Below are 67,973 nucleotides of genomic sequence, written 5' to 3' on the forward strand. Positions count from 1 at the left end.
GGCAGAAGCTGCTTCTCTCTCCCGTCACCCGCGAAATGCTGAGGGTCTTCGGAGCTCTGAGCTAGCTCCGAAATGCATTTCTTTTCGGGATGAGGACCAAATACGCTTGTCTTACCTCATCCCAGCATCACGGATCTTGTGAACCCTGCGCTGAGGTCCACCCGATGGTGGACCAACTCCCCTCCCTCCTTCAGATCCAGCAGAAATGAACTTACTGTGGGACTCGAGGGAGGCAGGTGCCCACGCCGGACGTGGAGCGCTCTGAGCCCCGCCCCCAGTGCCCCAGCCTGGTTTGTGGTATGAGTTCCTGTTCCCATGGCAGTCCCGCTGGGGATGAAATGCATCTGACGCACGGAGTGGACGCTGCTCGCCACGTGGTCGCAGAAACGCCTCTGGTTCTCTCCTCCCCCAGCGTGGCGGCTCAGCCACAGGAGAACCCCTGCCCTCCCTGCATATTTCCTTTGGGTGGACCCGGTCATGCTGACCTTAGCCGCCCCTGAGGCCCCCACCCGGGCCCCGTCCGGCCGGGGGTTTCCCCTCAGAGCAGGGGGTGGGGGAAGGGGGCCAAGGTCTGGTTAGCCTGGAGGCTACGGCCCTTCCTAGACAGTGGATCGCATACCTAGGGCTCAGCCCCTGCCCGTGTGGCCATTCCATGTCGGTCCTTGCCGCGCTGCAGCTGTGCGTGCCGAGGCCTAAGGGTGGCTGGGAGGCCCGCCTGCAGGAGACCCCGCAGGGCAGGATGGAGACGGGGCGGCAAGGGAAGAGGGCCCCTCCACCTGTGCCCTGGGCCCCGGCCCTGTGACCGGCCCCTCCCCCCAGGGGCTCCCTGGGTGACCTGGGTTTTGTCCACACCCTCTAGCTCCAAGTCCCAGCCCACAGATGCCCTCCCGTCCCTGGGGCATCTGGCGCCTCCCCCGAGGCTGAGTCCCTCCAGAATTTAACTTTCTCCTTTAACGCGGCTTTGCCTTTTTGCTGCTACAGGGAAGACACCCGTAAGCACCGTTTGCCCCAAGCGCTGGCCCTGGAGTCCTGCCAGAGCCCAACGTGGGCGGAGGGCTCCGTGGCCACCTGCTCCCCCAGGGCCCCAACTCAGCCTCCAAACACCGGACTGTGACACGAAAAGCCAGACGGAGGCTGTGCAGGGGCCTGTGGTGCGTGCAAGTGGCTCTTGGAAGCTGAATGCAAGCTTCCTGCAGACGGTGTGGGGAGGACGCAGCCGGCCGACCTCGTTGGTCAGGGGGCCTAACAGGCTGAGCTGCTCCTTGGGGTCACCTGGACCTGTGCGTGCGGCGGGGGCAGGGGGGGCAGCTGCCGTCGGTCCTGGAGCATTGACGTGCCCCCACATGCTGTTCCAAAGCGCGCGGCTGGCGGGGACCCAGAGGGAAGGGCCCTCAGGTGAGACGCCAGCATCGCCGACTCCGTGCTGGGGAGTTAGCGGTCCTCCCGACAGCGTGGGAGCACCCAGCGGGGAACCGGGGTCTCCCCAGCAGGCTTGGCAGGTCTGTGGGTTCGGGGGGGCCAGGCCCGGCCACCTCGCCGCACCCACTTTGTCCACGGGGGCTCGCGGCGCAGAAGGGCCGCCGCCATCTCTGCCTGCCCTTCCCTCGGGCTCCTGCATCGGCCGGTACGTGCTGCGTCCTGGGGGCCTCGGCGCCCTCTCCCGCCGCCGCTGGGTCCACCTCCCAGCGTCTGGACTGGGGTGAAGGGTTGGAGGGACAGGTTCCTGCCCCAGCTCAGGGCGAAGCTTGGGAGGGCGTCTGGGGGTCTCCTACTCCGAGGTTCCCCGTGAGCAGACCAGCTCCCCGACTCAGGAGCCCCGGAACCAGGGGTCACAGGGCCTCAGGGAGAACAACGCAGCCTGTCCGTGGATGAAAACCGCCAATAAAGCACCACATGGTGGGATGACACCAAGTCGTTTAAAACAACGGCAACCCCCTGACACGGGGGTCCCCTATCCTCCCCTTGGGCCACCACGAGCGCTTCTCCCTCACCCCCGTGTCGTCCTCCGGCCCGAGGCCTGGCCGGGCAGACGGCGCCGCTGGCTGACCACCGCGTCTTTTCAGGCGCCTTCCTCACCCCTTACCCCATCGCTTGGCCTTCGAGGGCAGCCCGCTCTTGCACATCGAGCGCCAGTGGCCAGCGCCTGCACAGGGCCAGCATCGGGGTGTGGACGGCCATCTCGCCCTACCTGGGTGCAGTAGGTACGCACCTCCCTCTGATCCCTGCCCGCAGCTGCTGGGGGCAGCGGGGCGGAGGGGGGGGGCTGCATTTACATGTGCCATGCCTGTTTCATGGGTGTTTGATCATCACTCCGGTGCATATCCAGTGGTTTTGAACCTGCAGACACAGGAGGTGCCCTGATGCAAAGATGCAGGGGCCTGGGCAGCGGCATCCCTGTGGAGGACTTGGATGCCGGGTGCGGTGGCAGAGGCGGCGGGCCAGCCCCGGCGCAGCAGCAGGCTGTCCCGTTTCGCCCAGCTCATGCGTGCAGAGCTGCCTGTCCCAGGAGCTCACGCACCAGGGGAGACCGGGCAGAGGGCAGGCCCAGCTCCCCGTGTACCCTTGAGGTGGGTGCTGCAGTAAGGGATCCGAACGTCACCATCCAGGCCTGTGACACACCTGGTGGCTGCAGGCCATCTGAAAGCCCCACCTGGAAGCAGCCTGAGGCTGGTGGAGAGCCAAACGTGGCCCAGCCCGGAGAGCACCGCGTGGCTGGGAAGATGACGGGCTGCCTGCGGGCGGACGCAGCCAGAGGCAGGCCAGCGGGCAGACAGCGGGAGCCCTTTGGGGCGATGTAGGGAGCAGAAATGTGGGATGTGCTTGAGGACGGTCTGCAACGGGGCAGCCAGGAGGGGGACGCTGACCGTGGCTGGTGCCCGCAGGGCTCGGCGGCTTCATCACATCTGTCCTGGTCAGCACACACTGCGACACAGTCCTGGCACGGGTGCTGTGGCGCCTCCCCAACTCCTCCCAACCCGCTGCCCCGGAGCGCCTGCCCGCCGGCCCTCAACCACGCGGGCACCGCGCTCGGGCAAGAAGCCCAGCCTCGGCCGGCACCTTGAGACTGGGTCCTGTCACCCCTGCCGTTGCCCGTTCACTGCGGGACCCAGGGCCCCGGACGCCCTGTGCCTTCACTGAGGAGCGCCAAGGCCCTCGCAGCTGCTCGTGTGCCAGTGACGGGAGGGTGTGGGACAGGCTGCTGCGCTCCCTGAACTAAGTCTTTGGTGGAGACCCCAGCCAAGGGCGCCATCTGGGGAGACCGCCCCGATGTGGGAAACGGTCATGGTTTTCAAGTTTGCTCGTAAAGCTGGGTTGACCTCTTTCCCTTCCTGCCTCTGGCTGAGAGAAACCTGTGCTTGGCACGCGCTGGACAAGGCTGGCCCTGGGTGCTCAGACCAAGGGTCTGGGCTGGGAGGCTCCCCATGTCGGCCACAGAGGCCACTGGCAGTCAGCCTCCCTGCCCCTCGCTCAGGGTGGCAGTGGTCCTGCCCGGTGTGCCCAGGTCGTCTGCAGTCTATGGCCAGCCCATGACTGCGCGGGCTGGTTCCGGGCTTTGTGCAGGAATGCCGGGACAGCGGCGCTGTGAGCTACTTCTGGTACCGGCAGACACTGAACACCACGGCCGACATCAACGACGGTGGCTCTGTCCAGTGGCGACTGCTGGTCTGCTTGATGGCCTCCTGGGCCACTGTGTACCTGTGTGTCATCAGAGGCATTGAGCCCACTGGGAAGGTGAGAGCCCACAGGCCAGACCCCGCTCCCGCCAGCCCCAGAGGACCCCTCCCCACTTCCGTCATTGCTGGCCTCTGGGGTTCAGAGGCTCGGCGAGGAGGGGCGCAACACCAGCACTGTCACGTGTCCCCGGAGAACTGATGCCTTTGTCACCACGAGGTGAAGCTCCTCCGCCTGGCGAGAGTCAGCTCCAAGTCCACTGTGATACTGGAGGGGCTGTTCCAGCCTTCTGTGACTAAATTAACACAGTGCACTTGTCCCATTTTTTTCTTTTCACCTCTTCGGGCCTTTTTGTTTGAGGTGTGATTCTTGTAGACAGCATATAGTTGGGTCTTGCTTTTTTATCCAGTCTGACAATCCCTGCCTTTTTTATCTGGGGTGCTTAGACCATTTACATATAATGTGCTTATTGATCTGGTTTGGTTTAGTTTGTCATCCTGTACTTCTTTTCTGCTTGTCCCCTCTAGTCTTTGTTCCTGTTTCACTCTTTTGCTGAGTATTTTTTGATCCCACTCTATGTGCTTTGCTTATTAGTAGCAGCTTGGGGGTTGAATTAGGGGTTGTAGCATCACGGTCCGTCTCCAAGCAATGCTGTACCACTGCACAGAGGACGCTCTCAGCACCGCCCTCCCTCCCCACAGTGTCCACCCTGTTGTCATACATTGGACTTGCAATGTGTTATAAACAGCAAGTGCATTCTCAGCATTTTTTTTTTTTTTTTTTTGGCTGCACGACACGGCTTGTGGGATCTTAGTTCCCTGACCAAAGTGCCAAGTCTAACCACTAGACTGCCAGGAAACCCCTGCATTCTCAGCACTTTTGTTTCAAACAGTGGATTATCTTTTAAAGAGACTTAGACAATGAGAAAAAACATATTGATAGTTACCGGGTCTCCATGCAGTAAGGATCAGGGAAGCCTGAGCCTAAGCCCCCAAGCCTGCCTTTCAAACTGCACCTAGCACAGGGCTTCCCACCCTCTCTTCCTTCTGGGCTTGGATAAGCCCAATATTTCATGCGTCTGTCCTTTAAATGACTGTGACGAAATCCTGTGCATTCCTGCCAGGCCTCCCGATCCGTGGAGATGGGGGTTTGCAGGTCCGAGTGTGCATGTGTGCCTGTGCTTTTTCTCGGTTACCATGTGAGGGTGATGATTACTCTCACGTGAGGGGCTCCCAGCTTGAGGGGACTGGAATTTTGGAAGCAGCCATCAGTCGCAACAAGCCAGCCAGAAACCCCGAATAATCCTGCCATGAAAGTCCCTGAAGATGCACTGGGTAGTTCCCCAGTGTCTGCACTGGGGTCTGGGGGTCAGGAGGGAAGGGCGTCCACTTGCAGGTTTATTTTTCGCAGACGCCGTGTGTGCAGACCCCTCCCCAGCCCTGAAAGAATTGGGGGCTGGTCCTTCTGCGGGAGAAGGTGTGGGCAGGTGTGTGGCCCCATGGACCCTGAGAAGCGGCCGGTTGGGGGCCTCAGGGTGGAAGGAAGAGGGGCCTGTGGACGAGGGGGAGTCCGCCTGCCCCGGGGAGGCCATCGCCCTCCTCAGCGGCGTCCACGTATGGGCTTCAGGGGGAGCCCCGAACGCCGCAAGCTTGACCGGAGCTCACGCCCCTCCCCACCCCCACCCGGACCCCACGGGGGTCGTGGCAGTGCACCCAAGCGTCTCGGTACGCCCACCCCTCTCCAGGGTTCACGCGGAACAGACACGCTGGGAAGACTAACAACCGGCCTTTTTCAGGCAACTCATTTCATGGCCTCGTTCCCTCACCTCCTCCTCGCGGTTTTCCTCACCAGAGGACTCACCCTGCCCGGGGCGACCGAAGGACTGACCCACCTATTCATGCCCGACGTGAGTGGGTCCCGAATCCGAGCCCCCTGGGGCCCAGGCTCAGGAAGCACACGAGCTGGGGCCCCTGCCCAGCCCAGCTCGTCCCAACCCCCGGCCGTGGGAGCAGAGACATGGCCACAAGGAGGGGCAGCCTGGGGTCTCAGGGGTCAGGCTCGGGGGGAGAGAGCAGGACGAAGACTCGATCTGGAACGTGGGGGCCGCTATGAAATGGGGGTTCGGGGGGAGGCCGGCTGGGGTCCCAGGCCCCACACCTCTGAGGCCCTCATCCAGCAGTGCAACCCCTCCAGGCGAGGAGCCACTGGGCCATTCCACAGTCTCCGGGACCCCAGCACCGCCGGGACCCCAGGGGCTGCACAGCTCATCCCGCAGCCTCCCAGGCAGAGCCCTGCCCGGGGGAGGGACGGGCCCCTGGTATGCAGGCAGGCGGAGGTTTGCCCGGTCTAGCGGCAGAAACATCAGGCACCGTGTGCACGGGGGCCCCACCCGGCCCTCAAGTCCTCAAAACCCCGGGCCTGAGGGGAAGCAGAACAAGCACCCTGAGTCCGAGCTGCTCAGCCCTGACTCCCAGCCCCGAGGGGGTTGTGCCCCAAGCGCTCAGGGTCGCACGTCTCGTGTGGATGGGACCCGGGGGGCCATTACACGTCACGAGCAGGCAGCCTGAGCTGGCCACGTCAACTGCTCCGCGCGTGCGGTCCCAAACTATTCTTGGGGCCTGAGCAGGTAGCACTGCTCGTGGGAGTAGTCCCAGGGACGCTGGGAACATTCCAGAACGGGAGGCACTGGGCCACGGCAGCTTGTCTGCTGATCTCGGGCCCCTATCTCCTTGCAGATGCAGCTCCTGCAGAGCCCCGGGTGTGGCTGGATACAGCCACCCAGGTATTCTTTTCTCTGTCCCTGGCCTTCGGAGGACACATCGCTTTTGCAAGTTACAACCCGCCCAGGTAGGGCCGGGCCGGGGGCAGGGAGCCAGGCTTCAGAGAGACACACCAAGCACTTCTTTGCCGTGACCTCCTGCTGGGGATGGAGGGTGATCTGGTGTGAGCTTCTGATAAGAACAGACTGTCAAGATCTGGCAATTACTGAGTCATCCCCCAAGGGCCGGGAGGTTGGGGCCCTCTGGGGCAACTTCCAGCAAGTTCCGGAGCGGCTGCAGGAAGAGAACCTGGGTCATCAAACCCCGGAAAAAGGCCATAACCGGGGGCTGCCTGTGTGTGACGCATGGGGCCATAAAAGCAGAAATACCGCCTGTGTCCACCTCCTTGTCACTTAAAATAGACACCAGGCCTGCGCCTCTTTATGAGACGGACTGGCTGTGGCTCCAGGCACGACCGCGGGCCATAAGCCACACGGTGCCAGCGGTGATGCGCTTAAACCTACCTCCGGGTGGTTGTCCGTGGGGACAGGCGGTGGGGGGCAGGAGAGGGGGTGGGGACCACTGGGTGAGTGTGAGCCGGGCCCCCGCTAGGGTGTCGGAGGGGAGGGGTCTGAGATGTCCTCAGAGCACAGGAGCGCACCGTGTTCCAGGTCGAGCACAGGCAGGCCCCCGGGGGCCCTGACGACAGGCGCGTCTGCCCAGGAACAACAGTAGGAGGGACGCGGTGACCATCGCCCTGGTCAACGGCATGACCTCCCTCCGTGCGTCCATCACTGTCTTCTCTGTCCTGGGGTTCCAGGCGGCCAGCGACCACGGGCGCTGCCGGGACGAGGGAGCACGGTGCCCTCGGGCTCTGGGGCGAGGCGGCCCCGAGCTCGGCCCCCTCGTGGGGGTCCCCCGGATGACCTTCTGTTTCCCCAGAGCAGTGGGGAGGAGGGTCCACCCAGAGCCTGGGATGGGACCTGACCCGGAAGCAGGGTCCTTGCAGAGATGACTGGTTAAGGTGAGGCTGTCCTGGACGGGGTGGGTCCCCGATCCCATGGCTGGTGTCCTGATAAGAGACAGAAGGGGGACACACAGACACGGAGAAGAAGGCCGGGTGACCACAGAGGCAGAGGCTGGAGGGGCGTGGCCACAAGCCCGGGGACACCTGGGCCCCAGGGGCTAGAAGAGGCAGGAAGGACCCTCTCCTATAGCCTCCGGAGGGAGCGCGGTCCTGCCCACACCTTGATCTTGGACGGCTGGCTGCAGAGCTGGGAAAGGATGAATCCCCGTTATTTTAAGACCCCCCAGGCTGAAGTCGTTTGTCACAACAGCCCCGGGAGCTGATGCCGTTAGGATGCCCCCACCCTTGAAGTTACCATGTTAGACGGACGGCCTGGTGGCCTCCAGACATGGTTTCCCGGTTAGAGCCCATCAGAGCTGCACAAGCCTGCCCTCTGGGTGCTGCTGAACGTCCCCACGGCCCCGGATGGCCAGCGGAACGAAGGCCGTGTCCGCAGAGCGTGGGGGGACGCCTGTCCTGACCCTGCTCGGCTGTGTTGGGGGAAGAAGGGCAGCCGCCAGGCGCTCCGGACACTGCTGAGCAAGTGCGCCTCTTGGAATGTTCCGGAGAGGCTGCAGTGGCCACGCCCGAGCGGTGAGCAGCGTCACCCCCGCGGGACAGCAGCTCTTCCAGCCGCTCCACCGAGACGCCCGGCGAACAAAATTGTTGACCCGTCACCACTGGGCTCCTGCCCACGGCCGTACCTCAGGCGGCATCCCCGTCTTCTTGCTGCGTCTGGGACACTGGACAGCACTTAAACAGCAAAATCACCGACAAAAAGCACAAAAATGTTAATAGAAATGTTTCAGACATTACATGAAATTTCTAAAAATCTTATATGTTCTGGTTTAATGTTATAAGTCATAATTCTAGTTATCACTTTAAAATGTATATCTCAGACATAACTAAATTTCCTTGAACTTTCATCAAATCTTTAACCGTGGTCATTTTAAAGTCTTTTGTCAGTTACAGACAGTTCTGGGTGTACTCTGATGCTTTTGCAAATATGTTCCTATAAAAGGGTTTCATCTTCAAGAAATTCATGGAAAAGACTCTGACAAGTACAGGTTTCTGGTAACTGACTATACTGCTGAACTGAATGAATAAACATTTTCAGAACTCTAATGAAAAACTGATGAACTCATAAAAGTGCTAACAAAAGATCAAGATGAAAAAAAAATTAATTACATGGAACTGAGTGAACTGATGAGATTGATTATAATTTTTGTGACTTTCTGTTTGAATTTAAAAAAAATATCCCACAAGGACTCAGAGGCAAAAAATATACAAATCAATTTTCACTGCAAAGTAAAGGAGCTGTTACAGTGGAGGATTACTGGACTGAATGTCAATATTATGACATAGTATGAGTGTGTTTCGTGCTTGGTAATTGCAATCATTGTTGCTTTTGTTGTGGTCATCCATTTACAATGCTTGGTGTCAGTCTATTTATCTCTTGTAAAAATAAAATACAGTGTGTGTGTGTACAAAAAAAAAAAAAAACCACAAAAATGCGAAAACCGCGGCCGCAACCAGCCTGGGAGAGGCTTGTCTACAGCTCCGGGGATGAGAGGGCACAGCGTCCCGGGGGCCTGGCGGGAACGGGCGCGTCGGCCACTCTGGACACGTCCGCAAATGCCCTCGGGATGGTGTGGGGACTGGATGCAAGGTGACAAGTTCCTTCTAGCGAGCAGGAGAATTCGCAAACGTGGAAGCCCCGCGGAGTCTGAGCCTCGAGGCCTGAGACAGACGTGGAGGCATAAGGAGAGCTGTCCCCCGAGCCCCGCCGCAGCAGCTCTAGGAGCGCCACTCCCAGGGCCATCGGGCCCTCGAGTCGGGGAGGCAGGGAGCCGCAGGCCCATTTGTACCCGGGCCCCGTGTGTGCACGAGGCCGGGCCTCCCCGTGCCCGCCGCTAGGGCACCTGTTCACCCCACCTGCCACCCCGCCTCACCAACGCCTTCCATCTCCCCGACCGGAGCACCTCCAGGGAGGACTACGCGCTGCCCTCGCGCACCTGGACGCCACGCAGCCCGAGCGGGTGGCGGGCTCCCCCTGGAGGCCTGCTGCCTGGAGGACTTCCTGGATAAGGTGCCCCAGGGGCTGTGGCCGGGCTGCAGGTGGCTGCAGGCGTTGAGCCGGGGTCAGCAGTGAAGGGCTCGGGGCTGACCCTGTGCCCCGCTTCTCTGAGCTCCTAGAAAACCCCACGGCCTAAACGCAGCCGGTCCGACGGGCCCTGCCCAGCAGGCGGGGATCCAGGCTGACCCGAGAGCGGGCGTTGCGGGTGCCCAGAGCCCGGGGAGAGGGGCCTGAGCGTGGCCACAGAGCCAGGCTGTGGCTGGAGGAGCCACGCACGGGGCCAGCTGATGCGGGGACAGGGACAGCAGGCCGGGGGCAGTCAGGGGACAGGTCCCCGGGGCAGCGGTCGGATGGGCTCCTGAGCCCAAGGCCCCCAGCCCCCAAGGCCCCCAGCCCCCACGGCACCTGCTGCAGGGGGTTTAGGGGCACAGGTCCCCCCCTTCAGAGGTGCGCCTGCAGTTTGTTATAACACAGCCCGGACAGGGCTGCCGCACCCTGACTCAGGAGGGTGTTGGTACACACGCGTGTTCCCGCGTGGGCGTGTTGGCACCCATGCGTGCCCCGGCGTGGATGTGAGGGCCCACCGTGCGCTGCGTTGCAGAGCGCCTCGGGCCCAGGCCTGGCCTTCATCGTCTTCACGGAGGCCGTCCTCCACATGCCGGGGGCCCCGTCGGGGCCGTGCTCTTCTTCAGGGTGCTGTTCAGCCCGGGCCCGACATCCGTGTTCGGGAACGTGGAAAGCGTCATCACACCACGCCCGGACTCGGTGGGTCCCCAAGGAGGCCCTGACCGGTGAGAGGACAGCCAGGCCTCCCTGCAGGGCCCGTCCTCACTGCCGTGCTGCCTCTACCCTCCGTCCACGCTGCCCGGTGTCCAGACGCCCCTCCTCCACGAGGCTCGAGGGCCCTGACCCCGCGGCTCTGGCTCAGTGCCTCAAGGGTCAGCACAGGGGAGCCGAGGGTCAGGGGGGGCGGGGGCAGGGGACTCCGTCCCACACTGCCCACGGAGGCCACCCCAGCCGAGCGCGTCCTCCAGCTCCGTGGGTGCAGGGGGACACGATGGGGGGGTGGACAAGGGGAGACGCCTGACCATGGGGGTTGTGTCCAGGGCTGGCCTGCCTGCTCTGCTTCCTCTCGGCCACCTGCTTCACGCTGCGGTCGGGAAACGACTGGCTCGAGACTTTTGACCGCTACGTCGCTTCCCTGGACCTGACCCTCTTCGCGTTCTCCGAGGTGGTTGGTGTCATTTATGTTTATGGGATGAAACGGTGAGTCAGCTTCCAGGGGTCCCGCCCCTCTGCTCCAAGCGTCCCCAAGTACACACGTGTGGGCATCGGGCAGCCGGTCTCCTGGACAGATGCAGGATGACACGGACCAAATGAGCTCCGCCCCAAACAAACCCGTCCACAGATGCACCCCTGGGACCCACCCGCCGGGCTGTGGGGACGCCAGTGACGAAACGGCCAGTCCCCAGCCACGTGGGGGGCTCCTAAAGTCCAAGGGCAGGTGGACACTAGGGCACCGGGAGGCCCCGCCAGGGCTCCAAGCCCCACCCTCCTGGAGGCCTCTGGCCCTGCCCACCCACACCTGGCCCGGGCCTGCGGCCCACCTGTCACTCACACCTGCACTCACATCTGTCACTCTCAGGGCCACTCACGCCTGGACTCACACCTGTCACCCTGACCGTAGCCCTGCCCAGATGACCCTGGAGGTTGTGCCCCCTGACCTTGTATACCAGGAGATCCTGAGAGGCCCCAGATGCATGGCCTCCATGCTGCTCTGTGGGCACTGGGACAGCGGGCTTGTCCCCGGAGGCATGCTGCCCCCTCGGGAGACGGGAGTAAGAGGCAGTGGTCCGTGGTGACGAGGGGGGAACAGTGAGCCCCAGGGCTCAACGGGCTGTGGGTCTCAGAAGCGGACCCTCAGGAGCCGTGAGGCGCGGCCTGGGGCGGGGGGACGGGAAGGGCAGGGGCCCCGGGAGGGTCGGCTCCTGGGTGGCTGGTACCTTCTCCCGGGTCTGCAGTGGCTGATGCACAACCTGGGCCTCTGTCCCCATCCTGGGCGCCCGGGTCAGGCGCCGCCTTACCTCCCACAGCGGGCCAGCGGAGGGTTCTCTACCCCTCAGAGCCGGAGTTCCCCGCCCCCAGGGCCAAATCCACAGGTCCTGCTGCGCCCTGGGCCAGGCTGACCTGCCCCTCTGGCCTTCCCCACACATTGACCTCGGGGTTGAGTCCTCATCAGGACCCCAGAAGTTTGCCTGGTCCGGGGGCCACTCAGGAAGATGTGGGGCAAAGGTCAGAGTGGAGGTGGGGCAGCCCCATGGGCTACATCTTCGTGGCAGGACAAAGGCTACTGGTCGAGCGGCTGGGGGATCTGAGCCCGTGGCAGATCTGAGTGTCTCCGTGGCAGGTTCTGTGACGACATAGCGTGGATGACCGGGAGGCGGCCCGGCCTCTACTGGCAGGTGACCTGGAAGGTTGTCAGCCCCCTGCTGCTGCTGACCATCTTTGTGGCCTACGTTGCCCTCCTGGCCAGCTCACCCCGGGCTACAAGGCCTGGAACCCCCAGTACGTAGGTCTTTGGGTGGGGGCTGGAGGCACTGGGGCCACCTCAGACCCAGCCTGGCCCTTCCCTGGTGACTTCCAGGGCCCGGAAGACCCTCACAGTGGACATTCGTGCCCGAAGGGCCACGTGGGCTGCTTTTGCTCTTGAGACCCCAGATCCCCAGATCCCCGATGTCCCCTGGGGCAACGGTGCCCATTCCAGCAGACCCGGTGACCTTGGGCAAGGGCCTCAGTCAGTGGCGGGAGGACAGGAGCAGTTTCCAGACTCCGGTGACTTCACAGGTCCCTGAAGCCCCTCCCACAGGGACGTGGCTTCAAGCCACACTTCCCAAGTGCCGTGCGGATGGGATCTGCAAACGCCCAGCCGGGTCCCAGACTAGAAACCGCCACCGAGCTGGTCAGAGCGTGGGCGCGTGGCCCCGACTCGAGCCAGCTCTTGGCCCCAGGCTGTGCTCTGAGCCGCGTGGGCCCCGCCAACCTGCCGGCTGTCTGGTGGCTCAGAGCTGCCCCTTGCCTGGAGCGTTGAAGCAGCTGCTTCCAAATCCTCCCCAGAAAGGAGCTGCCCCAGAGGACCAGACAGGCACAGGAGGAATGGCGCCGTCTTTCTCAAAGAGCTTTCCGTGACTGTTGTCCTGTTAGATTCGCCACAGTGCCTCAGCTCGGGTGGGTGGCGCTGCCCCCCTTATGGAGGGAGCATAGGGTCTGACGACGCCCAGCGGATCAGGCCAAGGCAGCCCCGAGACCCTGCAGCCCCTAGGGGTGTCCGGAGTGGCTCTCGCAGAACCTGACGCCCCAGATCCCAGGCCCGTCTCTCAGAGCCAAAACCCTACGAGAGGCTCAGCCAAGTCCCGGAGCTTCAGCTGCCTGAGTCCCCACTGCCCCGGGGAGCGGTCCCTGGCCGTGTGCCTTTTCCATCCACCCACCCTGGGTGCTTCGTCTCGGGAAGAGATGGGGCGAAGCTGCCCCACACAACTCACGGCCCCTGTGGCCGAGCAGCCGCCTTGCTCCGTCCAGGAGTGGAGGTGGGGGGGGACCTGTCTCCTGCCCCAAATGGGGGACAGCCCACTGTCCGCCTCCTGGGCCCTGCGGCGGGTGGTCACGCACTGTGCCCGGCGATTCCATGGGCAAAACAACGGGGTCCCGACAGCCAGGCCAGCGGTAGGGGGGCATCTGGGAAGGCCCAGCCACACCCCACAGCCGAGGAGTCTCGTGCCACGCGAGTTAGGGAATCTGCAGGCAGGGCCAGTCTCCAAGGAAAAGCAGACTGCGTTCTCTGCCATGAGGCCCCGCCCCATAGAAGCCCCTTTCTTTACCTAGAGCCCTGGGGTCATGGGGAGGGTCTGGTGTGACTGCACGTGATGGGGAATCTCGGGGGTGTGGGTCCGTCTCGACCGATGCTCGGGCCCCCCAATGCAGAGAATCGTCACAGAAGCATGGCCCATCCCGCTCTCAAAGGCCAGGGAGCTGCGGCGAGAAAGCCAGCGGGGAAGCCGGCTCTTCCCAGGCTTGGCTCAGAAGCACTGCCTTTTATTCTTTTGAGACTTTCTCAGTCAAATGTGTCAGGAATGAACAAAAAGGCCGATTATCACGCAGGTTTCGACTGTCTCCAGGGGAAGGCCATCCTCACTCACGCCCGGTCCTTCCTTCAGCCAAGACCTGCCCATTCTTGAGCCCACTCACCTCCACCCGCCCTCCTCTGCTCTGGCCCTCCTCCGACAGCCAGAGGTCAGCTCTAAGGCGCTGGGCACTGGATACGCGGGCTTGCTTCCAACCCCAGCCCCACGGCCTCACTCAAGGAGACCATGTGTGTCCTTGGTGTCGTGCTGGGAACACTTCCCGCTAAGCTCCAGTCCCAGGCTGGGCAAGCGCTGTCCGTGGTGCTGAACCATCCCCAGCTGACGAGTACCATGGTGAGGCCAGGCGTGCGTGAGGGGGCCCTCCTGGCCCTCGGCAGCCCAGACCCCAGTAAACAGAAGCACGTGCACTGCTGCCCACCTAAGAGGAGCTGAGTATTAAAGCGGGGTTAACCCAAGAGTGCCCCCAAAGTGAGTCCTAAGCCGCATGGGGAGGCCGGGGCCTGCACCTTGCCCATTCTGTGTCACACTCCGTGACTCGTGGCCCCTTCCTCCATCAAAAAGCCAACACAGCCGTGAGTCTTCTTCAGCCTCCCTCCTCCACGTTCAGGGACGCTGGGCTTCCAGTGGGTCCGCCCAGGGCATTCGGGATCACGTCCCGCCTTCAGGTTAGCTGATTAGTTACAAACTCCACCTGCACCTGTAATGTCCCTTTGCCACGTCAGGTGATGTGGATTCTGGGGTTAGGATGTGGTGTCTTTGGGGGTCATTATCCTCCCACCAGCGCCTGGGGGACGCTGAGCTGCCAGGTCTGGGAAGCCCTTTGCTCTCCAGCGACCTTCACGGGTGAGCGTCCCATGGCTGGGCGCCAGCACACACCAGGGTCATGGCGGTGAGGGGAGCAGAGCCGTGGGGCTGAGGGCCCCCGGGCATCGTCTGTGCCCTGCTTTCACTCCTGCTCCTCATGCCTTTCTCACCTTGGCTCCTCTGGCTGCGCACACATCTGGGGGCGCGTGAGTCAGAGGCTCCTTCACCTGCAGTTCAGACCTAGGGAAGCCCAAGAAACTAGATGTTTTTTCTTTGCTTCTCAGAATTCTATTATTTTCATGTTTCACCCTGAGGAGACTTGGCAGTCTGCATGGTGATTTTAAAAAATAGATAAATCAGAGTGAGGTCTTACTCAGTTGAGCCTGACCAGAGCATATGCCCTTTCCAAGGGTTTTACACTTTAGTAAAAATACAAGTGACTTTGAGTAAAATTGGGACAAAATGCATTTAGTAGACAAACAAGGTTCTAGAGGCATGTAGAAGTCAGAAAACTGAGCAATGACTGGCCTGTTTCTGGAAATGCCAGAAACAGGCCCAGGGGTGTTGGGAGCCTGCGGTGGCAGGTGGCGGGTCAGTGGGGTGCAGCTGTGGGGGCCAGGTCACCTCCCCCTGCATGGAGCGCCCTCCGCCTTGGGCAGCAGGTCAGTCCTTCCCAGCAGGGGCACCGCCAGGCCGGCAGCAGGTGGGTGGGGTCAGTCCCGCACTGATTATTTATGATGCACTTGTGGACTTGGGTCCATCATAAACGCTCGGTCACTCGGACGCTGCAGCAGTGGCAGTAAACAGGCAACAGCCATAAACCCCGGCAGGCGCCCTGCGCTCACGCTCAGCTGATCTGGGCTGCGTTAGCACCGACCCCGTCCAAGGTACACCTGACGGCACCTGCCACATCAGGCGGCCCCAGCAGGGACATCCCGGAAGGAAGCCTCGGGAACTGCTCAAGGTCATCGAAATGCCGCTTTCCAGCCTCCGTGCCGCCCCCGGGCACAGGGCAGATAGCCGACCCCCAGGTCACCCCCTGAGCTGCCCCTCCTGTTCTGTGTGCCCCGCAGGGCTCTGAAGGGCACAGCCTCAGTGCAGACAAAGCAGGGCAGGCCCGGGCGATGGCTTCTCCGGGTGGAGGCGCCCCACAGGGACCTGAGCCGGGCTGGACGCAGAGGCGGGACTCTGACGGGCTGCTGCGAGGAGGGCCTGCTCTCACACAAGCCCCCCGGCACCTCAGTCCCTCTTGGTGTCGGCTGAGCCGTGTCCCTGCAACCTCGCCCTTACCCACCTCCTGAGCCCTGACCCTGACGCTGGACCCAGCCAGTCTCTGTCGGCTCCATCCCGGGGGGTCACTGCATGGAAGACAGCCTCCAACTTCCCTGCCCCCCAGCACCACCAATACCACCTGGAAATAGTTTGATTCACATTCCCAGACCTGCTGGGCCAGAAACGTGTGTGGGTGGGGGGGTGGCACGTGTGTGGTCCACCCGCCAGGGGACCAGGGGTGGCATCTGTGTGGTCCACCCCCCCAGGGGACCAGGGGTGGCATCTGTGTGGTTCAACCCCCCACCAGGGAGCCCAGGTTGCAATCTGCCCCTCGCCGCCGAGCCCCCCGGCTCCCTGGACAAGCTCTCTGGGGCACCTGGCCATGGCCCGGTCAGGGGCTGACCACCGTTCTCCCCGGGTCCTCCACACGGCCCCCCGAAGCACGATCCTTGACCTTGAGCAGAGCCCCACATGCCCCGGCAGTGCAGGGAGGCCCCCGTGCATGAGGAAGACTCCCGTGGAGATCTTACCCTCGGGGACCCAAGCAGCTCCCCTCTGAAGAGCCCCCCGTTTCTGGGAGGCCCTGTTGCCAGGCCTATCCTGCTCCCCCCCCAGGCGCTGTGCCTGAGTCCAGCTAAGTCGATGTGACAGCATGTGACCAAAGGAGCCCCACAGCGGTCAGCACACAGGTCACCCAGATGACAGAGGGGGGCAGACGAGGTGGACAGCCAGGGTCTGCCTGCCTGAGCACGTCCACCTGCCCAGGTCCAGCACACGGGGACAGGAGGTGAGGAGACAAGCGCCCTGGGGGAGAGATGGGGCCGGACTCGGACCCCCGTGTGCACGGCCCTTGCTGCCCACTCCACAGAGCCCTCTGGAAAGAGGAGAATCCCATGGTCCACTGAGAAGATAACGGGCAGAGGAGAAACATGCTCAGGAGGAAACCTGACGTCCTCAGAACTTTCCTGTCTATCCTCTCCCACGCGTCCACGGAGCTTGGCCAGAGCTGGCTGCAGGCAGCGGTGGGTGCCGGGCCGGGTCCCGTGGGAGCGCCCTCGCTGAGCCACCGCCCCTCCCTCCACATCCCCACCCCAGGAACCCCGTTCCGACTCCCGCCAGGCCGAGGACCCACGTGTATCTCGCACCCCAACAGGTGCGCGTGTTTATAATTGCAGAACACAGTACTTACTAGTACGCGTTTTAATACAAACATTGAGAGAACAGTTGTAAGCTGTGAAAACAATCAGCAAAGGCTCCTTGCACTGGAGTGGCAGGGCGGGGGCGGGGCAGGAGGCGGTGCAGGAGCGCAGTCAGGATGACCCGGGCCGTGTGCTGAGACGGGACCGGCCGGGAAGGGTCCAGAGCTTAGGGACAGGCGAGGTCAGAAGCAAGGGCGGGGCCGGGAGGAACCGGGCCTCAAACAGCTGACTGGGCCCTTCGCTTCTGGGGAAAGCACCATGGGGCGTGAACCGTGGATGCAGCCGGCGGAGGCGCCCGGGGCAGGCACTGCTCCCGAGGTGGGTGTGAACGGCTGAGCTGGGCACTGACTGCACAGGTCAGCAGGAAGGAGCCCACGCCCACCACTCAGCCCCACGTGCCGCCCCGTGCCCTCGGGGACACATGTGCCATCGCTCCAGACCGGGGCAGCCCCTGCAGCGAGGGCAAGGGGGTGACAAAGGTCCCCCCCGCCCCGTCCAGACGCCTGACGCCCGATGCCCGGCTCTCCCACCCGCCTCTTCCCGGTGGTCAACAGCTGGACAACGGAGCCCGTCATGAGAAGGCCATGGCGCGTGGGCCCTGCTTCCCTGAGGACTTGGGGGCCGACCCCTCCCGGGGTCTCGGGGGAGGGCCCAGGCCTCGCTGTGGAGCTGGCCCCCTCCCACAGGGCTCCAGAGCCCAGCCCAGGCTGTGAGCAGGGCTGGCCGTCAGTCCAAGATGGTCTTAAAGTCCGCGGTCAGGGCCGGGTCGGCTGCTGCCTCCAGGGCGGCCAGAGTGGCCCTGGGGAGCCGCCGGCACAGTCGGGCTCTGGCTGCAAGGCAGTGACCGAAGTCAGACCACCACACCCCCCGGCCACGCCCCGGAGGAACCAGAGACCGCCCTTCCCCAGGGCCCGGGGCTCCGCTGAGGCCAGCAGGCACTTACACTGCCAAGCACCCGTGTGCAGGCGGGCTTGGGGTGGGCACCTCAGGAGGGGGCACGGGGGCTGTCAGGCAGAGGCCCGACGGGGACCTGGGTCGGGGGTGCGAGGAAGGACACGCAGGTGGGGCGCTGCAGGGGAGACGGAGGACGGGGACCCAAGGGGCGGCAGAGAGGCGGCGAGACCCAGGTGGTCATGCCAGGCCCCTGGATGAGCGAGGGGGCCTGTAACCCCCGGGGCACCCGCACCCCTCACCTGGGGGCTCCGAGACCCGCCCGCCTGCCCCTCAGACACGGAGGGGCCCCAACACCGGAGGGCAGGGCCTGCACCTCACGAAGGGGCGCTCTGCACTCCACCCACGCCTACCTGACCGCAGCGCCCCCAGAAGACAGCTGTAGGTGACGCGGTGACGAGCCAGCTTGAGCAGAAAGGCGTGCAGGCAGAGCCACTGCGCGGCCTCGGAAGGAAACGGGCCGGAGGCGCCCTTGGCCCCCAGTGACATCCCTGGGGGACACGAGGAGAGGCTGAGGCCCCGCCGGCCCCGCCCCAGCGCTCCTCCCCGGGGATACCAGGGACCCCAGACGTTGCCCTCCTGCCGGGGGTGATGGCATGAGTGGGGTCTTGGGGGCGGCGGCGGGGAGACTGGCCACTTCATTTCAGGGGCCACCCCGACACGAGCACCAAGGAATTCTGAAAACTGAGACGTTTTCTTCAACTTCTCCAAGAAACCTCCACAAACAGACGTGACGAAGGGCAAAGCCTGTTACACCCAGGACCTCAGAGACACGCACGGCCTGAACCTCAGACAGATCGGAAACGCCCAGGACGAGGCCGCAGGTGCAGACGCAGGGGCTCCAGCGGGAGCGTTCAGGTGGGGACGCCCCGGAGGAGGCCGAGCCCAGGGGCGGTGAACCCAAAGCAGATGGGCGCGCGGCTGGCGCAGGTGCCCCTCCCTGGCTCCTCCCTGAGGTGGGCAGGGCTGGCCCAGGGCCTCCTGCGGACCCTGGCCTGGACTGACACAAGCGCCCAGAGCCCCAGGGGAGGAGGGCCTGCCCGGGAGCGGGCGGAGCGAGCCGGGGGGGCCACCAGCTGCCCCCAAGCACCACGTCACTCTCCAGGCACGCAGCGGACGGCGGCGAGCTGCCAGCAAGCTAAAGGCGCCCCGACGCCCCGTCTCCGCTGTGGCCGCTGGAGAGGCAGGTGCTGTGGTGGCCGCGGGGCACGAGGGACCCGGGACGGGCACAGAACGGAGCGCGTGGGGGTGACCCCGGTGCCCAGCGCCCCGGGCGACCTCTCGGCCCGCCAGCCGTACCCTGGTCGCCTGTGCACACCTGCATTCCTGGCTCTCAGGAGGGCGTAGCAGCGGGACGAGGTGTCAGAGATGACCCGGAGGAAAAACGAGGGGTTCCTCCTGACTGGCTGCTGAAACGGGAGCTGCAGCACGCACGCGTGGAACCTGGGGGTGTCAGCTCCGTCAGGGGCCCAGCCTCCCCAGGCTGCCCGGGGCAGGGCTCCCTGGAGACCGCGGGCGGCGAGCCTGCCTCTGGGTCCCCGAGGCCAGCCAGCACGGTTAACGAAGGGCGGGCTCCACCTCCCCAAGACGGACAAGCACCGGCCTCCACGGTCACCTGCCCGGCCCTGGTTCTCGGAGGGGGGCCGCAGAGCCACCCAAGGGCAGGGAACATTCCGGAAGAGTCGCTGGACTGACCGGGAGCTGCATCCCGCCGTCCCTCCTGGGGGCACCTGAGGGTTCGGGACCACACACGCTCCTGCGCACCGACTGGCCCTCTGCTCTCCTACCCGCCCCCGCCCGCGGCCGCCCTCCTCCCGCCCCGCGGCTGCCCTCCTCCCGCCCCGCAGCCCTCCTCCCGCCCCGCGGCCGCCCTCCTCCCGCCCCGCGGTAGCCCTCCTCCCGCCCCGCGGCCGCCCTCCTCCCGCCCTGCGGCAGCCCTCCTCCCGCCCCGCAGCCCTCCTCCCGCCCGCGGCCGCCCTCCTCCCGCCCGCGGCCGCCCTCCTCCCGCCCGCGGCCGCCCTCCTCCCACCCTGCAGCCCTCCTCCCGCCCGCGGCCGCCCTCCTCCCGCCCCGCAGCCCTCCTCCCGCTGCAGGAAGGGCCGGCACAGGCACTCGGGCCACCCCGGGCCGCTCTGGCCTCCCAGCACTGTCTGGTGCCCGGAGCAGCGCCTCCAGAGCTGACGAGGACTCTGCGGAAAGGCGGTGTCTGCCGCTGTGACACAGACGCTGCTTCCTTGCGGGCCCGGGGGCAGCGTGCCCCCCAGGGCGAGGCCGCCACCTCCCTCGTAGGGCAGCCGCCCCGTGCACCCACCTGTAGGCCTGCAGCAGGAATGTCTTGTAAACATTTGTGAAAACTGTCTCAAGACTGTTCACCTGGAGTCATAAGGAAAAAGAAATGTTGGCGATACCTCTGGCGTTTGAGTTTCTGTCTTTTGCTTTATTGCCCCATCAAACAGAACAAGAAAAAGGACCATCTCGATAAGAATCCATCAGCCTCTCCCGTGAAACCCGCCAGGTCCTCACTGGGGCCCCTCAGCGGCTGCGGTGGAGTCAGGCCTGCGGGAAGGACAAGGGGGGAGAGCCCAGCCCGGCTGGACGACGGCCTGGGCCCCGCGGCTCCAGCGCTGAGGCCACAGCGGTCCTGGGCCCCACAGCCTGTGAGGAGGGGCCCGGGCGAAGATGGCGGGACAGCCACGCGGCAGGGTGAGGGCCGGGGGCCCGGGACACACACACGCACACTCACCCACACAGTGCACACCTGCACACACAGGCACATGCACGCATACCCACACACACTACACACCTGCGCATACTCGCAGGCACACGCTCGTTCACACACACGTACACGTGAGCGCACACGTATGTGACGCCTGACGTGCTTCCACACACATGCACGCGCCCGCACATAAGAGCAGACACACACGACCCCCCAGGATCTACGAAGCGCGCACAGGCACACTCGTTCCCACACACGTACACGTGAGCGCACACGTATGTGACGCCTGACGTGCTTCCACACACATGCACGCGCCCGCACACAAGAGCAGACACACACGACCCCCCAGGATCTACGAAGCGCGCAGACCCTCAGGTGATGCCAGCTGCCCTCTGCGCTCTGCAGCCCCAGCCGCCCATGGACAGCCCGCACACCTGCAGGTCCAGGAAGAGCCCATGGCACTTCAGCCGCAAGACCGCCAAGAGTTTGCGACGCATGTTCCTCCCAGCCTTGAAGCCCTGGTTGAAGGTGAGACTCGCTCGGATCGAGGTCCCGGCGTAACTGTGAGACAGCGTGGGGTTCCAGGAAACACGTGTGTCCACTTCACACTGTGACCGCCACACACGTCCAGCCCATCAGCTGCGCTGGGCCGGAACGGGCACCCGTCCCCCAACCGGTCACGGCTTCATGAGGAGCCAGACAACCTGGTGGACAGTTCACGACTGACCGGCGTGGTCGGTGCCCGGACATGAGAGGGGGCGACGGGAGCAGCAGACGGACGCGTGAACCGCGCAAGGAACGCGTCTGCACCTGCGTCTTCCCAGGAGCACCCCAGGAGGAGGACCAGCTGCAGCCCCGCGGGCTCCAGCAGAACCGGGTTACCAGCGCAGGACGGGCACGCCCATCCACCACCGTCTTGACACCTGCGCTTTTTATTCACAAAAGAGCCCAGGTTCCTGTGTCCACGTGCATCGTGAGTCCCTCCGTCTGCGCAAAGCCTGAGGCTGGGCTGCGTGCTCTCAGGCTCAGTGTGGGGGAGGTGGGGGCACGGGCTGTCAGGGGCCGAACTGCATCCCCCAAACTCACAGGTTGAAGCCCTGGCCCCCGAAACTGTCTGGGGATAAGGCCTTTAAGACGGTGATTAAGGCAAAATGGAATCATAAAGGTGGGGCCCTAATCCAATGGGACTGGTGTCCCGAGACACTGAGGCGCTGAACACAGAGGGTGACCGTGTGAGGCCTTGGGGAGCAGCTGCGTCCACACGCACACACAGGAGAGGCCCCAGGAGAAACCAGCCTGCGACACCTGGACCTCAGCTTCCAGCCTCCAGGACCGAGAGAACGGAAATGTCCGTGGTGTTTTTTACAGCAGCCTGAGCCAACCGAGGCAGGGACCCAAGACACTGTGAACAGAGCAGGCCACACGCACGACAGCCCTGCTCCCCGACGGGCCAGAGGTGACCACGAATCCTGGTGCCCAGTGAGACCACGGGGACCCCTGCCTGGCAGGTTCTGGAAGCTCTGGTTCAGATCCACACTTCCCGGTGGAACATGCCGTGCCCCCGAGTCTGCCACGCCATTTCCTTTTATCAAAAATGCCCAGAAGGTACTTCCCTGGTGGTCCAGTGGTAAAGAATCTGCCTTCCAATGCAGGGGACGCGGGTTCGATCCCTGGTTGGGGAACTAAGATCCCACATGCTGCGGGGCAACTAAGCCCGTGCGCCACAACTGCTGAGTTCGCGCACTTCGACGAGAGAGCCCGCATGCCGCAAACTACGGAGCCCACGCGCCGCGACTAGAGAGAGAGAAACTCGCAGGCCACAACTAGAGAAGCGTGCATGCTGCAACGAAAGATCCCGCGTGCCGCAACCAAGACCCGACGCAGCCAAAAAAAGCAAAAACCCAAAAAGCGCCCAGAAAACTGCTCCCCCAAAGAGCCCATCCCCTAGTGCCCACCGCTGGCCTCTGACCCCCTGGGGCTTCGGGCCGTGCCGTGCGGGAGTAGGACGCACGGAGCTGCGCGGCGGTGGCGCTCACCTGGAGTGGTCGCAGCGCACCTCCAGGGTGCGGGTGTCCAGCAGCAAGCCGCACCAGGGGAACAGGCAGTGCGCCGGCAGCTGCAGGGGGGCCGCACCGCCCAGGCCGCCGTCCTCCACGGGGAAGTTCACCACCGTCTTCTGCAGGTTTGCCAAGCAGCCATACTCGGGCACGCCGCGGACCAGGGTCCTGCAGCAGGGGGGCCACGTCAGCCACCGGGCGGAGGGGACGCCACCCGCGGGTCTCGGAGGCACGGGTCAACGTCACCTAACAGCCCAGCGAGGCAGGCGGGGAATGGAGGGCTGGGACCACGGGCCCGCGAGGAAGGCCGGACACAGCCCTGCCCTGGCCTCCAGGCTTCTGGGCAAACAAGTGCCAACGATTAGAGGCCAGGGTGGCCAGGCCAGCAAGGGCAGAGGCAGGCAGCAGGGGAGGGGAGCACGGAAGCCCCAAGGGCCAGTCCTGAAGGACGAGCGGATGCCGGGCTGACCCTCCAGGTAAGACGGGTGAGCGACTGAGCTGGGCAGCCAGCTGGGACCCGGGGGACACGGGGCTCGGAGGGCAGGCAGAGTCCGAGGGATGGGTCCTCTCTGTGACGGCCAGCTGATGTGTCCACCTGGCGAGGCTGCGGTCCCCAGGTGTGCAAACTCGAGTCTGGGTAAGACCAGGGGGTCTGTAGGTGGGGCTGACACCTGCAACCAGCCGGCTTTACAGGAGGCCACTTCCCAGAGTGGGGCGGGCTCACCCATCGGGGAAGGGCCCTGAGAGCCAAACGGGGGTGTCCTGACGGCGGGGGTCGCCCACAGACTGCAGCCCCAGCACCTGCCCTTCCTGCCGCCCGCCCCCGGGTTTCAAACCTGCCCAGCCAGCCCCACCATCACGCGAGCCAACTCCTTGCAGGACGTCTCCTGGACGCGCGCCTGTCTGCTGCGCCCCCTGGTGGGACCCGTCCATGGGCACGCTCAGAGCTACCTCCCTTCCCCATGACCACAGAGCAGCGCCGCCCCCAGAACTTCCCATGACGGAGGCGACGACCTCTGCGCTGTCCCCTCCGGTGGCCACTGGACACGTGTGGCCACTGAGCCCTCCAACTGTGGCCGGTGCCCATGGGGACCCGGATGCAACACTGGATTTAACTGACGAGTTTACGTTTGCAGTGTCCTGTGCTGGGGCTGCCATAGGGAGCCCCAGGGCATCAGAGCGGGCAGACTCCACAGGCTTCAAGCCTGGGGTACCCGGCAGGCAGACACGGGATACGCGGGTGCTGTCCAGGTGGGTTTCTCCAAAGGCAGCCCAGCGACCAAAGTGACCAAAGTGTCAGGCGGGGACGCCTTGAGGGCTCAGTTTTGAACTTTCTTCTCCCTTGGAAAACCACGCTTTGAAACAAGCCCCCAGACTCCCGGGACAGATGGGGCACTGCGGCCGCAGCCCAAAGGGTCCCAGGTGCCGGGTTTACTTTGGGCACGATCCCCATGCCTGGTAACCCCTCCTTCTTGACACGTCTGAATTCCCCGCTCTCTCAGATGTTCTCCGCGGGGAAGCCGCAGGTGAGCCGCGCAGGCCTTTTCTCTTCCGTCCCCCGTGGTGCGCAGCGCACAGCCTCTGCTCCGTCCACCACCAGCGCATCACGGGCGCGGAACCTCCAAGGAGCCTCTGCGGACTCGGCCCCGCTGCCTGAGCTGTGCTCCTGCGGGTGGCACCTGCGTCCTGACGGCCACGCCAGCGACAGGAGGAAGCAACGGCGCTCTGGGCTCTCAGAGCCGCGGGGCCGCACCGCGTGACGCTCCCCAGAGATGCGCAGATGCGTGGGGAGCACGGGTGTTCGCACACAGGTCCCATCCGTCGTGCGTGGGCCAAAAAGCGCCTGCAGAGACACACGCGTGGGGGACCTTACCTGAGAAAGGCTCTGGCTCGTGTCAGGTGAGGGGTGACCAGCAGGAAGTCGTCGACCAAGCGCAGGAGCACCCTGGACATGGATTGACCCCGAGATGAGGGGAGACCCTGAACGCACTGCTTTACGCCCACAAGCAACGTCCTCCCACGGGGGCAAACGTTGAAAAATTTAAAGTCTGAATTCACGTGGACACGGATAAAGGGACCTCCTCCAAAGAGTCTAACCAAAGCCTCTGGTTTCTGTGGGACTCGGCTCCAGCTGGGGGTGCCGAGCAAGGGCCCTGCAATCGGGCCGGAAGCACACGAGCTTGGCGCTGGTCTGAAGCCCCAGCCACGCAGAAAGCCACGTTTACTCCCCGCTTGAGGCCTGCTGACCACCTCCTGTGCGCCGTTACGAGAAGAAAGGCTGAGGCCCCGTCTACATCCAGGACCAAAAATACAAACAGGCCCCAAGCAAGGCAACATCCGCCAACACAGAGGGGTCCATACCCATCCCGCTGGATTCCGGGGAAGAGCTCGTTCTCCATGTCTCCGTAGCAGAAGCTGCAGAGCAGGGTGGACAGAATGGAGCCCTGGGGGACCCCCTGACACTGGACGTAGGACCTGGGGGGCACGACGTGGTTAGAAGGTGGGCCAGCCATGGTGGGCCTGATGCTCATATCGTAAACACATGCACAGACGTGGAGCACAGACACACATGCACACGCGTGCCCACGCCACACCCGCCTGGGGGAACGTGAATCAAGATTTATCACGCTCCCCCGCGAGGCCCTGCCATGCCTCGGTCACACGTGGCACGACCCCTCTCCACGAAGGTCACAGCGGGTGGTGGTGCCCCTGGGGAGGAGCCAGGGGCCACAGGCGTGGCCTTTCCCGTGGAGAAAGTTCTCTTCCCACCTGGTGCCGTTTACACGCACGTGCAGACGTGTCCCCTTTGTCAAAATTCGCCCTGTTGTGCAGTTGGCACGTGTGTTCCCAAGGGTGTACATGTTTTTTAATGTTTTAACGTAATTATCTTTCAGTAAGTGCTGTAATTACTGAGAATATAACGATAATGAAAATACACCCTTTAACTAGAAAGTTTCCTGAGCTTGGCCCACGGTTAACGACCTCCGAGAAGGCCCCACAGTCCAGGCTGACCTCTAGCGACCGTGGCCGTGAGCCCGAAGCCCCCAGGGCCACTGCTCTCCTCGGTCGCACACAGGGTCTCACACAGGCACTCGCCCAGGCCGGTTTGGTTCCAAACACGTTAAAACAATTATCTGCCGGCTCCTGAATGCGAGGACCTCCCACAACTGTGGGAGCCTTGCTCTGTCACCCGGCCGCACAGCTGCAGTGCCTGTCCGGGGGCTGACGAGGGGGAGCTGGGGGGTCCGGACTCACCTGCCCCCGATCCTGACCACGTGGTTGTGGACCAGGCGCAGGAAGAGCTTGAAGAGGCTGCCGCCGGCCTCGTTCAGGGAGCAGCTCTGCGAAGGCAGGCGGGCGTTCACCAGCGTGGACGCCGCCCTGGGCCAGCCGGCGGGCCAGCCGGCCGGCGCGTGGTGGGGGCCCCGGACCCAAAGGAAGGCGCCTGGTGTCTGGGAGCCTCACGTGGTGGCAGGGTCGCTCCGAGACTACTGTGCACAAAGCACGGGGACCCGCTGCTGGCAACGATGGCTTGGGGACACCCTGCTCACACAAGGAAACGGGTCACTCGATGGGCTAGCTCGAGGCGGGTCTACGGGGCACACCCTCTCTGTCCTCCTAGAGGAAGGGGACTCGCCTTCGTGTGACCTCGAGACCAAAAGTGAGAGCGAAGATGTACAGCAAATCTCACAGGAGCTGCGGGCAGGCGGCAGAGGGTGCGTGAGGCCCAGAAAGAGGGAAAACGTGGCCAAAAGCGGGTGCAAGTCTCTGCCAGCCACGGAGGGTGCCCACAGCTGCCCCGGACCCAGCAGTGAGCGAGCGCCCACACTGACCTGCTCGATGACCACGGCGTCCCTCAGCAAGCCGGTTGCCTGCAGGTGCTCCACGAACTGTCTCATGTAAGGCTGGAGGTCCGTGAAGGTGGACACCTGCTGGCCGGGAAGACGGGGTGAGGCGGGTGCAGCCCCCCTCCCCAAGCCCCGATAGCAAGGGCACCCTCAGAACGGGGAACAGAGCCTGGGAGGCCCCGCCCTGGCCGCTACGACCAGGGATGAGATGCAGAGCAGGGCCGCCTGGGGACGCAGGCGGGCTGGGCTCTCAGCCCTCGGGGTGCATCCCACCTTCACCCCGACTTCTCCCCAAGGCCTGTATCCACCGCGGGAGGTGAAGCCCGAGCAGAAAGTGGGGGCTCTGAGGCTGAAGATGTTGGGGTTCAGAGCCACGAAGCAGCTGGGACTGAGGGGCAGTCCTGGGGGAGGGGCTGCAGAGAGAGCACCCTCAGCAGCACACACCCCCGGAGCCACGCCCAGCCCCGAGGGGACCCCACTGGGGGAGGGCCCAGTGAGGGAGACCAGGCACCACACTGCCTAGAATGGGCCCCGCAGGACTAAGGTCACGGCTCCACCCCTGCCAGGAAAATACCATCCACTCTGGAGGAAAGCTCGCAAACCCCTTACGTTAAAATCCCTATTTACAAAGTCTGGCACACCGTGATAAAATTCCAAAAGCTATAGAATAGGCCTGTGTGGCCAAAACCACCCACAAAACAGCAGAAACAGACGCGACAGAAACCTGCCTGCAGGCGAGCTGGTATCGAGTTTCTGGAATTTTAAAATCACTCAAGATAACACTGCTAACAAAACAAAGAAAAAGATGGAGGACGTAACCAGAGCCCTGGAATCTGTGAGAAAATTCACATGGATTTCTAAAACTGAAAAATAGGCTGGCTAAAATTAAGAATTTTCTAAATGGGTTTAAAATCAGAGACAGAAAAGAGGAGGCGAGTGAACCAGAAGACAGGTCTGTAAACGCCCAAATTCCGGCAGAGACAGAACACATTAAAGCAGCAGCGCCAAAGTTAACTCAAAACGGACCCTGGGCTGAATGCCGCAGCTCTAAAGAGAAACATTCTAAAGGAGCATCAAGGTCAGGTAGCCCGGCACGTGGGCCGCTCAAGCACAACACGGCTTCAGCCCCAAGCTGCGGATAAACTGGATCCATCAAGACAAAAGCATCTGTTTGTGGAGACTCCACTTGCAAAAGAAAAGGCGAGACAGGCCGAGAAGGCGCCTGGGAGCCCACAGCTGCCCAAGGACTTGTCCCCAGAACGTGGGAAGATCCCCTAAGATGGACGACCAAGGAGACAGCCTGGCAGCAGCGCCCCATGAGAGGACAGCCACGTGGCCGGTACACAAGGTGCCCAGAACCGGATCTCCCCAGACCGAGTTCCACAGACAGGGCTGCGCTGCCCCACCGGGCGGCCGGGCTGCAAGCTGCAGCCCTGGTCCTTCGGTACCGCCAATACCGCCGCCAGGGCCCCCCTGCAGCGCCTGCAGCCGCGCTGGAACCTCTTGGGCAACATCTCCTAAAACTACACGAGCCTGGAATCCGCTCACGGCAACGAGGGCTTTGTTTCCCAAACGGCACATCATGGAGATGAGACAGCGGCCTCATTCATGTCCAAAGAGGAACCGGCAAACGCCCAACCAGCGGAAGGTGAGACCTCACCGCGCACGGCGTCCGCGGACGGAACAGGGAGAGGCTGCTCTGGGCGGCTGGACCCCAGACCCGGCGGAAACCGGACAGGAGAGCAGGGTTTCCCTGATTTCACATTACAGAGTTAGAGACAGGCGAGCGTGTCGCTGTGCTCGGGGTAGGAGAGGTGGCCCCCGGGGGCGGGAGGGAGTCCCGCGGGCGCTGCTGTTCTGGACCGTGAAGCGGAGGAGGCTTCATCCCGGTCCACAAACCCAAGATCCCTGCGTCGCACACTCAGGACTCGCAAACCACGCTCACCAGCGCCTTGTCCTGGGGTCTTCACACGCGCCTCTTCCAAGAAGTTCTGGGGGAACTCCCACACACCCCCCCACCTCGGTACACACGCTGTTTCGGCCGGGGTGGGGTGGGGAGGTGGTCCAAAAGCCTTCCCGACAAGCGCTAGGAAACCCCCCACCCTGATGGCCTCGGGGTCAACCGAATGCCCTCGTCCCCTCCCAGCCCTGCCTGGGCCGGAGGCCCCAGGCGGCTGCGGCGAGGGGCTGCCCTTCCACCCTCCCCCCACTGCGCACACACGGACAGCAGCGCGGCCCAGGAGTCCCGGGCGAGGCGCCCTGTGGCACCTCCCCTCCCATGGCGCACGCGCGGCCCTGCTGCGTGGCCCCTGGGACACCACGAAAACACGCGTGGCTCTGCTGCCACCAGGGTCCCTCCTCTCTGCTCAGCCCGGTGTGCAGTCGGGGCCCCGGGGCTGTGAAGGGGCAGCGGGAGGACAGGACCCGACGGGAACACCAAGAGTGAGGATGACGACCGCGCGCGGGGTGAGGGGGCTCGCCGCGCACGCCCAGCGCCACCGCCACCGCCACGGCGCATGCGCCTCCCGCAGGCCACGCCCCCCACCACCCAGCGCACGCCTCCCGCAGAGCGCGCTCCGCAGCACCGAACACGCCCCCCGTGGGGCTTACGTGTCTCTTGAAGGACTTCCGCACGTGTCCGCGGGCAGTCCTCTGGACCACGGCGTACTGGCGCACGCAGTACGAGTTCTCGTGGGGCCGGATCACGTTGGCTATCACCTCCGCCAGCCTGTCCTGGGGGAGGGCGTCGTACGCCCCCGCCACGTCCACCTACGTGGGAACCGAAGTGCCTGAGGACGCGCTCACCTGGGCCCCGAGTTCCCGGGTCCTTCTGGTTCTGACCTGCGGTCAGCAAACCCTGGGGTGAATCGTACACCAGGGGACTGGGGAGACCCTGGACCTCCCCTCACACTGTCCCGTCCCCGTCCCCAAGGGGCTCTCGCTGAGACACCCACTTCCCCCGGACTCTAAGCACCCTCAGGGCGGGTCTTCGCCCCTCTCTCTGAGCTGCAGGCTGGGGACCAGGAGGCCCCTGGCGGATGACCAGGGTACCAGGGCACCCGGCGCTGGGGCCTGAGCAGGTGTTTCCCTCCCTGAAGGGGACCCCGAGGGCAGGAGCTCCCATGGAGTTGGGGTGCAGTCACGGAGTCCACTCCAGAGGGGAAGGCACAAAGCCTCTGCCCCTGGGAGCCAGACACCCTCAAATGGAGATGGGGTCCCCTGCCCTCCCGTTCACAGGATAATCTGTGGGACACGGACACAGCTCCACCAAGGGGTGACTCGTTCTGGCAAACACGGGACTGCAAAAGGCTGGCCACTCCCCACACCGGCGGGAGCCTGACGCAAGGGGTCACCTGCAGGGCTGGTTCCCTTGGTGGGGGGTGGGAATCGGGTGCCCACCTTGACGAAGTAGAGCGGGGGCACCGGGCCCTGGGCCCGCAGGGGCAGCACGAAGGCCTGCCAGGCCCTGTAAATGTCGTCCATGCCCAGCACGGAGGCCCCTAGAAGGCCGGGGCGCCTCAGCCGCTCGTAGTTCAGCACAGCGAACAGGGTCTTGACCTGGGAGGTGAGATGCTGGACCTACAGGCCCAGCCCAGGACGGGCGGTGTCACCAGAGGGGCCCCAGACAAAGGGGATGTGGGGTCAGACAGCCCCCTGGGAGAGGCAGGCCCCCGCTCTGTGCCGCCCCCGCTGCCACCCTCGCCTACCCCGCCTACCCCGGACCGCCGAAGGGCCAGATGGCTGCCCCACCCACGCCCACCCCAGACCCCAGGGTCTCCCCAGGGACCCGTCCTGGGGTCACGGACACCACGTGTGGAAAAATGCAACTAGCTACACCCTTGGTCCCCTCTACTTACCTGGTCCCCCCACCCAGCGAAGAGGGGTGCTGCCTCCTGGGGGACCCCAGCCCCAGCGGAGAGGGGGGCACCACCTCCTGGGGGACCCCAGCCCCACTGGGTGAGCACTTTGTCTTCGCTCATGGACCAAACCCCCATCAGCAGCGACAGCTTCTCTTTCTCACTAACGGTGGAATCACCCCCAAATCACCCCCAAATCCTACAGGGAGGCGCATGGAAGGGGTCAGAGCTGCTGGTGAGGCAGAGGTGCCGTGGCAGGGAGAGCAGTCATGGGGGCTAACCATGGGGGTGAGGTCCTACGGGGGTCCTCGGGACCCTGGCAGGCTGGTGACAGCTATCGTGTGGTCCCTCTGCCCCGGAGAGCACACCGACCCCACCCCCGGAGGATTCCAGGCGCCAGGGCCACAGAGGGTTCCCGGAGCCCATCCAGCACCTCACAGGACTGGCCTTCCCGGGAGCTCCTTCTCTGGGCCCGGGAACCCCCATCCACGGCACCCCACCATTCCATGGCCTCACCGGGGCTGCTGGCCCCCGAGACTCTGACTACACCCACCAGGCCTGGGGTTCAAATGCACTTTGCCTAAAAGCGGCACAAGCGGTGACCTTCCTGTCTCTGTGCGACTTCCCGGCTCCCACGACGTCGCCCATGTTCACGATGGGCCGCAGCCCGCTGGGCTTGGGGACGAAGCGGAGCTTGGACGTCGGCAGAGCCGGCCTGGCCTCCTGGTGTCGCCTGACGTCTGCCTCGGATAGTTCTCGGAGCTGCACGCGCTCTAAGTGTTGTCTGAAACAGAGGTGCCCGTGGGAAGCCGGGGCGGGCAAGCATGGCAGCCACCAGCGCCCCAGAAGTCGGCTGAACCCATGCCCAGCGCCCCAGACTTGCGGGGTGGCCGGGGTCCTGCTGGAGGCCCCTCCTCGGCAGGGCCAGGACACCCGGTTCCCGGCGGACAGAGCCCTGGCTGGTGCAGGCCGGGACCCGTGGGCCAGAGACCCCGCCCTCCTCCACACAGAATGGGCAGGGACTGCTTAGCGTACCCCCCGAGGAACAGAACTGTCCCCCATGGGCCTGCCAGCTCCTTGTTACCTGTGACCTTCAGCCTTTGGCCCAAAACCACCCACAGGGAGGGCCTGGGTGGCCCCCGCCTCCTGGCCTCTGGGGTGAGGATGCTGGCTGGGCCGGTGGCCCCAGGGGTGAAGCGTGGGTCCAAGCACAGCCCGTCGTGGGATTCAAACCCCCACCAGGCAGGGGTCGGGCCCCAGGGGCCCACAAGGAGAGCCTAAACGGCCGCTTTGGATCACATGGCGTGAAATACTTAAACGGGGCGCCTTCACTCAAGACCACGATGAAGGCCTCCAGAGCCTCCCCCCACCAGACACAGGAGGACACGGGCCGCAGCACGTGCACTCAGGGACCCCGGCCCGGCTCCCTCCACAGACGTCCTAACGCAGGGCGCAGGGCACGGCTCTGGCGCAGATGCACAGCTGAGCCCTCGGACACCGGGTGCCTCGGCCAGGCCCGGCCCGTGGCTTTCGGGCTGTCACCCCATCCATCCTGGCTGGATCCCAATCCAGCTGACACCTGCCCAGTCTTTCAAAATGGACATAAGACAGTCAGTGAGCAACTGAGACAAAGCTCACGGCCACCCCACGGCCATTCAGCCCCTGGGAGGCCTGCTTCACGGCAATGCCTCTGCCCCAGACGCGCCCCACTGCACGGCGTCAAATAGGCGGGTTTGTCATCGCGCGTCATCCTATCTGTTCTGTGCGGATTAAACAGTTCCGGGCCCACGTGCCAGGGGGAAGTAAGCGGCCCGCCCGTACTGTTTCAGTCCAGACAGACTCCTAGACCCCACAGGCCATCCAGCCCAAGCCCCCGGCTTTCAGGTAAGAAGGGGGTTTCAGGAGTCCGTGCCGAGGGCGGGGTCCCTGGAGGAGCTGGGTGAGGAGCCCTGGGCAGGGAGGGGCCGTGGTTCCCGATGGCCGTACCTGATGCCAATGCTCTGCAGCTGGCTCCAGACGCGCTTCCGGAAGAAGAAGAGCCGGTTCTTCTGGAACGTGGTCTCCGTGACGTAGAAGAATGCCCTGAGCAGCTCGACCACGTACGCGCCCATCAGCCAGCACAGGAACCTGGCCAGGACGGCCTCGCGCACACGGTGCTCGGCGGCCGGGATGCAGCGAGCCCCTGGGAGGAGAGAGGCCGGCGCTCGCCCCACGTGCTGCCTGAGTGGCCCCTCGGGCCTGGACGGCTGCACGTGCGGCCCACGTGCCGCGACTCAGCGCCTCGGGCAGAGGAGAACGCGGGTATCTCAGCAACGACGCTTCCCCCGTTGCATGTTAAAGTGATGATGCTGGATCACTGGGCTTTGATAAAAAATGTCTTTAAGTTAGTTTCACCTTTCCTTTTTTACCTTCTTACTGGGGCTACGGAAAATCTGAAATGTATGTAGCTCACGTTCTGTTTCCACTGGGCAGCGATGATGTGGCACCTCATCCTCTGTCCCCTTTACGCACAGGCTGGAGGAAGCAGACACCGCGCTCCACACGGGGGACGTGCGGTGGGGGCTGGCGTGCAGTTTAGGCATCGCCCCCGGGTGGCAAGAGCCAGAAACGCCTGGGGTTTTCGAGGCTGAACACCGCGGGCGAGCAGACGCGGCCACACGCCGAGGGACGCCCGACGCCGCGGGGCTCCGGACCCAGCCACGGGCCAAGGTGAGCGCTCTCCCCTGCGGTCCTCTGCATTTTATTCTGTGCACTCGATAACATCTCCAGCAGAGGTGCATCTCGAGAGCTGTCACCAGGCTGCCAGGGCGGCCTCAGTGCAGACAGAGCCGGGGCTTTACCACCCGTAACCGGCATGAAAGAAACACAGAGGAGAAGAAAGGGGCCCCAGAGGCAGGTCTGGGGCAGGAGAATGAACGGTGAGCAAGGAGAAGAGAAGGGGGGATGAAGCTACATAAACATCGACTGTAGAAACAGTACCAGCAGCATCTAACTTGGGACACAACTGGGTTAGTGGAGGGAACAGCTCAAGAGTGATCTGGTTCCAACACGCAAAGCCCTTACACGGTTCCCAAGGTAACCAACCACCCAGAGGGGGTAAGTGGAGAATACAAAGCTAACCCTGGAAGCAAAACCAACGCACACACACACGTGTGAGAATATGCACATCAGGAAACGAGGAATAACAACACGGAAGAGGGGGACAAACTGCAAGGTGAAAAAATGCATCCACACTCGCCTACCGTCACAGAAAATGAAAAAAAATTACTCCAGGTAAGTGGTAAAGACTGTCAGAATGGACTGAAAATAAACGTAAAACGTCAGCTCAGTGCTGTTGAAAAGACACCTAAACCACGTATCCTCATAGGTTACGAACAGGTTGAAGATAAAAACTAAGTAACGAAAAACGACACAAGCGGGAAATACTAACCAACGGGAAGGCAGGTAAACACGCTTTACGGTAAAAAGAGCCACTAGACATTCATGAGGAAGAGTAAGTCTAAAATGTGCCTGCAGCTAACACAACCCATCGTGCAGACCAGCGGGACAAGAAGGAAAGGACACACCCACCCCAGGGGGCCGTGTACCCTCAGCGTCGCGGCGTCTGGAAGGACACACGTTTTGCGCGGCACCTGATGTGGTGACCACAGCACCCACCCCGGCCTGCGAACGCCCAGGAACCGTTAGTGCAAACGCCGCACACGAGACCAAGCCAGTCTCCACGGGCTCCAGGCCACCGTGGTCCTACGGACCTGCACATGGCTGAGTCAGAAATCAACAGTAAAAGGCAATTTAAAACTGCCACACATTCGGAAAATAAAAAATAATCGTCCAAATAACTCCAAGATCAAAGGAGAAATCACAGTAGAAACAGAAAACACCGAAAAGCGGCTGACATAAACACGGGGCAGCTATCGCGGGGCTGGGGAAACGCACAGCCCGGGAGTCGGAGGGGTGGCAGGTGACCGAGGAGGAGAGAGGTGGGGACATTGAGAGGCCGACACCACCCCGCTGAGACATCACAGCCACTCCTCAGGTCCATGGGGCTCAGGGGCGGGAGGGGGGGACGCTCCCCCCCACAGCTCAGGAGAAGCAACCGTGGTCGGATGTAGGCGGACAGGACGGGCCAACCAGAGGCTAAGGCAGCGAGCAGGAGTCCTTCTGGTGGCGTCTCTAGTGACACGTGGCCCCAGGTGTGGACAGCCCAGCTGTCTGGTCTCCGGGGCTGGGCATCAGGGAGCTGACAGGTATCAGTGGGCAGTATGGCGGGCAGGGCAATGGCCTCAGCAGAGGCAGAGGAGGCTGGCGCTGTGGACGGAGTGCCTGGCCGGCGCGGAGGAGGGGGCAGCGTTCCGGCAGGAGGGGGTGGAAGGGGTGACCTCGGAGAGCCGTGGCTCAGAGCAGCATTTATTCAGCCAGCGGGCAGAAGGCGTGGCCGAGGCCAGGGAAAGGAGCAAATGGCCAGGGGCGCAGCTCAGGTGAGCAGGTCCCGGGAGGTCCAGGGGCCGGGGCCCAGTCGCCTGGGAAAACACCACCTCCTCAGTGCCTGCAGCTCGAGGGGCACGGGGACCCCGTCTGAAATTGGGGCCAGAGCACAGAACTCAGAGCCGCCTTCCACAAAGCGGGCTGGGGCCCCACGAGCACAAAGGAGTCAGGTGAGGGCCTGGTCTCCTGAGCCCGCCTCCTGGAGACTCATCCACGGCGTCCCACGTGCAGGGAGCTGCCGCCCAGGGGGTGTAAAAGTCACGCAAGATGCAAAGTTTCTGGAGATCTGCTGTAGGACACCGAGCGTACACTGGGCAATACCGTGCTGTCCGCTTCAGCATTGTTTAAGAGGGTAGGTCTCATGTTACGTTCCCACAATTAAAAAATTTTTTTAAACCAAGTTGCTGAAGGTCACCCTGACTGTCCGCGTCACCTGCCCCTGGGGTCTCTTGGGAAGCCAGAAAGGGCGTGCCCCGGCCGCACCTGAGGCCACCACAGTCGCGATTTTTGGGGCCCCCACCTGGGGACTGTCACACGCACGGGGGAGGCGGGGGGCAAACCTGGCTCTCACAGATGACTTCCTTCTAGAAGTCGTGATCATCTTAGGAGCGTGGGCTGGTCAAACACAGGGAGAGCAGGGAGGGTGCTGGGCCTTTCGCTCCTGGCTCCGCCCTGACAAGGAGGGTGCTGACCAAGGCGGGGCTGACAGCGGCTGGGCCGGAGGAAGCCCAACATCAAACCCAGAACACCACAGTGGGAGGGACACCGCAGGCTCAGCTTCACAGAAAAAGTCCTGCCAGCGCCCACAGCGGCTGCCCACTGCCCCGGGACAGCGGACGGGGTCCGGATGCTCCCCTTCGACCCCTGGTGACGCCGGGGCCCTGCTCAAGGACACGGTCTCTTCACTCCTCCCGCCGGCCTGGCCCCGGCCTAGCGGAGGCACAATTAGAACTCACATCCGGACCCGCGTATGGGCTGCCCAGATCCAGCGGGGGACCCAGGAGCCTCACCTCCCGACCCCATAAACGGGGTTCTGGGCCCAGCCCCCATTTCTATCAGCGGGGCACCATGCCAAGGCGATAAACCTCGACGTCAAAAAGGGTTATGAATGACCCGCCGACACGCTCACAGGACCTCCTGTTGACCTCCGTCTGTTGGCGCAGCCCTAGACCACGTGTCCCGCCCGCTCACCGCCCCTCCCCAGCGCCCAGAACCTGCCTGAGCCCATGAACGTCGGGAGATTTATGCAAACTGGACAGGACGGGGGGACAGAGGCAGAGAACTCAGACGGAGCCAGCCACCAAGAAGCCCCCTGGCCCCCGAGCGAGGTACGGAGAAGGCCCTGCCGCGCTCGAGGTCCTGGGGTCGGGGTCCTCACCTGGGCTCCCGCACAGCCAGGCGCAGTCCTGCACCTTCATCTTCCAGGTCAGCTCCTGCGGTGAGAGCTTGCCGTGCTTCCCCAGGGAGACGAGCTTCTTCACATTCCTCAAGAAGCGGCGCTCGTTGTGTCGGGAGCCCCAGAGGCCGGCGGGCACCAGCCGGCGGAGGCAGGCCCGCAGGAGGCCGTACACCTGCCAGGGGCTGCTGTGCTGGCGGAGCAGCTGCACCAGGCGTCGCGAGCCCGCGTCCCCCTCGGGGACAGCGGCTGGGCTCTCCCCGGAGCAGGCGCCCACTCCGGGGCTCTTCTGATCGCCTGGCCCCGCCGGGCTGGTGGAGGCCGGCAGTGGGCAGTGCGCCCTGAGGAGCGCGCCGTAGGGGCACCGCACGTGGTTCTTAAGCAGCTCCCGAAACAGCGGCCTCATCCGCCAGTAGCGCGGGGGCAGGCGGCGCATCCTGCGGGGAGCCCCTGGGGGCCGGGGCTCAGAGCCCAGAAAGATGGTCTCCACGAGCCTCTGGGCCCCCCCCAGGCTGGGAGGCAGGGAACAGAGCAGGAAGGAGCGGCGCAGCCGTTCTTTGCTCCCCGAGCAGTAGAGGAACTGCTTGGTCTCAGCCCACGCTCGGGGACCGGGCTCGCCCTGGGGATGTGACGGCCGCCAGGATGGGGAGCGAACACCCCTCTCGCCGCCCACCAGCGGGAAGGGGCGACGGGTCCTGGGCACGTTGCCCTCCCGAGACTTGGCTTCCGCAGCGGCTCTGGTAGGTGTCATCACGCGGGGGTCGCTGTCGCTCCGCCCAGGCGCCCTGCCCAGGTGGGCCCCGGGCGCCTGCCCTTCGGTACCCCGCTCGGGCTCCAGGCCATGCCTGGGCTTCTTGGCTGGAGGCGGACGGCCCCCCGCGCCGCCACGACGCCGCCTCGCGCCCTTGGCCGGCAGCTCCCGGGATCCCCCGGCCTCCCCGTCGCCGCCATTCCCGGCCTGGCGCGTGAGTCCGAGGCCAGTCCGGGTTCCGCCCGCGCGTCGCGTGGGCCGCGCCGCGGCGGCGGTGCAGAGGTCATAGAGCGGCGGCCCGCACACCTGGTAGGCGCAGCTGGGGGGCACCAGCAGGTAGAGTGCGCAGCGCGCCAGCAGGTGGGTGAGCACGTCATCACCCACGCGGCGCAGCAGCAGCCCCCACGCGCCGCTGCCGCGCAGCGTGTCCGTCACCGTGTTGGGCAGGTAGCTGCGCACGCTGGTCGTGAAGGCCACGGGCGGCCCGCCGCGGGCCCCGTCCAGCAGCGCGAAGCCGAAGGCCAGCACGTTCCTCGCGCCGCGCTCACACAGCCTCTGCACGACCCTGGCCACCAGCTCCTTCAGGCAGGACACCTGAGGGGGAGGGCTCCTGAGTCGCTGGGGGCGCAGGTACGTCCTTCCCCACCCCCTCCACCACCACCGCGGCGGGCCCGACCGGAGTCCCCGGAGGCAGCCCACCTGGCGGAAGGACGGGGCGGCAGGGGGCGGCTGTGCATCCCAGGGCACGCACACCAGGCACTGGGCCACGAGCGCGCGGAAGGCCACCGGGTCCCCGCGCCGCACGAGCCGCCGGTCCTCGGGCCCCAGGCGCCGCACGAAGGTGGCCAGCGGCAGCACCTGCCGGTAGCGGTCCCGCAGCAGGGCGCGCACCGCCCGGCACCTGGGCGCGCGCGGCATCACCGGAGCAAGGGGGGTCCGCGCGGAGGAAGGGGCGGGGTCGGGAGGAGGAAGGGGCGGGGTCGCGGGAGCCCCGCAGCCCCGCCCTTGGTTCACCCTGCGGGCCGCGGGTGTGGCCCCAGAGGTGTTTGCGCCCAGGTACTACGAAAACCTGCTCCGACCGCGCAGCTGCTCCGGGCAGTGTCCCCACCCACACGCCGTGCCCCCTCCCAGGGCGCAGGGGTCTTGCGAGGGTCGCACAGAGGAGAGACTCTATGGTACTGAGGGAGGGGACCATAACGTGGGGTCCCTGGGGGACCTGGTGCATTCTGCGTCCCCGCGGAGCGGGTCCTTCTGGTGTGTTACTTTCTCACGTGGGCCGTGACCGGGCAGTGAGGGATGCTTTGGGGTCCAGCAGGGGCTCATGGCAGCGAATGTGTAATGATGTGCAAGGGAGAGAATGGACCACCGCCCCTGCCCGGCGGGCCTAGGGAAACCAAGGGAGCAGGCGCATCCTGGACCTGGACCGGCCCGCGGTGGGGCTCCTGGAGCTCTTGCCCGGCTCCGGCGGCGGGCAGTGGTCAGCAGGCAGCGGTCGGCGGGCAGTGGTCAGCAGGCAGCAGCACCACTTCCCCCACTGGCTTGGTCTCCCTGACGCCAGGCTGTAGTTTCTCTTTTTGAGTTCTTCTTTGATCCCCACCGAAACCAAAAATCCTCAAATCAGTTCCCTATTAATCACGCACCTGATGGGTTGGGCAAAGGAAGGGGAGAAGTGGAGCCGCAGGCTCCCTGGGGCACCACCTGCAGGCTCCTGGCACCTGCCCATGGCCTCCCTCCATACCCAGAGCTGCCATTTCCTCCACAGGCACCAGGAGGAAGGTGAGACTGGACAGGTCAAGGGCCTGCCCCCAGGCTCGCGGCCCCAGGAAGAGCAGGAGCCCCCGCCTTCCAGCCCAGCCGCAGAGACCCTCCCCAGTCCTGGGGCACAGTTCTGACACCGGCTGGTCATGCGACCCAGACAATTCAGGGCAGTCACCCTAATGACGTTTCACCGAAGCCCAGACGCTGCAGATCCTTCAAGGTTGGGTCCTAAGAAATGGGAAGCTTCTGGGTCTTGGAAGGCTTGCGGGGACGATGCACCTGAGTTTGGCAAACACTGAGCGGCTGAACAAATGTTAGCCTTTCACAACGTTAAGAAGCATGGTCAGAAATTGATTGTCTTCACGGCGTAAACAGGCCTCCGCTACCCTTCCGTCGATGACGCCGTCTCACATTCATCCCGCTGGCTCTGGTCTGCCTGGCTCGTAACCCTCGGGATGAAGGGTGGCTCTCCTGGAAGTCCACTGCGTGAGCACCGCGAGCTCTCTGAGACTCGCTTGTTTCTGCCAGTAGAGGATTTGGGGCGGCTTTGGGAAATTTGTTCTTTTCCAACAACTAGAAACTGGAGAAACCAGCGTGGAAAACAAATTTTTTTTTTTTTGTTAAAGAAGAAACAGAAGCAGTGTGAATAATATACCATGTTGAAGTGAGGAAACTTTTCCTAGCGAGAATGGAAATCGTTCATCTCCTGAATACTCTGTGCACTATTACACGTGCAGTTAATCTGTCTCTGGAAAGCTAGGGGTGGTCTTAAGTCACTGCATCGTAAAACATGAAGATGTTCCCAGAAAACATTTCATATTGTTGGCTTATGACAAAATCCGATTCTAGAACTTCTGGAAGGCAATGGATGGGTTTCACACTTCATACCTGGAAATTTCTAAACAGTGGGTTCTGGGCCAGGAGCCAAATACTGACGTGTCATTTGTCACTGAAGGTGCAAACAGAGCCCCCCCTGCCCGCTAATTACACAGTAGCCCGACTGAGGTTTCCTACAGCGTGTGCAGTGATTGGACACCGGGGCCGCTCTTGGGGAGCTGGTGGGGGGCCTGCAGGGCTGGCAGTGGACCATCACCCCCCGTCTGCGAGGAGCCACCGCAAGGCGTGAAGAGGGAGAAGCCCGGCAAAGGGAGGAAAGAGGGTCCCAGAGAATCCAACCAGCGGGCATGACCGGAGCCCTGGCCAGTGTTTAAATAAACGATTAAGCCATTGGTTCCCGAGCAGGGCTGTCCGAGGGGCAGCGGTTGCTTCCTGTGTTCGCTGCCACTGGCCTCGGGACACCGCAGCCCCGCGGGTGCAGGAGGGCCGGCTCTGGAGGGCAGCCCAGGGAGGGGGACAGGCCACAGTGACGTGTCTGGCACCACCCCATGCCCACGGGCTGGCAAACCTGATGCACATGCCCACCCCCCAACCCAGGCACCCTCGGATCTGCAGCCAAGACGTGGGACGGCACCACCAGGACCCAAAAGGGTCTCAGCTGAGGAGGTTGGTGGCTGAAACAGATGCAGTGCAATGTAGGGACACGTGCAGACTTCTGAACACAACGGGGTAAAAACAAAGCAGGCCAGCAGCGCAGCCCCGAGCCCAGTGCTGGGGCCTGAGGACCAGATGCTGGGAGGGGAGAGAGAGAGAGAGAGAGAGAGAGAGAGGGAGAGAGGGAGGGAGAGAGGGAGAAGAACAGGGGGAGAGGGAGGGGGAGAGAGGGAGAGGGAGAAGAAGAAGGAGACAGGGAGAGAGGGAGAGGGAGAGAGGGAGAGGGAGAAGAAGAAGGAGACAGGGAGAGAGGGAAAGAGAGAGGGAGAGAGGGAGAGGGAGAAGAAGAAGGAGACAGGGAGAGAGGGAAAGGGAGAGAGGGAGAGGGAGAGAGGGAGAAGAGGGAGAGAGAGAAGAAGAAGGAGACAGGGAGAGAGGGAAAGGGAGAGAGGGAGAGGGAGAAGAAGAAGGAGACAGGGAGAGAGGGAAAGGGAGAGAGGGAGAGAGGGAAAGGGAGAGAGAGAGGGAGAGGGAGAGAGAGAGGGAGAGAGGGAGGGAGAGAGAGAGGGAGAGAGGGAGGGAGAGAGAGAGAAGAAGGAGACAGGGAGAGAGGGAGAGAGGGAGGGAGAGAGAGAGGGAGAGAGGGAGGGAGAGAGGGAGAGGGAGAAGAAGAGGGATGGCCTGTGGACCCGCCACGCTCTCTGGCCCCGGCCTCTGCCTCTGTGGCTGCGGCCCCCTCCGTGACCCTGACAAGGAGCCTGCGATTGACTCAGGGTCCAGCTAGTCCGGGCTGTATCCCGGCCTCAAAGCCCCTGGTGTAGGAGGTCGCACGCCCAGGTTCCAGGGCTAGGAAGGGGCGTCCTTGAGCCATCCCTCTGCCCGCGACACTCAATGCAGCAGAGCGTGCAGCTGTCAAGGGCAGCGGCTCTGCCTCTGGGTTCCTCTCCCAGTGCCCCTGGTGACCACTAGCCTACTCTGTGCTGAACCGTGTCATTTCAAGACAGTTACATAAATGGAACCATATCACACGTCACCTCAAGGTGGCTTTTCCACTCAGCATAATTCCTGTGTGTGTCAATCGTCTGCCGCTTTGATCCTGGAACAGCATTCCAGGCCTGGATGGGCAGCTAATGTAGCCACGCGGCCTGTTGAGGGGCATTTGGGTTTTTCCCTCTTTGGAACCATAACAAATACAGCTGCCATGAATGACTGCAGACAGGGTGTTTGTTGTACATAGTGTACACAATTACATGACTTTTCGTCGCTCGGGGACAAACGCCCAGGGGTCCGGTCGCTGGGTCACGTCATGAGTATATGTCTAGTTTTCTGTTTTGCATCCCAACCAGCGCCACATGAGAGGTCCCTTGCCTGCACTTGGTGGTGTCCCTGAATTTTCCTGCAGGGGCTCTGACGGGGAGTAGACGGGACTGACGGGTCCTGAGAGGCCTGGACTCCAGCAGCGCTGGAGACACCCGGGAGGGGGCGCTGATGCGACAGCAGGGCTGCACGTGGGCCGAGGTGGGTCTGGCTCAGAGAACAGAGAAGACAAATGATGGGCAGAGCACTGCCCTTCACGCTGGACACCAAGGGGGCGGGGGGCGGGGGGAACATCGCCGAGGCAGCTTTAGGGACTGGCATTTAGGAAGTGTTTTCTGGAGAAGCAGAGGGGTAGAGGAGCCAGACCTCCTCTCGGCACCAGAGGGAGAGCCAGGGGGCCCGCTGGGAAGGGGACGGAGCAGAGGACGAGGAGGACGGTCCTGGCGGCAGGGACCACGCAGGCAGGAGGCGGCAGCCGTCCTGCCCGGAGCCACCCTGGGTGGAGGGCTGCCCTCCAGGACCTCGGCCTCCGTCCCGTCTCCCAGGTTCTCTGAGTCCAAGGATCCCGTTGTTCCAACGTGCGGGCTCAGAGCAACCGTTTTATTATCTCATGGGGTTCATGGGTCAGGAGCCTGGGCGGGTCTCCGGGAGCAGACTCATGCAGTGGGTGTTTTATGCCCCTATTTTGTGGAGGTTTGTCCTGCCTCAAGTTTATTGGAACGGTTGTTTAATTCTTAGAGGTAAAGATAAATAACATGAAGAACGGTCTTCGTTTTCGTGGAGCTTTACGATTCACACAGCGACTTCCCACACAGCAGCTCCTAGCAGCCCTGGAGGAGGTGGGCAGGTGTCATCACCCCGCCCTGCAGGTCCGCGTGGCGGCTTCCTGAAAGCCCCCAAGAATCTGGGGCAGAGCCAGGACGGTGTCCCGCTGCACACCCAGCTGGCGCCGGGGCGACACAGCGTAGCCAGGAGGAAAGGCAGCAAGTTGGGTGGGGGACCCAGGGACACCGCCCACAGGCTCACTGCCTGCCCACAGGGCGACTCTGGGGATACAATCATCTTTCCCCACTTTCTCGGTGGACGAGGCCTTTGATCTCCCCCGGCAGCTTGGCAGCTTGTCCTCAGATCCGTCTGACCGGCTTCCACGCCTTTGTGTACTTTCTCTCACACCTTAAACCACCTTATGAAAACCAATAAAAAGTGCTTAGGACTAAAAATCCCTCCAAATGGGGCATTTAGTCCTCGCACTTTGGCAAACACAGTTCAGCTCCTGTTATACACACACCTTTGGCTTTCTGCACACTTGAAAGTTATTTGATGAAGTTTAAGGAAGCGGTAAGATAAAATTATCCACTTGGATGCTGAATGGTGGAATTTACTTACAGAATTAAGCCCTTTAATCGCTCCTGGCCCAGCCGTGTCCCAGTTCCCCAGTGGGCATGGCCCAGGGCCGGGGCGGGGGCGTCTACAAAGCCCTTCAGCGGAGGGGGTCCTCACCAGGGTCACTGAGAAGCTGTGAGCCATGGGGCCACTCTGCCCCGCCCGTCACAAGAGCGAGGGGGGAGGGGGAGGAAAGAGGCCGGGGTCCGAGCTACACTGAGAGGAGTGAGCAGGGTCTTCCTCACAGACACACCCAGTCCCCGGTCAGGATGCAGGGCAGCTGCAGCTCGGGGGGCGGTGGGGCGCAGGCAGGGGGTGGGTGGGTTCTAGCTCCTTCCAGGCCGCCAGCCACGCTCCAGGAAGCGCCAGAATGATCTCAGAAAAGCCCGAGTCAGAGCGTATCACACCCACCAGAGCCTTCCACTGCTCCTGGAATAAAACCCAGACGCGTCACCCTGGCCACCAGAAGCCGACATTATCCGCCTCGGCCGACCCCGGGCTCACAGGGCCTCGGAGGGTCTCAAGGTGTTTCTACCCATAGAGCCTGGGACCCGGCAGACGGGACACGAGCTCTAATGCTTCCTGGAAGGAATCACACACACATTTGGCTTCAGGATTCCCACAGATCAGTCTTAACCAAATATGAGCTCACAACCAAAAACCTCTGGACACACAGGAGGACAAAGTACTGTGAGTGAGAACAGATGGACCCCAACAAAAGCAAAGCAGCCGGATCAGGCCTGCAGACTCTGCAGCCACCGAAGGACATTCACCCCCTGTGCCGACCCGTCCTCTATCCAAACCCAGAGGTGGGAAAGCAGGCAGAGGAGAAGACCCTTCAGACAGACCGGGAGGTTTAATTAATAAAATTAAAATCAAATAGAACGTCTGGAACCATATAGATGACTGAATAATGAACAATTCAGTAAATGAACTAAGTGCCAAAGTCGAGAAAATTAGCACCGTGGAAACACAGATCTCTCTGAAAACAACACTGCCTTCAGCACAGAGGGGCAAGGGGGTTGACAACAAGGAGGGAGAACAGAACAAATCTCAGCGGAGAAGCAACGTGTGGAAGAGGCATTTCTGAGAAAAGTGGCCGAGGCTCTCCCATTGTCGAGGGGAGACTCCAACACGCTGTTGGAATCAGTGCATCACACATGGAAAGGGAGACGGCAAGGACGCCACACGTGGTAGAGAGAGCATCGCGGACTCAGACGGGAGAAGCCACAGCGGCTCTGGAGAGACTGCTGGCAGCGGGAGAAGCACCACCGTCCCCCGGGAGCATCTTTCAAGGATGAGGGTGAAGTGAAGGCCTGTGTGCGGAATAAACCTGGAAGGATCTTACCAGCAGCCGGATTTCTAGAGGATGTGCTTCAGGAAGGAGGGTCTGGTCTAAGAAACGTGGGCCAGGGAACGGAAGCACGTGTGAGAGCAGGAGGCTTCACTCGTGAGGTTCAGGGAGAAACAGCCAGGAGCCCGCGGGAGCGGCACTGAGGTGGGGTCAGAGTGAAACGTCCTGGAACGTTCTTCCCGCGAGGCCTGTCTGGCCTGGACGTGCGGTGATGCTGCTTGGGCATCGGGGGGCATCCCATCCTGCTCAGTCTTCTGGAAGACCATAGCACTGGTACCACTTCTTCCCTAAATGTCAGGTGGACGCACCGAGAAGCCATCTGGTTCTAAGGTTCTTTGTGGGGAAGGTTTAACTTCAAATTGAATTTTCAGAAGAGACAGGGCTATTCAGGTTTCTTCCTGTGAGAGCTTGGGTGGTTTGTGTCTCCCCAGGGATTTGTCCATTTGTCCATGTTTTTTGGCTGTATCGGCACAAAGCTGCCCCGATATTCTTTACTATTCTTTAAACATTTGTAGAATCTGGTGATGTCACCTCCCTCATAACTGATGCTGTGATTGTGTTTTCACTCTTTTCCTCCTAATTAGTCTGGCTGGAGGTTTATTCATTTTATTGATCTTCTCAAAGAACAAGATTTCGAGTTCATTAATATTCCGTATTGTCTTTTTCTAAAGATTTTTTTTGATGTGGACCATTTTTAAAGTCTTTATTGGATTTGTTACAGTATTGCTTCTGTTTTATGTTTTGATTTTTTGGCCCTGAGGCATGTGGGATCTTAGATCCCTGACCAGGGATTGAGCCCGCACCCCCTGCATTGGAAGGTGAAGTCTTAACCACTGGACCGCCAGGGAAGTCCCAGTATTGTCTTTTTCCTGTGTCACTGATTTCTGCTCTGATACGTGTTATGTTCTCCTACTTCCTTTGGGTTTAATCTGCTCTTAGTTTCCTAAGGTGGAAGCTGAGGATGTGGAAACCTTTTCCTGCTATAGGTTTTTAGTGCCCTAAACCCCTTTTATGCATGGCTTCAGCTGGGCCTCCATCTCCCCATCAAGTACCACAAATGTGGATATTTCATGTTTTCATTTTCATTCACTTCAAAATACTTTATTTCCCTTTTGGGTTCTTCTTTGATTCATGGCTTATTTCAAAGTGGTGATATTTAATTTCCAAATATTTGGAGATTTTCCCAGATCTTTGTGTTATTGATTTCTAACTTAATTCTACTGGGGCTAAAGAACATAATTTGTATGACTTGACGCATTTTAAATGTTGTTTAGGCTGGTTTTATGGCCCAGAATATTCTTTCTTGGTAAATGCTCTGTATGCTCTTGAAAAGAATGTGTACACTTCTGAAGTTGGGTGGAGTGTCTGTAAATAGGTCACATAGAGTGAAAGTGTTCAAGTCTCCTCTGTTCTTACAGAGATTTCCTAATACTTGTTCTATCAATTACTGAGATGGCATTGAAATCTCTTATAACTGTGTACTCCACTATTTCTCCTTGCATTTCTAAACATTTTTGCTTAATACATTTTCAAGCTCTGTTATGGGGTACATAAACATTTAGGATTGTTATGTCCTTTTGATGAACTGATACCTTTATTTTTATGAAAAGACTTTATTTCTTGGTAATATTATTTCTCTAAAATATACTTTTCCTGATGTTAACATGGTGGATCTTCTCTCAGTGTTTGATTTTAACCTGTCTGTGTTCTTGGGTCCTGCTTTTTTATTTGGTCTGGTAATCTCTGCCTTTTAGTTGGGGTGTCTAAACCATTTACATTTAATGTGATTATTAATAAGTTGGGTTTAAGTATACAGTTTTGCTACTGGTTTCAACTCATCCCAACTGTTCTCGCTCCTTTCCACATTGCCCTGCCTTCTCCTGCGCTGAGTGTTTCTGTCTTCCTTATTGGCTGTTTTGTTTCAGAGGCCACTTGTCTCTAACCCATCTCCATCCACCTGGAGTCACATCACATCTTCACACCCAGTGCAAGAACCTCCCTGCGGGCCTTTGTGCTGTCACACATTTTACTACTACATGTTATGAACCTCACAAAACATTGTTATTATTTTAGCTTTAAGTGGTTTATTTTTTAGATCATTTAAATAAGAAAGTAAGTCTGTACTTGCCCACGGGGTTGCTGTTTCCGGGGTTTCCCCTACTTTGTGCAGATCAGATTTGTACCTGCTGCCCTCACCCCTGATGGAAGGACTCCCTGTAACTTCTCACAGAGCAAATTTGCTGTGATGAATTCTTCCAGCTTTTGGATGTCTGTAAATCCCATGTTAAAATGTATTCTGAGACATACCTTCAGTGGGTAAAGAATTCTAAATCAGCAGCTTCTCTTCTAAAACACGGGTGGTGCATGCTGGCCGCTGACCTCTGGATGCAGTTCTGTCTGGCCTTGTGAGGACTTGTGGGAAGGACACACAGCCCTGACCCTGAGAGCCGCCTCCAGACGCCAGCCAGTGCCCAGCCGCCTCGGCTCCATGTTCTGCCCAGGGAGGGGCCCTTTGACGAACTTCTGGAGGCCACAGGCTGCCAGTGTAGACATCGCCGAGGAATGATCGCATCAATGAGAAAGACTGGATTCAGAGCCAGGCACAGGGGCTGAGATGCTGACGTACGCACGCGCCTCCTGCACGTGCTCATGTGCCCACTCAGGGTGAGAACTGGCCCTCAGGAGCTAAGCTCACTGAACAGGACTCAGTCCTGGCACCCTCCAGACCTCGCCCTTCCCTGTCCTGTCAGGGAAGACGCCTTCCTGCCCTATTTCTCCCTCTGCGCTACCCAGGGCGTTTCTCTAACAAAACCCCATCCACCTGACCCCTCAAGACTGTGATGACTTAGGCTTCAATACCAGACGCAGGCATTTTAAGAACAGTCCTGGCCTGAGAGATTCTTTAAATTTGCTCCTTTTAACAAACGTATGGACAAACCACATCACACGTTCATTTCCGGGAATGGGGTAAACGCCAGCATCTGAAACCTTACATGTTATACCAGATCAAAAAGAGTGTTACAGCCAGAGAAATTTATTTTAAAATAGAAACATACATACATTAAGCCTTAAAATAGTCAAATTTTAAACAAAAAGGAAAAAAGCCATTTGATCCCAGAGTCTGCACGGAATGGATTCAGAGACGTCTGATATCCCCTCAAGGACTGTTTACAGGCCCCGAGACGACTCCCCCGGGTGGGGGCAGGGCAGTGACGGCGCAGCCCCCGCCAGCACCGGATGCTCCCGCAGCCACGGCCACCGGACAGACGTTCACGCGGGCGGCGGCAGCAGGGCTGCCAGCTCCCGTTGGACACAGCGTGACGGAACCCGGGGACGTGAGGGACATTCGGGGTTTTGGCAACGCAGGGCCGTGACGTCAGAAGTTCCACCAAAGCCTCCGCGCGGCGGCGAGCAGCCAGGGTCGGGCTCAGTCTGTGTGGGGTTTCCGCTGGGGGTTCCCCTCGTAGGACTCCCCGAACTCGTTCACTCTGCTCTTATCCACGGGATAAAGCCTGCAACGAGACCACGCGTGCGTCACGCCAGCTGGTTTGGACAGGCGCACGCGCGTGTCCTGGGCGCTCGACGGCCAAGACCCGGACGGTCGGTTCTCCACGGGAGAGGTGCGTGCGGGTTGGCCTCGTGCCCGCCTGACGTTCTTGTGATGGTCAGGCCAGAGCTCTGCTCTCGAGGCCGATGACAGTGATGGCCAGGGGGAGGCAGGGCTGGGACACGTCCACAGGGGACCTGAGCCCGGGCCCCCGCCGTGCAGCACCGGGCTGAGGCAGCTCCTCCGGCGGGCTCCGCGGAACAGCAGCTGCGAGCGACCCTCCCGCCGCAGGAGAGCCGTGCGCTCGAGGGGCGATCGAATCAGACAGAAAGCAGCGCTCCAGCACCAGAGCGCCAGGCCCCATCCGCCACCCGCAAATCTCTCCCCGCAGGACCAGGCGTGGGTCTGCGGCCTGAGCGAGTCCACTGGGGCAGCAGCGCCTCAGGCCGGCACTCACCATCGCTGGTAAAGGTACACGAGAAACACCACGTCGTCCCTGAAGCAGGCCAGCCGGTGGGAGGTGGGCATGGTGATGATGAAGGCGAACACGTCGTCAATGAAGGTGTTGAAGGCCTGCGGGCGGGCGAGGCCGTGAGACAGGGCCCCAGCGCCCACCCGGACCACCCAGGCACGCGGTCTCGTCCCTGCACTCGCGCCGCCCACAGTGACCTCAGAGCCACCACATGAAGCAGGAGCCAGCTGGAGTGGGGGGGCTGACGCCCAGGGTACCCCCTTGCACAGACCCCGAGGCCCAGCATCCCACCTGCTCCCCGCACGCGGGACCCCGGAGCACCACCCGGGAGCCTGGCTAGCACGGTGCCGGCCTGCCCGAGAACGGCCAGTCGGTTCCGAAGACGGAAGGATGTTCTAACCGTTCCCCCACCCCAATGCCGCTCGCTCTAGTTCACAGCCAACAGCACCGGAGGGCCGTGTGGTCCCCGCCTGTGTGTGTGGGACAGGCCATGACGCACCAAGACAGCCCTCGGCCAGCCCGGCCCCGGGAAACTGGACCCGTCTGGGTGGACACGGACCCAGCACCCCAGACACTGGCCACCGGGTCAAGGGCATCTGCCTGCTCTCTGATTCATGTTGGCAAGAAGCAGCACGGCTCTAACTCGGAGAACACCTTGTGCCGCTGTGACAAAGAAGCGTGGCCTTTCAGAGTCGCCGCAGGGCACCCTATGTCTTAAAGGACCGGCGCCGGTCCACAGAAGGGCCGCCTGATGCATGGCCCAGCCTGACGACAAGTCCCCGAGGGCCCTGTGCAGGCGAGGCGCTGACCTTGTAGGTGAAGGCCTTCCAGGGCAGGTGAGCCACCGACTTCATCTGGGGACAGGGAGACAAAACACGTCAGGGGCGGCACGGGGACGCGGGGGGCGGCGCGGGGACGCGGGGGGGCGGCATGGGGACGCGGGGACGCGTCTTACCTTGTAGTTCACGAAGAGCTGGGGCAACATGAAGAGGAAGCCAAAGGCATAGACTCCTGAGGAGACAGACGCGGCGTGGAGACGTGCCGTGCTCGGGCCTGCGGCCGCCCCCCAGGCTTCACGACCACTGGACACCCCGCGCCCGAGAGCCCCGTCCTGTGGTGAACCACCCGCCCCCCGCCCGCGGGGCTGAGACAGGGCCCCTGTCCACACTGGTGAACGCGGCAGCCCGCGAGCCCGGCCCTGTCGGCCTGCAGAGCGGCAGCGCGGTCAGGGCGAGCCCAGTGGGCGGGCGCTCCTCCCAGGACACAGGGCTGGGGGCTGGGGCTCTGGGGTGCCCTAAGACAGCGGGGTTCACTGCCCGCACCCAACCATCCCACAGAGAGCACACCGCCCACGGCCAGTCCCGCGGGCCCAGCAGGCAACACGGGGCCCGGAGAGGATAGCACGGGGCAGGGCGGGGCCTGACGGGGACCCCTCACCACACCGGGCCACGCAGCGGTGGGACAAAGTGACCCGCTGCAAACGCTGTCTCTGAGACGGGAGACCCAGAACTCACCGTTGACGAAGCTGCTGACCAACCAGGAGTACCAGCTGGAAGGGAGGAGCGGGTGATGGCGGAGGCCGCAGGCCCCGGCGCTGGCCTCTGCTATCCGCCGAGCCCCACACGCCCGCACGCCCTCCAGCGCCAGCGCCAGGGCTGGGGTCTGCTCCCCACAGCCCCGGGACCCTGCGGGCTGGCCGGGGGCGACCTGCATGGGGAGTGGCTTCCCAGGAGCCCTCACCAAGGTGAGGGCAGAGACTCGGCACCGACGGACTTTCCTTCACGACTTCCAGTGATACGGGAAACCACAGATGCCCGTGGACGCCTCGGCCCCTCTGGCCCCGCGCAGTGTGTTCAAGCCCGAGGCCTGCTCCCGTGAGCGTTCCCGACCCCGCAAGGACCAGAGGGGGCCGCGCAGAGCCAGCAGCGGCAGGCAGGCCCAGGACTGCGGCCCAGGGGCGTCCCAGTGCCGGCCCCACTGCCGGCCCAGCCCGTGACCCTGGGCTCCGGCTGAAGAGTAGCGGGGTGACATCCTACCTCTTATATCTGACGTTCAGCAGAGAATAGACGGCGCCCCCGATGCAGAGAGGGTAAAGGAGATACGACAAGTATTTCATGGCCTACGGGGAACAGAACACGTCCAGTGAGACTCCACCATCAAACCTGCAGAAACTTTCTCGATGGAACTCACTAACAAAAAGGGGAAAACACCCAGGACGTTTAGGGCAGCGAAGCTAGTCTGTGTGGAGGACGTGTGTCGGTGAGCATTTGTGCAAACCCCACAGAACGTCCACCATGAAGACCGCACAGCAGAGATAACAGTAACAATACCGGCCCGCGAAAAACAGCCAAGCTGACAGACCAACCCAGGGCAGAGCAATGACTAAACGCCTTGGAAAGAACTCTGTAGAAATGCTCCCAGAACTCCGAGTTTAGGGCTGCCTTCATCACCCTTAATTCTCATTTAAACTTTATCAAAAACCCAGTAAAAACTGGGATGCGGTCGGTGCCCATCGAACCAGAAAATAAAAGCATCCCTGCTCGGGAAACGTGCATTCAATCAAAATGAAAACCACAGCTCCCCTCGGCAGGGGGAGTCCGATGGCCTAGGACGCAGAGCCTGTGGGGTCACCACGTCTCAGGGACAGAGGCTCAGCTCGCAGCGCCACAGCCGCCCACCGGGAATAAGCCATCTCCCGGTGGTATAGCGCTCAGCACGGGTGCCCGCAGGGGCTGGGAAACAGAGAAGCCCCTGGGCTCCCTCCCGGGTCAGAAACCCCGGGCAGGCAGGCCGGCTCCCTGGGGGCCTTGGCTCCAGGACACAGCTTCTCCACAGGGACGGTTGCAGCCAGGACACCACCTCCAGGCAGGCATGTGTGCCCCAGACCACCGCTCACCTGAGTGTCGTACTCCTCCGTTCTCCTTTCAGATTCACTGTAAGTGCCAAACTGCAACGAAATTCAATACAACAACCACGTTACATCGCGGCCCAGGCAGGCATCTGGGCTCAGCTTGGCTGCCACGGCAGGAGGGACCGGGCTGCAGGCTGAGAGGCAGGAACGCTCAGCCCAGGCGTGGCAGCCCCCCCGCTTCAGAGCCGGGGGCGCAGAGGACCTGATGGCCCCAACCCGCGAGCCACGCCGCGTGGGACACGAGGCGGAAGCAGGGCCGTCACCCTGCGCTTCACTCCCCGCGCTGCTTCCTGTTCCCAGTTCCGTGGAGTTCTGCAGTGACGACACTGCTCTTAAATCAAAGTGGATTCACTGGGCTGACTCAGATCAAAGGAAGCTGCGCCCCGGCTGCGAGTGATCTGCCCTTGACCTGGAAACCTGGAGCGTCATAAACCCCAAGGCCCGTCACAGGAAGCAGTGAGCTGCCCGACCGTAAACCTCACACTGACGCCCGAGCCCCCGCCCGCACCTGCCCAGGAAACTCCACACCAAAGGGCAGCTCTTCGGGAAGCTAGGAACTGTGCTGTCACGTGGCGGCATCACACCCCCGCAGGAGTGGGGAGTGCCACCCCTGAGCCTGGCCGACCAGCGTCCTGTCTGGTCACGGAGGTGGAGGTGCTGCATGTGCTCGGCGCTGGGTCTACGACTGGGGACCCCGGGTGCATCGGAGCCGAGGAGGCTCGTGGGCAGAGCTGCAGAGAGGTGCAGTGAGCCGCCCACTCGCCCCGAGACGCCCCTGCGTCTCCCCGCCGCTCTGCAGGTGACGAGCTGCTCTTGGGGTCAGAAGGTCAGCAACGTGACCACGTGACGATCCCCTGCCCTCACGGAGACCTGCATCTCCTCAGGACGCAACTAGGAAACACATCAGCAGTCAACCTGCACGAGCAGACTGGCCGAAACACGAAGAAGGTGGGCTGGGAGAAGCGGGAGGAGGTGACAGATCCCCGAGAGGATGCGGCTGGGTCCCTACCTGAAACGTGGGCCTCAGGCCTCTCCAGATGACAGTCATCTTCAAGGCCTTTTTCACTTTCCACAGCTGAGAAGGTGAAAAACCCACATTTCAGGTTCCAGGACCAGGGAGAAGCTGGGACCCGCTGCTCAGATGGCGACTGACCAGGGCATCGGCCGCTCAGGCCCCTCACGCCCCAGCCCAGCCCGACCACTCAGGTACCCGCTGCCCCTCATGCCTGCCGGCGGGTATGCCCCGGGACGGCCCCCCGGTCTCCAGCCCACACCCAACCAGTCTGTCCGCCCACGTGGACCTGACCAACTCCCCGGGACCGCTGAGATGGCGCCGGTCGGGCCGTCCACCCGCCCAGCCCACCTGCACTGACGCCCCACCCCGCCCGTCTCCAGATTCGCCCTGGCACCTTCCTCTGCTCCCCGGGGGACCCCAAGCCCCACGCCCCACTGTGGCCGGGTCTCTCCAGGACCCTCCCTAAAGTGGGACCTGCACCCCGGCCGTGAGGTCAGCTCCACATGGTGACTAGTGCCCATAGGGGGGTCCCGCCAGCACTTCCTTGATGGGCGGTGCCGGCGCAGCCCCCAACCCGACAGCCGTGTGAGCCAGTGCCCACTGGCAGGGGCCCTGGAATACGACCACGGCCGAGGCTCCCGGTCAGGGTGGTGCCAGAGGCCTGCCGCCCCCTCCACTGCCCCTGCCTCCCACGTTCTGCTTCGCACAGCGTCCAGCACAGCAAGGGCTGCACGGCTTCAGCCACCGTGTCCGCACGTCCCACGGACAGACGGGACGAGCTGAAGCTTCTGGGCCACGAGACACGCGGAGGCGTCAGCAGCTCTGCCCGAGAAGCCGCGGCAGCCGCGCCCTCGCCCTGCTGCCGGGCTGGCGGCCGCTCCTTGGGCAGTGACGCGGGTCCCGACCGCGCCGAGCGCTTGGGCCCCGGAACCCCAGACACGCGCTCAGACCGGCGCCCCGGCGGGCAGCTCACCTCGATGGCGGCTCCGATGCCCGCGGGAACCAGCACCAGCAGGCTCGTCTGCTCGTCCAGCAGGAACAGGAAGATGACCACGGTGCTGAAGCAGCGCCAGAGCACTGGGGAGAAACCGGGCCGTGCCGAGGCCGGGGAACCGCCCCACCGCGCCTCGCCCACGGCCCCCGCGCGCACCAGCTCCCTAACCGCTTCTCCCGCTTTGTCCACTAAAGAGGAACCGCGGACCACAGGCGGCGACGGGAAACGCAAAATGATTACGAAAGGCTACGGCCCCAATGGAAGGCAAGCTCAGCAGGTGAGCGCGTGTGAGTTACACTCACAGGCACGAAAGGCGCAGGCGGCGTGCTACGAAAACGGGCTCCTGGCAGGGGTCCTGCGCCCTAACCCCAGGCTCTCCTGCTTTCACACTGGCCCTGCGGTGCCTGCAGCTGTGCCTTACAAGCTGCACTTCGTCCTTTCAGGTTGTGCTTTAGGAGGTGCCACAGCCGTGGAAACACTCCCTGTAGGGCGCTCCCCGCCAGGAGCTCAGGCCCCGGGGCCCACAAGCCCCGCTCGTGCCACAGCCTGAAAAGGCCAGAGGAGGGGGCACGAGGGCTCAGCGAGGGACCCTCCCCTCCAAGGAATCCGGAGGTCAGGACAGAAGACCCCGAGACACGGACTCTGGACTCGGGGGCCAACCCAGCATCCCAGACCACCCACTTGGGTGTCACTTCCGCAGGAGGAAAAGAACCGTCTCTTGCTGGAGACCCAGCTTGGGAGCCGACCAAGACTGTGAACCGACACAGACGGGCACTGAGAACCAGCATCCGTGTCACCTGCCCTCCATGGTCCCAGGCTTCTGTGACGCTCGCCATGACTGCGGGGACAGCACCCTCCCGGGTTGCTAGCCCAGGGGATCTAAAAGCCCCTCCCGAACAAGAGCCACGTTGGCCACGGGTGATCACAAACTGTAGGTTTCAAAACGAGCTTTATCACCTGCCTGTATCAGCCAGCGGTGGGACAGGTCCTGGGGACAGGGGCAAGTTCTGAGCGCACCTACCTGCTTTGGTGGACATTCCGATCATGCTCTTCTTTTTCTTCCAGAAACTGATGTCATTTTTAAATGCTAGGAAATCAAAAAGCAGCTACAAAGAAAACAGGATAGCGATAAGCCCCTCAAGCTGTGTAGACAAGCCCGGGCTCGACCTGAGATGCTGGCCTTTCAGTAACACCCGTGTCTCCCAGCACAGCTTTGGCGAGATCTAGCTTCACTGGCGGCCAATTCCCAGGCCCTGGGAACCGGCTGCAGCTTGGCGCCCGTGCCTCGCGGCCTCACCCCCGCCCCCTGACCCCGAGCCCCCAGGCTGGCTTTCCCCAGCAGCCGCCAGCCGCTGTGTCTAACAGGGATTCTCCCGGCAGGGCTGATCCGTCACTCTCTGAACTGCCCCACCATACCACCCACAAGGACAGGCTTATTTTGCAAAGTCATTCGTTGATCTCACTGGTTTTGGATTTGTTTTCAAAACAGCTTCCAAAAGCAGCAGACGAAGCCCCAGGTCCTTCAGCTGGTTGGTGCGCGAGGTGCAGACCCTCTCCTGAGCGGGGGAGGGGGGCAGGCCCCGATGAGGGCCCAGGAGCACTCACGTGGAACGCGGCCACGAAGAAGGTCAGCGCTAAGAAATACAAGTTGGTGTCGACGAAAATCCCTTTCACTTCGTCAGCGTCCTTCTCTGAAAACCCTGCAAAGGACCGAGACCCTGCGTGAGACGGACGCCGCCAACCCCACACCAGAGCCCTGGCAAGGCTACACCTCATCATCAGGAAGAGGGCCTCGGGCCAAACGTGGCCTTTCAAGGGGGACGATCTCACAGGAGGAATGGAAGCCGGGCTCCGGGGCTCCCGGGCTGGACTGACCCCCTGAACCCAGGGCGCCCGCCCAGCGGCCTCACCGAACTGCTGCAGCGAGTACACGGCGTCCTGCATGTGGATCCAGAAGCGCAGCCGCCCCAGTGAGATCTTGTCGTAGGACACGGTGAGGGGCAGCTCGGTGGTGGAGCGGTTGATGACCTGCGGGGAGGGCGCCGTGAGAGCCCAGCCCCACGCACGCTGCTCTGCTCAGACCCAAGGCCAAGTCTCCCCTGCCCTCCCCTCCCATGGGGCCCCAGTCCCAGCCCCAGCCGTCCTCGCAGCACCGGCAGGGTGCCCCCCCCCAGGAAGCCCTGGCACCCTGACCTCCCGCCCACCACCCGGGCCCTACGCATCTCTCGCGACCGCAGCCCCGGGCGCTGGCGCCTCCTGGGCAGGAGCTGGAGGCCCGCTCGAGCGGCCGAGCCGAGCATAGGCCCGAGGGAGCCCTGGCTACTCACCATGAGGTCCCTGACCCGGTTGCTGAGCTGGTCGATGAACAGGATGGGCAGGTAGTGCACCGCCTCCCCCAGCTGGACCCTGGGGGTCAGAGCCGTTTCAAGGTCACGGCGAGCTCCCGTGCCCCCAGGACTGAAGGCAGCCCCAAGACGCGGGGTTGCCTCACAGAACTCATCCCCCCGCATCTTCAGTGGCTTCTGGTCACAACGGTCCCAGGACACGCCTGCCCAGGGCAGCAGGGGCGCCGTGAGCTACGTTCTTGCCCTGCACAGCTGGCACCAGGAGGAGGTGGGTGAGGAGGTGGGCACCAGGCGCACAGTAGGACACCACTCAGGACGCGAGGGGAAGCAAGGGGCCGCGTGTGCGCCGACACGGGGCAGCCCGCGACGTGCTGAGAAGTGAATAGCCATCTACCCTCCACGCCTGGCCTTCACCCCATGACCCTTCTGTGCCTTTCACACTCTCAACCGTATGAATGTATCACATGTTCAGAAATTAGACTTTAGTTTTACAAAAGGGAAAACCTCATGACACCACTACAGGACCCACTGAAAACTGAAGAAGGAAACAATTCTCATCAGAGCCATTTCTAGGTGCTATGTGACGACCCAGTGACAGGCTGTGATCTCACAGGGGGGCTCCCTGAAGCGTAGAGACACGGGATCATCTAAGTCAGTCAATTTTAACAGCCATGCTTACGATAGCAAGTGATGGGGACAGAACAACCTAACAATCAATTTTTAAGCAAAGGTAATCGAGTCAGAGCTAACAGGACGCAGACAGGACAGAACCTCCTGTGCAGGGTGCAGTGACAGGGTCTCATCAAGGCTCTCCATTTTCCCTTCCAGCTTTCGCCAAGAGCAAAGGACAAGATGACTGCCTGCCATGTCATCGTTTCCCTTCCATGTCCTGGCGGCAGCCGTGATCAGCAAGGCCCCCAGGGAGGAGGGATAGGCTGGGGTGCTCCAGGAAGCACCCCAGGCCCCTCGTCACAGAGAGGGCTCAGGAACGCGGGTGAGGCCCATCTGCTTCAGGATTCTGGCCGGCCACGATCCCTCCACCCCCCACCCACCAGGTCACCCCTTTGCCGTCCGCTCAGGGAGTGAACGAGCGACGCGCAAAGCCAGGCAAGTAAACGTGAGCTACGGTGGCCTTCCCACCGTCTGGGCCTCAGCTCAGCGGCCAGACCAGCGGCACTTACATCTTCATGTACCGATGCACGTCTGCGGGCAGGGAGGCCCCGTCAAAGACGAAGTCATCCACCATCACGTTCAGGGTCAGCCTTGGTCTCCAGTGAGACACGGGTTCGTCCAGGGCACTTGTTGGCCTCTTCTCAGCCTCGATCTGCTGCTACACGTAAGGGCTGACTTAGTGGGAAAAGACCAAGGCTGGGGCGGGAGGGGCCGGGGGGGTCTGAGGCAGCAGGGCACTGGCACCTTCGTCTGGGAACAGCCCACGAGCCGAGAGCACAACCGGAAGCAGGGCCAGCGGGGCACAGGAGGACCCACGCTGCCAGCTCCCCGACTCTCATACCCGCACTTCCTTCTCTCAACAGACGCCAAAGGGGTGCTGTTTCGCACCATGGGGTCCTGGATCTCACTACCTCCTGTTTCGGGCCCTTGTCTGGAGCAGGGATCCCGAGAAGGACAAGCCTCCGGCACATCTGCAGGAGGTGCTGGAGCTGAGAGCCCCGCACTCTGCAAGGAGGCTGAAGGGAGGTGCTTCTAAACCAGCGCCACCCAGCTGTCTGGAAAGGGGCATGTCCACGTCTAGGGAACAAGCCTAAAGCTACAGAACTCAGAAACAAACTCTGCCCGGCTGGGAAGTCTTGATTTCAGATCTCACTGAGAAGCTCTGTGAACCATGTCATTCTATTAATATTTATGTCCTCCCTAAAGCTACAATTTAGCCCTAATATTTACACTAAAGACAGCCTTCCAAGGAGTAGCGATAGCTAACGTTTATTCAGCACCTGTAAGTTCCAGAGACTCCTTCCACCCTTCACACCACCGCCTGGCACCCCAGAAAGGCCCATGAGGCAGTGTCGTGCGGTCCCCAGGGAAACAGAACTGAGGGGTCTTTCCAAGGACACACACAAGACAGCTGCAGACACATCCCGGAAAGCTGCCGCCCCTGGCGTGGATGACTTCCCTTGCGTTCAACGCGGACCCGAATACCAGGATCCCTCTGTCCCACCCTCCACTGCGGTAATGACCGCGTATGCGATCTCCAGCCTTTCGCTGTACGTACAGCTTTCTATGGGTGTACAAGATACAATTTGCACACACACCTTTTTCATAATTTTGAGTTACATCCTTAGAATAAATATTCAAGCGTTGTCCTGTCCTACACACAGTGCCGTGTCTCCCAACTCTAAGTTCTGACTGCAGCTGAGCTCTGCGGAAGGCGCTGCCCTGGACCCACTGGGGTGCCCACACGCTCCCTGGGGGCTGAGAGGTCCTGTGGCCTGAGAAGGAATCTGGGTAAAGAAAGTCACTGAACAGGCTTCCCTGGCAATCCAGTGGTTAAGACTCCACGCTTCCACTACAAGGGGCACGGGTTCGACCCCTGGTTGGGGAACTAAGATCCCGCATGCCGCACGGCACAGTCAGAAAAAATAAAAAACAAAAATCACTGAACTACTTAAATTGCATGTCACTAATTTGACATAAATTTATTTGCAAACCCATGAGAAGTTACTGAGCTGAAAACATATGTGCCAATAACATCTGATCGCTTCACTTCCCAGCAGTCAGTCTAGCGCCAGATGCAAGCTGTACGTGCAGACATGTGTGTGTGAACTACAAGGGGGTCAGCAGGTTTCCTTCAGCCGGCACCACTCACCTGCGTGGCAGATTCCCCAGTGAGCAGGTTGACCTCTTCCGGTTTGGGGACCATGTAGGTGGTCAGCGGGCTCACCAGGTGCACCTGCTTCCCGTCGTGCCAGGGCAGGACGCCGGCGTGATGGACAAAGATGTAGGCATACAGCGTCCCGTTGTTCCTGGTTTTCTTTGGAACAGAAACATTGACCGTCCTGCAACAAAACAAATGATGACTTCAACCATGCACACATTATGTTGTGTGCGCACACAGAGTAGAGATTATGCAAATATTTCCATAAAAAATGTTGTTTCAAACCAAAGCCAACTAGTTTTAGCTGAGAAATACTGAAAACGACACCCAGCTACCCGGACGTTACTGAAGTCCTGAGTGCGCACATTTATGAAACACACCCTGAAAGCACAGCAGCTGCCCAAAAGCTGAAAGGCCTGCATTCCGGGTGCTGAGGTCACAGGCTAAGGGGGCCAACACCAAACGTGTGTGCCCCGCCCCCTGCCCCGCCCCCGTAGCAGCTCTCCGAGGGGCCATGGGCGGGCGGCTAGAGGATGTGTCTCCTGCAAGACACCACGCACCCCGGTGCTCACTCTGACGCCTCCCAGACAACCAAGAGGGAAGAAGAGAACTTGTGACAAACACATCATCTTTAAAATTAAACTTGCTACAATTTAAGAAACTAGAACCATAGCTTAAATACAGCTTCAAAAAGTCACTCTACAGACTTCAACGTTTATACTGCTTGCTCTGTTGTAAAGTTACATTTCACTTAATTATGATTTTCTGCTAAATTCTTCCCTCCGTCCCCCTCCCTTTTCCCTTCTAGATGACATAACTGAACCACTTCTGCCAGGAAAACACAAGTTGTTTTCTGTGGGGAACTGCGTGTGTAAGCTCTGTTCCCCACGTAGTCCCCACCATAATCCCTACTCCTCTGGAAGCTCCCCAGGGCCTCACCGTATCCCACGGCTGTCAGATGCTGGGTAAGCTACTTCCTAAAGGACAAACTCGGCATCTGCTACTTTCAAGTAAAACAAAGTTTGCTTGTGTGCGTATCACACACGCCTGCAATGAAACGCTCTCCCGTGCACGAGACGGCTGGTGATGCTTCTCCGTGGTACCCTCCTCACGTGCAGAATGCTGACCTGTCAACAGTCTCAACGTCAATGACACTTGCCTGTCACCCTGTCCACAACCATACCTTTCAAACTTGGACTCCACGTCAAAGTCCTCCACGTTCAAGACCAGGTCCACGTTGTTCTCGGCACCCAAGTTGGACCGGGTGGTGGTGTACACGCTGAGCTGGAAAAGACGTCAAGAAAGTCAGCTGAGCAAGGCCCCTGGCAGAAAGCACACAGAGACCTGACCAGCAACACAGGGAAAGGTGCATCTTAACTCCCCAAGGGACACAACTCCGATCGGTGACAGGAGGCTCTGGGACGCGCCTGCTGCAAAGGAACAACCTGGTAAAGTGTGTGGCTGGCTGATGAACAGGGCAGGGGTACAGGGACTCTGGACGCCTTGTGATGGGGTGAAGAGGGGCACGGGGGCCAGCGTGCGGGGTCAGGAGCTTTAGGATTCGGGGGCGGGGAGGAGAGGACTCAGCCCAGCCCCGGTCAGGTTCAGGTGCGAAGGGCCCGGCCCCGCTCAGCCCGAGGTCAGAGATCAGGTGCGAAGCCCCGCGCTCACCTGCAGCTTGGGCCTCCGCGCCAGGTAGGGCTGGATGCAGTTGCCGTCGCCGGCGCACGGGCGGGTGTAGACGATGCCATACATGACCCAGCAGGTGTGCACCACGTACACCACGAACACGCCCACGACCAGGCTGGTGAAGGAGCTGCGGCCGCTCCACATGGCGCCGCCGCCGCCGCCGCCGCCGCCCGGCCCGGCCCGCCTCGCAGCCGCGGGCCCCGCCGCCCGCCCGTCCGGCGCCCTGCCGGACGCTCCGGCCGCCGCCGCTCACGCGAGAGTCGCCGCGCGCCGCCGCCACCGCCGGGGAAAGAACGCGCCGCGCGCCGCGGGCCGCCAGCCTCCCCGCATGCTCCCGCCGCCGCCGCCGCCGCCGCCGCCGCCGACCTGTCGCTCCGGGATTCGCCGGTGCGCCGCTTCCGGGCCCGCGCCGCCCGCCGGAAGTGGGCGCGCCGCGCGGCCCCCTGGGAAGCGTAGCCCCCCGCCGCCGCGCACGCGCGCACGCCTGCGTGAGTGGCGCGGCGCTGACGTCACCCGCCTGCGCCGTCCTCCCGGCGTACCCCGCGGGCTACGGGCGCTGGGAATTCGGCGGGTCCGAGGGCACCAACGGGGAGGGGGCGTCGGGAGGGCGGGGGCGCAGGGCTCCCCAGCGCCGGCCCCACCGGAGAAGCTGGAGGGACCCTCGCCCCCAGGTCAAACGGCGAGGCGGCGTGTGAACGCGGAGGAGCCGGGCTGGAGACGCGGAGGGGGTGTGTGCTGTTCTCAGCCTTTCTGAGTCTGGCGTTATGTCAGTGTGAAAAATGGAAGAGAAAAGAAATAGGCTCACAAAAGTCAGCGACCTTTTCGTGTTGATTTCCGTCATCTTTAAATATGAACCCCCAGAGGGGCGCCTTTGAAGAAAAACACAGCATTTCTAAATGAAAGGCAGAGGCCCTTGTCAACGAAAGTAATCGATAAACAATCTATAATAAAAATAGAAAAGAGTTTTATTTGAGCCAAACTGAGAACTAGCCCAGAAGCCCGCTTACCAGGTTTCCCTGAGAAACTGCTCCGGATAAGCATGATTTTCAGCACAGTTTTATACCTTGTCAGAACAAAGAACATTAAACAAGTCAGAGAGAACATTTCTTCAAGGTTTTAATAAAAAGAACAGATCAGCACGTACAGAGCGAATCAGTATGGCCTTGGCGCCTAGGAAGGGCTTCTTATCATCAAAGGAGGACCAGCATTGGCGTCCCAGGAAGAGCGCCATTTAATCTTTTTTTTTTTAACATGGACATTCTTGACTTCTGGTCAATGTGTCCTTTTTTTCTAATAATTAGAGCAGATGTACAATGTATGTTTGATAGGCCACAAACAGGCTCTTTTAATTAACATCAAATTCAAGTTAATTCATGTATAAGCCAGAATGACTTCCCTATATCTCAATATGTGAACAGTTGTTTTTTTTTTTTTAAATCACCCTCCAGTGCCTCCTAGGAGCCGAGGCTGCTGAGGGCTGGGCCGGATCCTCAGTAGGTCCCGTTAGGGCCAGCCGCCCGCCCGCTAGAGGGAGAGCTCAGCTGGGGCTCCAGGGAGCGAGGGAACTCATTCTCCTTGTCCAGGCTTGATGGTGCTCATGTTTTCCTGTTGAAAGCTGCCCAGTTGGCCCCTGGAAGGGCACGTGCTCTTTCTGTTTGCATTAAAGAGTCCGTGGAATCAGGACCTTTGATTCATTGGAGCCTCCCATGCCCAGTGGCCGGCTCCCTGTGATGGAGAATGCGCCATCCTCATTTGCGTTCACATCCACTTCTCTCCTCTCCTCTTTTCCTTCTGTCTCACAATCAAAAACATTGCTAAGCATTTATAGAAACAGTAGATGCTGTTAAAGACCCAATAAATTGCTCAGGGCTTCAGAGAAGGGGGTGGGGGCTCGCTGAGTAGATGGGAGAGTGATTTGCTGCTGCAGAGACGGTGGAGGGATGGAGGACTCCCAGGAGCAAGGTATCAGGGGAGGAGTGCAGCGGTGGCTCTGGGTCACCCCCCTGGGATATGGGTCAGAGACTTAGGGGCATCGGAGACTTTTCCCTGCCTCTTACACCCTCATGTACTCACCCTCCCCTGTAGCATCTTCTTGTGGCCATGTTGGCTTCAGCCATTGGAATAGCGTGTAGCTGGACCCCCGTCTCCACCTTCCCCTCCAGCCTGCTCCCTGTTCAGCACACCTGCCCTCCTGTTGGAAACCCTTTGCTGACTCCTGTTACCCTGAGTATAAAATCCATCCTCCTTAGCAGGCTTACCAGCCCTTTGCCCTCAGCTGTCATGCGCTGTGCTCCTGCCACACTTGGGGAACACCTACAGGGCTGGGCTGCTCCACACCCCGCAGCTTTGCCCTCGGCGCTCTACTCTGTGCAGCGGAGGAAGGCATGCTATAGGCCTCTTAGTCTGCAGGGAACAAAGGCCAGCTCCAGTTGTGTGAGCCTACGAGGGGATGGGTGGGGTACCCAGGGCAAGGCATCTCACGGCATCCAGAGGCCAGGATACAGCCAGGCTTCGGGGGGGAGGGGCTCTGGGGTGCAGCTTCAGATCCCTCTCCCAATCTCGCAGACTGAGTTTTGATCCAGTTTGAACTCTGTTCCAGTTGCAGCTAGTTATTGTTCTGCAGGGAGGAGAGCCGTCCCGCAGAGCTGGGTGTCCCGCTGTTTGTGTGTCCAGGAACTATGAAAAGGCCTTGGTTTGTGGGAGCTTGGGGCCCACACAGCTTCCAGACTCCAGGTCATGCCCTGTGTCGGATGCCCAGCCCTCCTGGTGAGGATGTGGCTCCCACAGGGTTCTCTTTTCCACCCACGAAAAATACTCAGTGTTGGAAAGTTACTCATAACAGCTCTCCTGTTTCTGAGCGGCCCTCCTGGTGCTGGTTTGTAGGTGATATCTGAAGAACTTACTGTTGAGGGTGGGCATTTGGTTAGGGTCCCTCGAATGCTAATCACTTTCCTCCAGAGTGAGGCTTGTTCTCAGGGCCCCTCAAATGTCAGCCCCCGGGCGCTGTGTGAGATCAGAACTCCAGTGCTCACACACACACCACACAGGCCGTCACAGCTGGTGCTCTGCGCTGTTTCCTCACGGGGTGGGGTCACCTGGAGAAAGAGGGGAAGCTGTTGCTGTGCCCAGGGCTGCAGGGAGCCCCCCCTGCCCCGCCCAAGGGCCTTTCTTTACTTCATTCATGGTAATTCCCAAGTCGAGCGGACTCCTGGTATGATCCCAAGTTTTTATCTTATTTTTTGGCCCCAAGAACTACTCACCACGTCCCCGAGGATGAATAACTGTGGAAAGCCCTGGATGGAGGCCACAGACCCAGGTTCCCGGGATAAGGGAGGGGGCTGCCATCAGGGGGAGAAACCTCCTCCGTAACCCCTCACTTCCAGGTACGCCATCAAGTCCATTGTTATTTTTGCTTTAAACAGTCAACTATATTTTAAGTAAATTTAAAATGAGCAAAGATACATTTTGTTTCTGTACATACACCTGCGCTCTTGGCTCTTGTGTACGTATCCTGGCTTCTAGCTGGTGTTTATTCCTTTAGCCTCAGTAACTTCCGTTAGCATTTCTTGTTCTGCCAATCTGCTGGTGGTAAATTCTCTCAACTATTGCTTGTATGAGACTCTTTTTAATTTGCCTTCACTTTTTTGAAAGATTTTCACTAAGTGTATAATTCTAGGTTGATGGGCATTTTTTTTCCAGCATGTTAAAGAATATTGTTTTATTATCTTCCAGTTTGCATTGTTTCTGATGAGAAGTTAACGGTTATAGCTATATTATCTTTGTTTCACTTTATGTAGGCTGTCTGTTTTCTCTGGGTGCTTTTAGAATTTTTATAAAAAGTCACTGGTTTTCGGCAGTTTGCTGTAGTGGTTTCCCTTGTTTGTCCTGTGTGAGGCCTGTTGAACTTATTCAGTTTGTGAGTTTCATCAAACTTTAAAATGTTGCAGCCAGGATTTCTTCAAATACTTTTTGTCTGCCTCTTCTTTGGGGTATGTATGTTGACGTGTATATTAGACAGCTTGCTCTCCCAATGTCAGTGAGGATGTTTACTTTTTCAGCTTTTATCTCCTCTCCTTGCTTAGGTTTGAGTACTTTCTAAAGCTATGTATTCAAGCTCCCTGGTATATTTTTGCAGTTTCCAAACTGCTATTAAGCTTATCCTGTGAATTTTTCATTTTAGATGTTATATTTTTCATCTCTAGAAGTTCCACTGAGTTTTAAAAAAAATTTATTTATTTTATTTATTTATTTTTGGCTGCGTTGGGTCTTTGTTGCTGTGTGCGGGTTTTCTCTAGTTGCAGTGAGTGGGCTTCTCATTGCGGTGGCTTCTCTTGCTGTGGAGCATGGGCTCTAGGAGTGCGGGCTTCAGTAGTTGTGGCACACAGGCTTCAGTAGTTGTGGCTCACAAGCTCTAGAGCTGAGGCTCAGTAGTTGTGGTGCACGGGCTTAGTTGCTCCGTGGCATGTGGGATCTTCCTGGACCAGGGATCGAACCTATGTCCCCTGCATTGGCAGGCAGACTCTCAACCACTGCGCCACCAGGGAAGCCCCTCCACTGAGTTTTTTATTCTTTTTTTTTCCCTGCATCTGGAGTAAACGCCCTGTAGTAAATAGTGGTATTCCTTGTATCTCTTTACAGCCACATATGTCTCTGTTTTGTGGATGTACCACAGTTTATTCAATGGTCTCCATGTTGATAGACAACTGGGTTGTTTCCAGCCTTTAGTTATTAAAACTAGGGCTGTAATGCATACCCTTGAATAAACAATTTCTCATAGTGTTTGACGGTGTGTCTGAGATAGGTTCTAAGAGGCGGAGGTGTAGATTCAGATGGTAAGTGCAGGTGTTCTCACCAGGTGCAGCCACATTCCTTCCCTGGCTGGCACACTGCTCAGATTCTCACCGCCAGTGTGAGCGTGCCTGCCTTTCTGGTGCTCTGCCTTCAGGGTCCAGCGTCAAACAGTCCGACAGGTGAGCTGCTGTTACGTGGTGGGCGTCTTCGTGGGCGTCCCTCTGAAGACGAGAGACGCCTGGCCGTGCTGGAGCAGAGCTGTGGCCGTCCTGAGCCCCCTTCTGTGCTGAACTTGGGGTGTTTCCTGAGCTCACTCATCTTGGTGCGTCGGAGGTGACTCGGCAGGGTTTCTTTATCAGTAAAAATAAAACCCTGTGAAGAGAAACTGTGAGAAGTGCAGTGGAGGTGCTGCTACGTGGAAACAGCAGGAACAGTTCGGAGGCGCCGCATGGGGTGCGCGCCGGCCTCTGGGCCCTTCTTCCCTGGGGCGGGTTGGCTTGTATTCCTAGGTGTGGTCACAGCTAGCGGAGTGAAGTTGGCCGTGACCAGTCAGTCCTGGACACTGGACCCAGCTTTCAGGTGAGACGTGTAACTCCTCCTAGAGTTACCTTTGGTGAAATCGGGATAATCGCCTACTGGCGGAGAGTTGAGGAGAGCGGATGTTGGAAACCCGCGGCCCAGAGCCCAGCACGAAGGAGCAGCCGGGTCCAACTAGGTTGTCCTGGCCACTGGACCATCGTTTGTTGGACGGCTGCCCTGTGAGGCATTGGCCGGCCTGGAGGGAGGGTCCGAAGGGTCTGGCTCTGGACCCGTGTGGGTTTGCCGTGGTGGCTTCAGCATCTGACATCCCTTGTCTGAGTTCTGGAGGTTGGGGGCCCAAGATCACGGTCTCTTTGAGGACCATCTCCTCACTGTGCCCTCATATCTGTCCCTGTCTGTGTCCTAATCTCTTTTTCTTACAATGACAGCACTCGGATTGGATTAGCGCCCTCCCTGGTGACCCCTTTCAGCTTGATTACCTCTTTAAAGCCCTTAGGTCTGAATTCAGTGACATTCTGGGGTCCTGGGGGTTAGGGCGTCAACATGTAAGTTTGGAGGGAAACGGTTCATCCCATGCAGCCCCTCCTCCAATTCCATTGCGAATCCTCCCGGAATGTCACCAAAATCTGCTGTTCTGAGGCTTAGAGGGGATGGCGGGGAGGCGCGTGAGGTCACGGGAGGGGAGGGGTGCAGACAAGCGGGTGCAGCAGCTCTCACCCCCACAGGAATTGGACGCCCTCTGCTTCTCTGACAGCTGGATTGGCCCTGGCCCCAGGGGACAGTCCCCACCCCGGGGGGCAGCATGCGCCGTCCTTGCCCGAGCTGGGGGCTGGTGTGGGTCGTGTCCTGAGGGGCTCGGGAGGTAGACCCGTAGATCCCTCTGCCCCCAGCGAGGTGCTGTACCCTCATCGACGGACCAGCTTTCCAGGAGGAAAATCAATGTGATGACAGGTTTCAGCCTTAGAGCACTCAGCCCTGTTATTATGTCACAAAAAGCCGGGCTAGCCTTCCTGCAGCGCCTCTAATATGACTCCGTGTCAGTATTGGAAACGTGTTTTTGAACAAATAATAGATTCTCTTCTCTGGAACATGCGGGGAGCCAAATGGCTTTCAAAGGCCAAAAACCTTCAGGAGATAGCGCTTCATGGCAGGAAGAGGCCAGCTTGACGTGGCCATGTCTGGAGCTCTGTCCTGCTTCCCTTGTGCTCTGATGCTTCTGTCTGAGCTCCAGCCCTGGGCCCTGACTGTTGCTATAACTACCCCCTGGACCGAGAGCAAACTTGACAGCCCTGGATATTCCACGTGGAGACCCCACTGCGAGGGTGCGGATCCCTCCCAGGAGACGGCACAGAGGCTCTGCACACCTGCCGCAGGTGCAGGTGACACCCACCACCAGGTGCACACGGGGAGCCGGGGCTGAGTCCAGAGAGGCTGCCCCAACGCAGGGCGAGGGCCAGGCGGGAGCGAGGGAGCCTTTCAGCAGGGGGAGTGGGGTGGGCACAGAGAGGCCGGGCCCCGTGCTCAAGACCTGGACGGCTGGGGCCGGGCTCCCGGGGGCGGGTGGCGTCCCGCACGGTGTCTCCGCCCGGCCTCTCCCGCTGACCCGTCTTGGGCCGGGCCTTGCTTACACTGAGCTCGTTAGAGCTGTGAGCAGGGCTTTCTTCCAGGCCGGACTGGTCAGGTCAGCGTTCACATCTCATTGCAGGGGGAGCGCAGCCCTCACTCAGTGGCCTTTGGGTCCCAAATGTCTCCAGTGACATCAACTGCTCAGGCAAACTCCGTGCGGTTCACCGCGGTGGGGGGTTGGGCAGAAACGTTAACTGCGAGCCCTCCTTACGGCGTCCAGAACTCGGAGAACAGGAGACAATCTGCTCGCGAAATAACCACGTTTCTCTCCGAACAGAGTGCGTCTGTGTGATGCTGTGCCCGGGAGAGGCACCCCCGTCACACCTCCCCCCGAGCTGGTGCACAGCCATGTGACCTCAGGTGGGCCCTGGGCCTCCAGAATCGCCCGTTCTGTCTGGGGCGCGTGGGTGAGGAGGGATCCCGCGACTCAGGGAGCCTTCCTTGCTGTCTGCAGCCATACATCTCCTGATGGGCTTCCGAGGCCACTCTCTTCAGCTGCTCACAGCTGGACACGTCCCCAGGGAGCTCCAGGTCATGCTCCTCTGGCCACCAGATCGTCTTGTTCCAAACGGTTAGCTTTCTCTTCCTTCACATCTTTTCTCAACGTCTCTCTTTCCAGCCTGAGTTAAGATCTGAGGTTTTCCAGTTCTTCACTGGTGGCCTCCAGTTTTCACGTCTCTGTTAATTTGATCTCGAGTTTTGCTTCCCTTTAAGCTGACTCAAGGCCCCTCCTTCTCGTGTGAAGCCAAGTGTCTCAGAAATTGCTGTCTTTTCTCCAGAAGAGCAGAAGCTCCATTGGCCAGTCCCTTGTCCCCACTTGAATTAACTAAAAATCTGACCGGGACCGTACACACCACC

At 61.1% G+C, this 67,973-nt stretch overlaps 3 protein-coding genes across 29 annotated transcripts; 1 reads left to right on the plus strand and 2 right to left on the minus strand.

The window, feature by feature from the left end:
* Positions 1-652: 652 nt before the first annotated feature.
* LOC309623103 (sodium-dependent neutral amino acid transporter B(0)AT3-like) lies at positions 653-15,780 on the plus strand (the record flags this gene model as incomplete). The annotated part of the gene is given in 24 exon segments (XM_082379618.1): positions 653-753; positions 982-1,044; positions 1,358-1,395; positions 2,016-2,201; positions 2,883-3,184; positions 3,544-3,732; positions 5,468-5,578; positions 6,408-6,420; positions 6,423-6,519; positions 7,155-7,292; positions 9,441-9,493; positions 9,496-9,537; positions 9,540-9,586; positions 10,176-10,245; positions 10,248-10,335; positions 10,337-10,365; positions 10,681-10,840; positions 11,982-12,109; positions 12,112-12,139; positions 12,219-12,346; positions 12,933-13,158; positions 13,914-14,101; positions 14,321-14,378; positions 15,591-15,780. Coding segments are annotated over 24 exon segments (2,673 nt in total).
* A 1,194-nt stretch (positions 15,781-16,974) lies between these two features.
* Positions 16,975-37,982, minus strand: TERT (telomerase reverse transcriptase). Of its 26 annotated transcripts, XM_082381181.1 has the most exons (16): positions 37,749-37,982; positions 36,281-37,643; positions 32,404-32,599; positions 31,021-31,201; positions 29,960-30,139; positions 29,171-29,329; positions 26,546-26,641; positions 25,968-26,053; positions 25,074-25,187; positions 24,586-24,657; positions 22,692-22,880; positions 21,090-21,216; positions 20,251-20,312; positions 19,258-19,382; positions 18,293-18,430; positions 16,975-17,818 (listed from the first exon to the last, which is right to left on the minus strand). In XM_082381181.1, exons 1-16 carry the CDS (start codon positions 37,965-37,967, stop codon positions 17,715-17,717), a joined length of 3,411 nt encoding a protein of 1,136 aa, XP_082237307.1. In that variant the 5' UTR covers positions 37,968-37,982; the 3' UTR covers positions 16,975-17,714. The 26 variants fall into 26 exon arrangements, with proteins under 26 accessions (XP_082237307.1, XP_082237305.1, XP_082237321.1 ...); XM_082381179.1 differs by lacking the exon at positions 21,090-21,216 and having other exon boundaries at positions 25,968-26,255; XM_082381195.1 differs by having other exon boundaries at positions 24,586-25,187; positions 25,968-26,255.
* A 9,388-nt stretch (positions 37,983-47,370) lies between these two features.
* On the minus strand, positions 47,371-60,569 carry CLPTM1L (CLPTM1 like). 2 transcript variants are annotated; one of them, XM_082381862.1, is made up of 17 exons: positions 60,141-60,569; positions 59,653-59,753; positions 58,461-58,650; positions 56,818-56,963; positions 55,619-55,697; positions 55,202-55,319; positions 54,897-54,991; positions 54,313-54,397; positions 53,271-53,374; positions 52,292-52,357; positions 51,268-51,318; positions 50,408-50,490; positions 49,886-49,920; positions 49,327-49,382; positions 49,181-49,225; positions 48,357-48,472; positions 47,371-47,864 (listed from the first exon to the last, which is right to left on the minus strand). In XM_082381862.1, the coding sequence occupies exons 1-17, from the start codon at positions 60,300-60,302 to the stop codon at positions 47,780-47,782; spliced, it is 1,617 nt and encodes a 538-aa protein (XP_082237988.1). In that variant the 5' UTR covers positions 60,303-60,569; the 3' UTR covers positions 47,371-47,779. The 2 variants fall into 2 exon arrangements, with proteins under 2 accessions (XP_082237988.1, XP_082237987.1); XM_082381861.1 differs by having other exon boundaries at positions 56,818-56,966.
* Between the last annotated feature and the right edge of the window lie 7,404 nt (positions 60,570-67,973).

This window comes from Balaenoptera borealis (genome assembly GCF_965194805.1).
Source record: "Balaenoptera borealis genome assembly, chromosome: 2".
In the NCBI taxonomy this organism is placed as follows: Eukaryota; Metazoa; Chordata; class Mammalia; order Artiodactyla; family Balaenopteridae; genus Balaenoptera; species Balaenoptera borealis.

Excerpts from the sequence above, each read along its gene's own strand:
- TERT (XM_082381176.1), bottom strand. The coding sequence starts at position 37,967 with ATGCCGCGCGCGCCCAGGTGCCGGGCGGTGCGCGCCCTGCTGCGGGAC. Across the intron at positions 37,644-37,748 it reads CCGCCCCGTCCTTCCGCCAG|GTGTCCTGCCTGAAGGAGCT; the intron begins GTGGGCTGCCTC and ends CCTCCCCCTCAG. Across the intron at positions 29,330-29,959 it reads CCCCGCTCTACTTCGTCAAG|GTGGACGTGGCGGGGGCGTA; the intron begins GTGGGCACCCGA and ends GTTCCCACGTAG.
- CLPTM1L (XM_082381861.1), bottom strand. The coding sequence starts at position 60,302 with ATGTGGAGCGGCCGCAGCTCCTTCACCAGCCTGGTCGTGGGCGTGTTC. Across the intron at positions 49,383-49,885 it reads GGTCAGCAGCTTCGTCAACG|GAGTCTATGCCTTTGGCTTC; the intron begins GTGAGTTCTGGG and ends CTGTCTCCTCAG. Across the intron at positions 48,473-49,180 it reads GGAAGGCCTTCACCTACAAG|GCCTTCAACACCTTCATTGA; the intron begins GTCAGCGCCTCG and ends GCCCGCCCGCAG.